The sequence below is a fragment of the Oncorhynchus keta genome, chromosome 35, assembly GCF_023373465.1.
Source record: "Oncorhynchus keta strain PuntledgeMale-10-30-2019 chromosome 35, Oket_V2, whole genome shotgun sequence".
NCBI classification, from domain to species: Eukaryota; Metazoa; Chordata; class Actinopteri; order Salmoniformes; family Salmonidae; genus Oncorhynchus; species Oncorhynchus keta.
The window spans coordinates 6452952-6525040 of record NC_068455.1 but is presented as its reverse complement, the minus strand read 5'-3'; the positions used below and the strand labels follow the sequence as shown (position 1 = coordinate 6525040).

General features: G+C 43.6%; 2 protein-coding genes across 3 annotated transcripts in view; one reads left to right on the top strand and one right to left on the bottom strand.

Annotated features, from left to right (window-relative positions):
• The window catches only part of lgmn (legumain), a 15231-nt gene extending 3000 nt beyond the window's left edge, over positions 1-12231 (bottom strand). The window contains exons 1-13 of one of the 2 annotated variants that reach the window (XM_052496207.1): positions 12124-12231; positions 11640-11788; positions 8779-8876; positions 7045-7126; positions 6767-6849; positions 6398-6473; positions 5810-5872; positions 5567-5633; positions 2372-2490; positions 2074-2163; positions 1503-1706; positions 1041-1211; positions 318-385 (exon numbers count right to left, since the gene is read on the bottom strand). In XM_052496207.1, coding sequence (XP_052352167.1) covers positions 318-385; positions 1041-1211; positions 1503-1706; positions 2074-2163; positions 2372-2490; positions 5567-5633; positions 5810-5872; positions 6398-6473; positions 6767-6849; positions 7045-7126; positions 8779-8876; positions 11640-11780 — 1262 coding nt within the window. In that variant the 5' untranslated portion in view covers positions 11781-11788; positions 12124-12231. The remainder of the gene's footprint in view (positions 1-317; positions 386-1040; positions 1212-1502; positions 1707-2073; positions 2164-2371; positions 2491-5566; positions 5634-5809; positions 5873-6397; positions 6474-6766; positions 6850-7044; positions 7127-8778; positions 8877-11639; positions 11789-12123) is intronic. The other variant, XM_052496208.1, reaches the window with a different exon arrangement.
• A 29272-nt stretch (positions 12232-41503) lies between these two features.
• LOC118369111 (tetratricopeptide repeat protein 9A-like) lies at positions 41504-51245 on the top strand. The gene is made up of 3 exons (XM_035753593.2): positions 41504-42532; positions 47723-47905; positions 48318-51245. The coding sequence occupies exons 1-3, from the start codon at positions 42055-42057 to the stop codon at positions 48398-48400; spliced, it is 744 nt and encodes a 247-aa protein (XP_035609486.1). The 5' UTR covers positions 41504-42054; the 3' UTR covers positions 48401-51245.
• Positions 51246-72089: the final 20844 nt, after the last annotated feature.

Below are 72089 nucleotides of genomic sequence, written 5' to 3'. Positions count from 1 at the left end.
ATGCAGTGTTCCTTCTTCCTCATGGAAAAATTTGTATAAATTGCAGTATTTTCTCTGATGCTAAGAGATGGGCCTGTAAAAATGTTCATTCCCTGGGCTAGAGGCTTGGTTCGTCTGACACAGTCAAAGACTGCCTCGAACTCCTTGTTTACACATTTAAAAAATATATTTTTAAAAACACATTTATATTCTGATCATTGGGTCCCTGATAAATTTGCAATCACAAAAGGGTTCCCCAGGTCCACAGAAAATAGTTTGAGAACCCCTTCCCTGTAGAGGGAGACATTTCAGACTCAGCATTGGGACTGGTACAGTACCTGTCTGTTGGGTATCCTCCCTCACACAGGTTGACCAGGGCGTACAGGTGTCGCAGAGCATATTCATACTGCAACACAAGAACAATCACAACTTTTATATACACTGTTCTCTGAGCCAAACTGGGGGGGACTTACAGTACACAGTTTCAAAATGGAAAGTACATTCAAGTCATAATGTTTCTACTTCCTCCACATGTCCTGTACAGAAGTCATTGTTATGTCTGTCATTCTGTGTAAAGTTTTGTTTAAAGCCCGTGGTCATGTGAGGGGGACAGGGGGGGGTCTGAGTTTAACAGTAAACATGTCTAAAAATATGCTTTTGACGGTTGTGAGTTTCTTACTCAGCGACGTATTTATGTTATTCAGTCTGTAGTACATGGGTAAGTCTGGGAAAGAGAAGTAGATTGACGCAACAGAGACAGGAACCGACAGTACCACAAACCAACTGGGGGGACAAACCCCGAAATAAACGAAGGCTTAAATGATGGTGTGTCGGACTTGTGTATGCAAATGGGGTCAATACAGTCATCGTATCTGTCCCTTTTCAAATAAATGATTTAATTTTTTTATTTTTTTATTTAAAGAGAGTTCTGTGCTGGGGCCGTGTCATAGATGGTATCATGGACCGCTCTCGGTTGAGTTCCTGTGAAGTGACAACTGTTGATGTAAAAAAAAAAGAAAAAAAAAAGGTATTTTAAATACATTTGGCAGACAGGACTGTACCTCAGTGATATGCCAGTTGAAGCATCGTGTCTTGTAGTGGTTAACAGCAGCCTGGTAGCATTGATGCTGGGTCAGATCCAGCTTGGTACTCAAAACCCTCTGGGTCGTGATCTCCTCTCCTGTTACCGTCTCTACCACCCTGCGCATTGTCTCTGCCAGCAGCTCACGCACCTAGTGGGGAAAAAATACATTTAAAAAAATATATTTTTTTTTAAATCACCACAGTTCTCCAAGTTCTTATGAACTAACAGAAGCATCTGATGATAAAGTCTGGGTCATGTTCATTAGACACGACCAGAGCGAAACAGTCTGGACTTCATTGAGGAACACTTGTTTTCAGTTTGTTACAGTGTTCCCAATTGAATGCATCCCAGGTTCATTCGAAACAAAAAAACAAAAAAAATGCATATATTATTATTATTTTTTATTTTAAAAGACGTATACGCATTTCCTGTCCGTTACCTTGAGGTGTGACGTAATCTGGCTGAAGTATTTCTTGGTTGCAGAGAGGTCATTGGTCCTCATCAGTTTCCTCTTTAGGATGGCCAGGGGTACATCAGGGCTGGGGGTTAGGTCTGGGTCCTCTACGGGTTGCAGGGTCATGGGGGGGGCAGGCTTGGCATTGACATTACCTTGGAAGGCTACCACCTTCATATGGGCCAGAGTCTAGAGAACAGAGAACTACATTTAGCTAACCTCCTTCATACAGGTCAGAGTCTAGAGAACTACAGTTAGCTAACCTCCTTCATACGGGTCAGAGTCCAGAGAACTAGTTAGCTAACCTCCGTCATACGGGTCAGAGTCTAGAGAACACGTTACCGTCTCGTTCATTAAATCGTCTATTGGAACATAAACATTAGCCATCTGAACAGAAAGGAGGAAGTGAGGAAGTAGAAGTTTAACCCTCTTAAAAAAATAAAATAAACTTTCACATCTAAATCTTAGCAGATAAAATCATTTCACTATAACGTCATGTGACTCCGACTGAACGTTGCAACAGGAATTCGCTAGGTCTTCCCTCTGAATCCCTCACCTTGTTTCCAAACTGCATCACGTGGCTGGTGTTAGTGTGGCTCCTGACGATCTTGAACTGTTTAATCAGGGTCTCTTTGCTCAGGTCCTCCTGGGACAACAGTCGGGGAAAGACATTTTACAAAGAGAAGGTGAGTGTGTGGCTAAAGGACTTTCTGCTCCTTTTATTTTGAGACAAAAAACATTGTAGTAACGGCTATATCCAACATTTCCTTTACAAAAACACAAAATCTGGTAAGGACTTGTGGGTAGTTGAGGACATTGTGTACGTTGTGTCCAGTTGACACTACCAGACTCACCACATCAGAGTCCTCCAGCCAGTTGACGCTGTACCAGTCCCCCAGGTAAGTCTCCCTCTTATCGTCATAGTAACAGGCATAGGACGACTCATGAGAGTTGGCTGCTGTGGTGGCATACACTGAATGAGAGAGAGAGATTTAGACAGTGAGAACGTTAAAAACGAGGTCTATGGATCCAGGACACTGCTTATACACCATCACAATTGGAAATCTATAGCTTGATTGATTATACACAACAAAATATACATATATTTTTTTAAATGGTAAAGAAACACCCTCATCGTGGTTTAATGACGTACGGTAGACTATGAAGACGTCAGCCTGTGGGTAACAATACAACATTATGGGATGTCGGTCCCCCAAGGCCAGCGCCGTAAAGTCCCCAAGGCCAGCGCCGTAAAGTCCCCAAGGCCAGCGCCGTAAAGTCCCCAAGGCCAGCGCCGTAAAGTCCCCAAGGCCAGCGCCGTAAAGTCCCCAAGGCCAGCGCCGTAAAGTCCCCAAGGCCAGCGCCGTAAAGTCCCCAAGGCCAGCGCCGTAAAGTCCCCAAGGCCAGCGCCGTAAAGTACTTAAGTCAAAATACTACTTAAGCTGTTTTGGGGGGGGTTCTTCCCCTGACACCATGTACTTGTTACAGTTTGAATGCTTAGCAGGAGAGGAAAATGGTCTAGTATGAAACAAGTAATCAAGAGAAGGTCGCTGGTCATACTGCCTCTGATCTGGCAGAATCACTAAACACATGCTTCATTTATAAGTGATGTCTGAGGGTTGCAGCATGCCCCTGGCTATCTGTAAAAAATACAATACAATTTAAAGAACAGTGCCGTCTGGTTTGCTTAATATAAAGGAATTTTACTTAAACATATTTTAGCCTTTACATTTGATACTTAAGTACATTTAAAACCAAATACTTTTACTCAAGTAGGATTTTACTGGGTGACTTGAGTCATTTTCTATTAAGGCATATCTACCTTTACTTAAGTATGAGATTTGGGTACTTTTTCCACCACTGCTTGAGACTAGGCTCTGGTCCAGACAGCAGACCCTAGTCCAGACAGCAGACTAGGATCTAGTCCAGACAGCAGACCCTAGTCCAGACAGTAGACTAGGGAGACTAGGATCTAGTCCAGACAGCAGACCCTAGTCCAGACAGCAGACCCTAGTCCAGACAGCAGACCCTAGTCCAGACAGCAGACTAGGGAGACAAGGATCTAGTCCAGACAGTAGACTAGGGAGACTAGGATCTAGACCAGACAGCAGACCCTAGTCCAGACAGCAGACCCTAGTCCAGACAGCAGACTAGGATCTAGTCCAGACAGCAGACCCTAGTCCAGACAGCAGACCCTAGTCCAGACAGCAGACCCTAGTCCAGACAGCAGACTAGGGAGACTAGGATCTAGTCCAGACAGCAGACCCTAGTCCAGACAGCAGACCCTAGTCCAGACAGCAGACCCTAGTCCAGACAGCAGACCCTAGTCCAGACAGCAGACTAGGGAGACTAGGATCTAGTCCAGAAAGCAGACCCTAGTCCAGACAGCAGACCCTAGTCCAGACAGCAGACCCTAGTCCAGACAGTAGACTAGGATCTAGTCCAGACAGCAGACCCTAGTCCAGACAGCAGACCCTAGTCCAGACAGTAGACCCTAGTCCAGACAGTAGACCCTAGTCCAGACAGTAGACCCTAGTCCAGACAGTAGACTAGGGAGACTAGGCTCTGGTCCAGACAGCAGACCCTAGTCCAGACAGCAGACCCTAGTCCAGACAGCAGACCCTAGTCCAGACAGCAGACCCTAGTCCAGACAGCAGACCCTAGTCCAGACAGTAGACTAGGGAGACTAGGATCTAGTCCAGACAGCAGACCCTAGTCCAGACAGCAGACCCTAGTGCAGACTAGGATCTAGTCCAGACAGCAGACCCTAGTCCAGACAGCAGACCCTAGTCCAGACAGCAGACCCTAGTCCAGACAGCAGACTAGGGAGACTAGGCTCTGGTCCAGACAGCAGACCCTAGTCCAGACAGCAGACTAGGACCTAGTCCAGACAGCAGACCCTAGTCCAGACAGTAGACTAGGATCTAGTCCAGACAGTAGACTAGGATCTAGTCCAGACAGTAGACTAGGATCTAGTCCAGACAGTAGACTAGGATCTACATGGCCCGTGGAGCAGAGCATGACAATAAACAAGGGTCTGACACAGACCATCTCTCCTTAAGGTCTTTTCACACAGTGACAAACTCCAACACAATGTACCTGCCATCTGCTTGTGTGAAGACTTATATACACGTGACCCGGTTCTACTTAGTTGGCCGTCTGAACAGACCATTACCAAGGGCTGATTTTGGGAAGTAGGTTGAAATGTTATTTTACCTTTACTTAACCAGGCAAGTCAGTTAAGAACAAATTCTTATTTACAATGACGGCCTAGGAACAGTGGGTTAACTGCCTGTTCAGGGGCAGAACGACAGCTCAGATCAGAGATTTGAACTTGCAACCTTCCGGTTACTAGCCCAACGCTCTAACCACTAGGCTACCCTGCCGCCCCGATTGCCCCTAGACGCTGATCTTGGGTCAGTTTTGCATTTCCCCTACTAATGGTTAAAGTTTAGATTGGGAGAGCTGATCCTAGATATGTACCTGGGGGAAAGTTCAGAGCATGATTTAATGAGAGGCCAAAAACAACCCTGTTCAGGAAGACATTGACCTGTATGAGAGTTGTCAGACTTACTGGATCAGCTTTACATTTTTGAAGATAAATTGATGGAAGCGCCAATTTTCAGTGTCACATCAGAATTAGAGATGTATCCACGTTTCTCAAACGTCAAAAGTTCAAAGTGTTTAAGATTGCGCTGAGGCATCAACTCAATGTTTTAAGGTTAGGTATTAACTTTCAAATGGTTAAGGGTTAAAAAAAATGTAAAACAACTTTCCATCATTGGAGGGAAACATGCAACCTTTGGCGCCAGATTCTCACCGAAACCCACTTGAAGATAACAGCGCTCAATGCTGCCCCTAGTGGCCGGTTTTCACATAATCTCCCGACATGTACCACTGGTGATCTGGCTGGTCAGAGAGCGGTCAAGAGTATCTTGAACACACACCCCTCGATACCATTAATGATTAACCCGTTCTTTACTATCAGCGTTTCGGGATAGTTCCCTGTGATTCGAGTCACAGGGAGGTTGAAGCGCAGCATAACTCACCATCGATGTCAGCTGACAGCTTGGTCATCATTGATCCCGACTCACAGGCCTCGATATAGAACACTAACTGCGAGAGCAGAGAAGATCAATGACAAAAACAACAAGTCCAGTCAGTCAGGGGAAACTATCATCTGCACTATCAACTCTAAATAACTCGTCTTTAAAAATGTTTTTAAAATGATTAAAATCAACATGTGATTGGCGCTCCACATCCACAAACAATAACAGGTTTAACTTCCACACCTTCCCGTATTTCTTGTTCTCATGCATGTTGTTGATGGCATCCATGAGGTCTGCAACATGAAGCTGTAGAAGAAAAACATTTCATAAATATAGTTTAATTTCTGTTTTTCTTCCAGTGCATTAACTTTAAAACAAAAGAAGCACTAGACCCCATGAGGTAGAGCCACAAGAGTCAGTCACATGATTCTAGGTTGCCCAAGGCATTGTGGGAGGAGTACTCCTTGTCTTGTTCAGTGACTCAGTCTCTGCCACAACTTTTTTGCTGAGTGACAGAACATAAGGTTTATTCAACCAGGCTTAAAATATGATCATTTGTTTTTATCATAACCCTAACTCATAAACTGTTCTGAATGTTAGTTGAAACACATGGCAGCTTTCTATTTCACAGAGAGCAGACCTAGGTCATTCATCCTGCCATCCATGGACAGAAAAGGCACTGTCTGAAATCCCTTTTACAGGAGCACTACTTTTGGCCAGAACAAGCAAGGTGTTCATAAAAAACGAGCAGAGCAGTAGCTGGGAACACAGCAAGGTGTTCCGAAAATAAATAACCCCTGGTAGATGAGCAGGAAGTGTAAAAATGCTTACGTCGTCATTGGGGAAGGCCAGCAGCCCAGGTGCTCCATGATCAGTGAAGTACACAAACACATGATCGTTGGGGCCACTGCCAACAGGAAGTAGAAAAAAAAAAAAAAAAGTTGATAAGCCAGGTGTTTTTCATTTGAACTGAAAGATATGACACAATCCCCATTTTCAAGCTGTGAGTCTGTTTTTCCAGGGAAGGTTCTCAATGGAACAGTCTGTCAAGACACTTTATAACAATACGTTGTTGTTGTAACTGATTTATTTCATTTCATTTTAGAAGACTACCTTTAAAAAAGTTCTGGAATAACTTTCACCCTACTGTGGTAATCCTATGATATATTACAACCTACCCCCCCCCCCCAAATCACTTGCCTCTTCAGCACTTTCCCAGAACCCCCCTTAGTATTGGCTGAGTCACCCTTCAGCACAGCCAGGAAGTTGTCAGCGGTAACAGCCTGTAAGGTACACAGTCAGAGCACAGGCACCGAGGACAGTTTCCTGACTTGAGATTCATGTTCACAACTTGAAACAGTACTGTATAAAGCATTGATTGTTGTGTGATGATATTAGCACTGACAAATCTTTAAAAAGTATATATATATATATTTTTTTTTAAAGCATTTGAAATGTTCCATTTTCCTTCCACTCACGTCTCCAGTGTAGTCTTTGGGGACTCCCTTGTAGACGTCTGTCCCATTGGGTCGGTTGATCACCACCCCTGGGGTGGGGTTTCTGAAAAAACAAAGAGGATAGATAAATCAGATACGTGCCTGGAGGAAACAGGCCATACAATTTATTATATGATCAAAAAAAAAAATACCTACAGGGGACACCCCCAAACAAGGCATTTTACACCACCCAACAGCTAGTAATGTGCCTACCCTGTGCGTTTGAGAACTGAGCAGAAGACATTTCTGATATAACAGTTTGACAAATACAAAATGTTGCGGTCTACAGTCTTGGCAAGACATGCATTCTATCACAATACACATTAGCACTGTAATATAAATGGCATTCAGTGGTTGACAGTCTGGAACTATCACAAGGCAATGACAAAAAGGGTTCTTTATTAAAACCAGAGTATCACTTCCTCTACCCTCCAATGACAGGAATCACATCATCATCTATTCCTACACTAGTCAAATTCAAACACATTCAGATACTGAAAAAAACTGTTTCACACAAAAACACAAGTGTCACATGATTGTTTGTTTTTTCCGATTCAGACTTTAAGTGTAACTTGGAAGAGTACATCCCAGCAGCAACGATGCAGGAAGATATTACAGGACCAATGAAACAAAAACAGCATTGTTGTACAGTAATATATATATATATTACTGTACAACAATATATATGAGAACATTAGATTTTTACATAGATTAAGACAGTCTGCGTCAAAGTAGGTCAATATGACCATCTAGTGATGACAGTAAGACAAGTACAATTTCAAAATGTGTCAGTCATTGACATGAGTGGTTCCAATACCTGCGTATGAATTAACCAATGGCTGATGTTGCTACTAGCTACTGGACAAGAGAGAACATTCTTCTCATTAGAGAATTGTCTTCCATCTTAAACCCTGAACCTCATGGCCTATCCCGGGCACCATAATTCCCAGCTAAATTAGATCCTTGTGACCGAAGAGTCAATGGTGTCTCAGTGAGCCTCTAAAAACAGCCCACTTCCAAATGCTACACTACTCCATTTTATTGTGTATAACCTTTGACCAGAGTCCATAGGGCTCTGGTTAAAACTAGTGCACTTGTATAGGGAATAAGGCACCGATTGAGAAACACTCTAAACAGTTACTGGATGGTGTTTAGAATTGTTTAGAATTGTTTATAAAAAAAATACAATTTTTACCTTTATTTAACTAGGCAAGTCAGTTAAGAAAATAAATTCTTATTTAGAATGATGGTCTACCCCGGCCAAACCCGGACGAATTGGGAGTCCCGTAAGGCGGCGCACAATCACAGCCGGATGTGATTCAGCCTGGACTCGAACCAGGGTTTGTAGCGACACTTCTTGCACAGAGATGCAGTGCCTTAGACCGCTGCGAGAGCCCGAGTGGAGCATAGTACCACAGAGCCTGGTTGCCGCCTGTTTGCCACAGCATGATGAGATGTTTTAGGCCCATCGTGCACCCAACACAAGGATAACATATACTCTGCTCTCATCTCAGGAATGCAAATATTGCAGAGCCAACCCATAAAACAGACTGAAGCTGGCTAAAGATGAAGAGTAGATCGGATCGTCGTCATTTATAATCCTGGAACAGACCATGTGTAGTCAGTCATGACAATATATAATGGATTACAGCAACCCTTGTTAAAAAAGGAGAAGACCTAAGCAGACAAGGTGGACAACAGAAATTGAATACTCACTGCTCATTGGTCGCCAGATCATCATACATCATCACGACAATTTGCTCGTCAGGAATGCCATTCTTGTGGACGATCTGGTACGCATGGCAGGCGTCGGCCTAGGGAGGGGAAAGGGGAGGACACGAAGTAAACTAATCGTGTAATGTAAGGCAACAAGTCACCCCCACTAATCACAGTCAGATTAATTGAGGGGGAGGAGTCAGAATGTATTAGGTCACTTTACAGAGCAGTAGCTGGGAACACAACCAGTCAACTGATAAATACAGAGCAGTAGCTGGGAACACAGCCAGTCAGTCAACTGATAAATACAGAGCAGTAGCTGGGAACACAGCCAGTCAGTCAACTGATAAATACAGAGCAGTAGCTGGGAACACAGTCAGTCTACTGATAAATACAGAGCAGTAGCTGGGAACCAGCCAGTCAGTCTACTGATAAATACAGAGCAGTAGCTGGGAACACAGCCAGCCAGTCAGTCTACTGATAAATACAGAGCAGTAGCTGGGAACACAGCCAGTCAGTCTACTGATAAATACAGAGCAGTAGCTGGGAACCAACCAGCCAGTCAGTCTGATAAATACAGAGCAGTAGCTGGGAACACAACCAGTCAGTCTACTGCTAAATACAGAGCAGTAGCTGGGAACACAGCCAGTCAGTCAGTCTACTGATAAATACAGAGCAGTAGCTGGGAACACAGCCAGTCTACTGCTAAATACAGAGCAGTAGCTGGGAACACAGTCAGTCTACTGATAAATACAGAGCAGTAGCTGGGAACACAGCCAGTCAGTCAGTCTACTGATAAATACAGAGCAGTAGCTGGGAACACAGTCAGTCTACTGATAAATACAGAGCAGTAGCTGGGAACACAGCCAGTCAGTCAGTCAACTGATAAATACAGAGCAGTAGCTGGGAACACAGCCAGTCAGTCAACTGCTAAATACAGAGCAGTAGCTGGGAACACAGCCAGTCAGTCTACTGATAAATACAGAGCAGTAGCTGGGAACACAGCCAGTCAGTCAACTGCTAAATACAGAGCAGTAGCTGGGAACACAGCCAGTCAGTCAACTGCTAAATACAGAGCAGTAGCTGGGAACACAGCCAGTCAGTCAGTCTACTGATAAATACAGAGCAGTAGCTGGGAACACAGCCAGTCAGTCAGTCTACTGCTAAATACAGAGCAGTAGCTGGGAACACAGCCAGTCAGTCAGTCTACTGATAAATACAGAGCAGTAGCTGGGAACACAGCCAGTCAGTCAACTGATAAATACAGAGCAGTAGCTGGGAACACAGCCAGTCAGTCAACTGCTAAATACAGAGCAGTAGCTGGGAACACAGCCAGTCAGTCAGTCTATTGATAAATACAGAGCAGTAGCTGGGAACACAGCCAGTCAGTCTAGCTAAATACAGAGCAGTAGCTGAAAACACAGCCAGTCAGTCAACTACTAAATACAGAGCAGTAGCTGGGAACACAGCCAGTCAGTCAACTGCTAAATACAGAGCAGTAGCTGGGAACACAGCCAGTCAGTCAGTCAACTGCTAAATACAGAGCAGTAGCTGGGAACACAGCCAGTCAGTCAACTACTAAATACAGAGCAGTAGCTGGGAACACAGCCAGTCAGTCAGTCAACTGCTAAATACAGAGCAGTAGCTGGGAACACAGCCAGTCAGTCAACTGCTAAATACAGAGCAGTCTGGGAACACAGCCAGTCAGTCTACTGATAAATACAGAGCAGTAGCTGGGAACACAACCAGTCAGTCTACTGATAAATACAGAGCAGTAGCTGGGAACACAACCAGTCAGTCTACTGATAAATACAGAGCAGTAGCTGGGAACACAACCAGTCAGTCAGTCTACTGATAAATACAGAGCAGTAGCTGGGAACACAACCAGTCAGTCAGTCAACTGATAAATACAGAGCAGTAGCTGGGAACACAACCAGTCAGTCAGTCAACTGATAAATACAGAGCAGTAACTGGGAACAGTCAGTCAGTCAACTGCTAAATACAGAGCAGTAGCTGGGAACACAGCCAGTCAGTCAGTCAACTGATAAATACAGAGCAGTAACTGGGAACAGTCAGTCAGTCAACTGATAAATACAGAGCAGTAACTGGGAACACAGTCAGTCAGTCAGTCTACTGCTAAATACAGAGCAGTAACTGGGAACACAGCCAGTCAACAAAAATCAGGTAAAACTCAAATAATCCATCACAGCATCTATCCATTTGATGATCTGGATGTGATTGAGAATGAGGGGTTATTGATTGAGGCACATGAGTAGGTTTACTGATTATTATTCAACTTAATCACATGCTCCCAAATACAGCAGGTTTAGACCTTACTGTGAAATGCTTGTTTATACAAGCCCTTAACCAACAGTGCAGCTCAAGAAAGAGTTCATTAAGAATATTTACCAAAAAAAAAAAAAGTATAATTTTTTTTTAAATAGCAAGGCTATATACAGGGAGTACTGGTACAAGGCAATGCGGGAGGACAGGTTAGTCGAGGTAATTTGTAGATGCATGTCAGAGTGAATCACTGCTTCATAAAAATGTTAAAAAGCACTAGCTACATTAGTAATATAGTGGCCAATTACAGCTATACACGTCTAGTCCCTATTATCAAATGGAATGTGACCTTTTAAGTCTAGGCAGATAAATTGGTAAAAATACTGATATGTCCCAAATAGCCCCACTTCATAGTGTAATACATATGCCCTTGTCAAAGGTAGTGCACTATACAGCGAATAGGGAGCCGTTTTGGATGTAATCATGGTAAAAGATTGCACCAAATGACTCACTCAACTGATAAAGTCAAGTGTACATTAACAGACTTCCAAAATGTACCCGGTTAACTTCACTCTTACCTGGTGTCGATAGTTGTACCAGCCATTGGAGCCAGCGACAATCACCACCCAGTTCTTCCCGTTTTCAGACGGTTGTGTGGGGAAAGCATTAGCCACAAGTCCCAGACTGAGGCCCAGAAGGGCTAGGGTCGATGTCAACATGTCTTGTCCTGGGGGGGAGAAAAAGGCATCATCGTCACTGCATAGCAAGTTACTAGCTAGATGTTTAGGTTTTTCTGGCCACACGGTCTTGAAATGTTACAGATTATATTAAAACGTTTTTTTTTTTGTCCAAAAGCTGCGACTGTTTACAGTGGAGCCAAGTAGCAAAGCCAATACAAACGTGCCGTTGTCGATCCTCTATGGCTGCCAACGTTGGCTAGGTAAGCTAAGCTGTTAGTTACACCATCCATTTACAAAACATTAACCCGTTACAACACTGAACGTAACAACAAAGTCAGCTACATTTGAGGTATCATCGAAAAGTAAAACATATTTTGATTACCTTTACCTTCTTTTGTTAGTTGTTGTTGTTGTTGTTGTTGTTGTTGTTGTCAGGAAGCCTCCGGTACAGTTTGTTGCCGTTGCATCAGGGAGAGGATTTTTATGCAAATTACAGTGTTGGGAAGAAGAAGAAAAAACAGTCAGGATTTGCTGGACAGCCAATCAGATGGCCCCAAAGCGGGGAAGGCGGGGCATGATTTGATAAATGAGTCTACGTTATAAACACATGATACAAAGTCATGTGCTTGCTGTCTGTCTCGTATTCTCTGATAAAAATATGACTTATTCCTGTTTTTCATGATACGGTCTTTTTTTCAGTGGTGGAAAAAGTACCCAATTGTCATACTTGACTAAAAGTATAGATTTCTTAATAGGAAATGACTAGGAAGTCACCCAGTAAAATACAACTTAGAAAGTCTAAAACGTATTTGGTACTTAATTATCACAAGTAAAAGTAAAAATAATTTTAAATAGCTTATATTAAGCAAACCAGACGTTTTGTTTTTGTTATTTACAGATAGCCAGGAGCATTTACAAACAAGGCATTTGTTTAGTGAGTCAACCAGACCAGGATGTTCTCTGAATAATAAGTGCGTGAATTGTACCATTTTCCTGTCCTGCTAAGCATTCAAAATGTAATGAGTACTTTGGGTGTCAGCGAAAATGTATGGAGTAAAAAGTACATTATTTTCATTAGAAATGTAGTGGGATAAAAGTAAAAGTTGTCAAAAAATATAAATAGTAAAGTACAGGTAACTCCCCCAAAAACAACTTTAGTAATAATACGTAGGACTTAAATACCGCTGTCTTTTCCCCCCCACACATAGTGACTCATCTATTGTGTTAAATGTAGATTTTCTGAATTAGTTTATTCTACAGTCACAATTTTGATAAATCTTGCTATTCATTTTTCACGAGGAAGACTTATGCATTGTGCAATATGGACGCATTAAAGAAAAACAGTACTGTTTACAGGTTTGGATAACTGCAAAGGGAGTTTAATTTAGTCACTAGTGTTTTATAAGTCACCCAAATAACACTGAAGTGCACAATATATAGAAATATGATTCCAGGTGTAATTCCCTCGGTCTCTCATTAACTTCCTTTATTGACACGGTCTTGTGACCCATTTCTGAATGTTCAGCAGAAATGGTACAGTGAGGCGCACCATAAACCACAGCTCTTCCTTGTGACATGTTCGAAACATAAATGAACCACAGATCTTGTGACATAAAAGATCAATTAAAGCATTATTTGTATCATGACACGAGGCGAGACTCAGATGCAGACACGGGAGTCAAATGGTTGGAGTCTTAAATGTTTAGTAAATCCAAAAAAGGGAGTCGGCAAGAGAATGGTCGTGGACAGGAAAAAGGTAAAAACCAGTTCAGAGTTCAGGAGATACGGAAGGACAGGCAGGCTCGAGGTCAGGACAGGCAGAATGGTCAGGGCAGGCAGACTGGTCAGGACAGGCAGACTGGTCAGGGCAGGCAGACTGGTCAGGGCAGGCAGACTGGTCAGGACAGGCAGACTGTTCAGGGCAGGCTCGAGGTCAGGGCAGGCAGGCTCGAGGTCAGGGCAGGCAGAATGGTCAGGGCAGGCAGACTGGTCAGGACAGGCAGACTGGTCAGGACAGGCAGACTGGTCAGGGCAGGCTCGAGGTCAGGACAGGCAGAATGGTCAGGCAGGCAGACTGGTCAGGACAGGCAGACTGGTCAGGGCAGGCTCGAGGTCAGGACAGGCAGACTGGTCAGGGCAGGCAGACTGGTCAGGACAGGCAGAATGGTCAGGACAGGCAGACTGGTCAGGACAGGCAGAATGGTCAGGACAGGCAGAATGGTCAGGACAGGCAGAATGGTCAGGACAGGCAGAATGGTCAGGACAGGCAGAATGGTCAGGCAGGCAGACTGGTCAGGGCAGGCTCGAGGTCAGGACAGGCAGACTGGTCAGGACAGGCAGACTGGTCAGGCAGGAGTCCAGAAAACAAGCAAGGGTCAGAACCGGGAGGACTAGCAAAAGGAGACAAAAAGGCAAAAAGGCAAACCACTGGTAGGCTTGGAAATACAAGACAAACTGTCACAGAGAGACAGGAAACACAGGGATAAATACACTGGTACAGAGAGACAGGAAACACAGGGATAAATACACTGGTACAGAGAGACAGGAAACACAGGGATAAATACACTGGTACAGAGAGACAGGAAACACAGGGATAAATACACTGGTACAGAGAGACAGGAAACACAGGGATAAATACACTGGTACAGAGAGACAGGAAACACAGGGATAAATACACTGGTACAGAGAGACAGGAAACACAGGGATAAATACACTGGTACAGAGAGACAGGAAACACAGGGATAAATACACTGGTACAGAGAGACAGGAAACACAGGGATAAATACACTGGCAAAGTGAGACAGGAAACACAGGGATAAATACACTGGCACGGTGAGACAGGAAACACAGGGATAAATACACTGGTACAGAGAGACAGGAAACACAGGGATAAATACACTGGTACAGAGAGACAGGAAACACAGGAATAAATACACAGGTACAGAGAGACAGGAAACACAGGGATAAATACACTGGTACAGAGAGACAGGAAACACGGATAAATACACTGGTACAGAGAGACAGGAAACACAGGGATAAATACACTGGTACAGAGAGACAGGAAACACAGGGATAAATACACTGGTACAGAGAGACAGGAAACACAGGGATAAATACACTGGCACAGAGAGACAGGAAACACAGGGATAAATACACTGTCACAGTGAGACAGGAAACACAGGGATAAATACACTGGCACAGTGAGACAGGAAACACAGGGATAAATACACTGGCACAGAGAGACAGGAAACACAGGGATAAATACACTGGCACAGTGAGACAGGAAACACAGGGATAAATACACTGGTACAGAGAGACAGGAAACACAGGAATAAATACACAGGTACAGAGAGACAGGAAACACAGGGATAAATACACTGGTACAGAGAGACAGGAAACACGGATAAATACACTGGTACAGAGAGACAGGAAACACAGGGATAAATACACTGGTACAGAGAGACAGGAAACACAGGGATAAATACACTGGTACAGAGAGACAGGAAACACAGGGATAAATACACTGGTACAGAGAGACAGGAAACACAGGGATAAATACACTGGTACAGAGAGACAGGAAACACAGGGATAAATACACTGGCAAAGTGAGACAGGAAACACAGGGATAAATACACTGGCACAGTGAGACAGGAAACACAGGGATAAATACACTGGCACAGAGAGACAGGAAACACAGGGATAAATACACTGGCACAGTGAGACAGGAAACACAGGGATAAATACACTGGTACAGAGAGACAGGAAACACAGGGATAAATACACTGGTACAGAGAGACAGGAAACACAGGGATAAATACACTGGTACAGAGAGACAGGAAACACAGGGATAAATACACTGGTACAGAGAGACAGGAAACACAGGGATAAATACACTGGTACAGAGAGACAGGAAACACAGGGATAAATACACTGGTACAGAGAGACAGGAAACACAGGGATAAATACACTGGTACAGAGAGACAGGAAACACAGGGATAAATACACTGGTACAGAGAGACAGGAAACACAGGGATAAATACACTGGTACAGAGAGACAGGAAACACAGGGATAAATACACTGGTACAGAGAGACAGGAAACACAGGGATAAATACACTGGTACAGAGAGACAGGAAACACAGGGATAAATACACTGGTACAGAGAGACAGGAAACACAGGGATAAATACACTGGTACAGAGAGACAGGAAACACAGGGATAAATACACTGGCAAAGTGAGACAGGAAACACAGGGATAAATACACTGGCACAGTGAGACAGGAAATACAGGGATAAATACACTGGCACAGAGAGACAGGAAACACAGGGATAAATACACTGGCACAGTGAGACAGGAAACACAGGGATAAATACACTGGTACAGAGAGACAGGAAACACAGGGATAAATACACTGGTACAGAGAGACAGGAAACACAGGGATAAATACACTGGTACAGAGAGACAGGAAACACAGGGATAAATACACTGGTACAGAGAGACAGGAAACACAGGGATAAATACACTGGTACAGAGAGACAGGAAACACAGGGATAAATACACTGGCAAAGTGAGACAGGAAACACAGGGATAAATACACTGGCACAGAGAGACAGGAAACACAGGGATAAATACACTGGCACAGTGAGACAGGAAACACAGGGATAAATACACTGGTACAGAGAGACAGGAAACACAGGGATAAATACACTGGTACAGAGAGACAGGAAACACAGGGATAAATACACTGGCAAAGTGAGACAGGAAACACAGGGATAAATACACTGGGGAAAACAAGCAACACCTGGGGGGGGATAATAACGAGGATGCAGGTGAAACAAAATAGGGTGTGATTATTTGAGCGGTCAACCCACTTAGCACCTGCCCTGTTAAGGCTGGTTTACAGTTGGTCAAGTTACTGTTACTGTAATTTAATTATTCCAATATGTTTTCATTAATTGAATTCACTTAATCTATTTTATGAGAATTTGTAAGATTCTTGTTTGCATAAAATAGTCTTATCAATAATAGATAATAGTATTTTTTCGTGGAGCGCGCTGCCACGTAACCACGAGCAACAGTTTATATACAAAACATGACGTCATTTCATTGCTTCTAGAATAAATCCCCTCCTCCCGACCTAGAATTAAGTGAGTTTAAAAGTTCATTCCAACTCACTAACACACACACGTCACACAACATAACTGAATTAACTCTTGACCCCTCACCATTATCGATCACCACTTAGCTGACAGTTCTAATTAACAGAAAACCTAGGAATGCACTCACTGCCTTATCTAAAACACCCCAGAGCTAAGTTTCGTCGGTTCAACCATAGGTTAACGACCCTCTCTGCTTACTTAACCCACAACCCATTCCTCTCCAGACTAGTTTGGAATGGTGTTCGTTATATTTAATTACTCCTTGTTCATGCCACATAATCCCTTCTTATGAACTCATATTGTTAATCAAATATAATAAAACAGAGTATAAGTTTACTTAGTTACAGTTCTATTTAAAATGAGGATATTGTTTAGTCATTTATTCATAATATTCCTAACAGTTACCTCCTGTTTTTAGACACTTGTCACATTCTAAATGGTCTTCAGACGTGTCAACAGACGAAGTATAAACCTTTACTGAGGTGAAATGTTCCTGTGCTTGCTCTCGTGATACTGCAAATAGCCATAGTCTAGTAGCCATACATCTTTCAGAGAGTATGTTCTAGTAGCCATACACCTGTCAGAGAGTATGTTCTAGTAGCCATACATCTTTCAGAGAGTATGTTCTGGTAGCCATACATCTTTCAGAGAGTATGTTCTAGTAGCCATACATCTTTCAGAGTATATTCTAGTAGCCATACATCTTTCAGAGAGTATATGCTAGTAGCCATACACCTTTCAGAGAGTATGTTCTAGTAGCCATACATCTTTCAGAGTATATTCTAGTAGCCATACATCTTTCAGAGAGTATATTCTAGTAGCCATACACCTTTCAGGGAGTATGTTCTAGTAGCCATACATCTTTCAGAGTATATTCTAGTAGCCATACATCTTTCAGAGAGTATATGCTAGTAGCCATACACCTTTCAGAGAGTGTGTTCTAGTAGCCATACACCTTTCAGAGAGTGTGTTCTAGTAGCCATACACCTTTCAGAGAGTATAGTCTGAAGTGGACACTGGGGCTGTAGGACAATACAAAGCTTTCAGTATGGAAGACTTTCAAATCAAGTGTTACAAAGGGCCCTGGTTTTATTTGAGCATCTAACACTCAGTTTAGCACCTGCACTGCATTGTGGGACGGGAAGTGAAATGTTCCCGAAATGTATTTTATATAATAATAATAATAATATATGCCATTTAGCTGACGCCCTCGACTTACAGTCATGTGTGCATACATTCTACGTATGGGTGGTCCCGGGAAGAACCCACTACCCTGGCGTTACAAGCGCCATGCTTACCAACTGTGGGCTTTATCACGTGTGGCTAACGGCCCTCGTCTAGCAGACGTGCAGAGCCTTCAGAAAGTATTCAGACCCCTTGACTTATTCCACAGTTTGTTGTGTTTGTCACGGTTTTCATATGGTGAAGGAGAGTCGGACCAAACTGCAGCGTGTATATTGCGATCCATGTTTAATCAAACAACGTAAACACAAATAAACACAAACACTACAAAAACAAAAAACGAAACCAAAAAACAGCCTATACTTGTGTCAACTAACACAGCACAAGGACATCAAGACACTCAGGACAACCACCCACAATACAACCAAATCATATGGCTGCCTAAATATGATTCCCAATCAGAGACAACGATAAACACCTGCCTCTGATTGAGAACCACTTCAGCCAGACAGAACACCCCATAGACTCTCCTAGAACACCCATGTCACACCCTGGCCTGACCAAATACATAAAGAAAAACACAAAATACTTCGACCAGGGCGTGACAGTGTTGTGCTAATTTATTGAAAATGAAAATACATACATATCTAATTTACAGAAGAATTCATACCTGTCAATACATGTTAGAATCACCTACAGCTGTGAGTCTTTCTAGGTTAGTCTCTAAGAGCTTTCCACACCTGGATTGTGCAACATTTGCATATTATTATTTAGAAAATTCTTCAAGCTCTGTCAAGTTGGTTGTTGATCATTGCTAGACTACCATTTTAAAGTCTTGCCATAGATTTTCAAGCTGATTTTAGTCAAAACTGTAACTAAGCGTCTCAAAAACATTCAGGCCCAGCACTCTCAGTGTGAAATGTTCTGTTATAATCTCCACCCGGCACAGCCAGAAGAGGACGGGCCACCCCACATATGCTCTCTCTAATTCTCTCTTTCTCTCTCGGAGGAGGACCTGAGCCCTAGGACCGTGCCCCAGGACTACCTGACATGATGACTCCTTGCTGTCCCCGGTCCACCTGACTGTGCTGCTGCTCCAGTTTCAACTGTTCTGCCTTGTTATTATTCGACCATGCTGGTCATTTATGAACATTTGAACATCTTGGCCATGTTCTGTTATAATCTCCACCCGGCACAGCCAGAAGAGGACTGGCCACCCCACATAGCCTGGTTCCTCTCTAGGTTTCTTCCTAGGTTTTGGCCTTTCTAGGGAGTTTTTACATTTACATTTACATTTAAGTCATTTAGCAGACGCTCTTATCCAGAGCGACTTACAAATTGGTGCATTCACCTTATGACATCCAGTGGAACAGCCACTTTACAATAGTGCATCTAAATCTTTTAAGGGGGGGGGGGGTGAGAAGGATTACTTTATCCTATCCTAGGTATTCCTTAAAGAGGTGGGGTTTCAGGTGTCTCCGGAAGGTGGTGATTGACTCCGCTGTCCTGGCGTCGTGAGGGAGTGTGTTCCACCATTGGTTTTTCCTAGCCACCGTGCTTCTACACCTGCATTGCTTGCTGTGTGGGGTTTTAGGCTGGGTTTCTGTACAGCACTTTGAGATATCAGCTGATGTACGAAGGGCTATATAAATACATTTGATTTGATTTGATGATGATCATACTGACCCGGAAGTATTGGTTTGCATTTATTTTGTAGTTCACACCACAGTCACTGAAAATGGAGAGGGAAAGGGCAGGCAAGGCTCAGTTAATCTGATTTTGTTAATAAATGAATAAATTTGATTTGATTTGATTTCAAAACATTCATTCAATAACTCCAGTGTAGATTTGACATTGTGTTTTAGGTTATTGTCTTTGCTGATGCATTCTTCTCCCAGTGTCTGTTGGAAAGCAGACTGAACCAGGTTTTCCTCTAGGATTTTGCCTGTGCTTAGCTCTAGTCCGTTTATTTTTATCCTAAAAACAACTCCCTTGTCGATGACAAGCATACCCATAGCATGATGCAGCCACCACCATGCTTGCAAATATGAAGTGGTACTCAGTGGTGTGTTGGATTTGCCTCAAACACAAGGCTTATACACATTCCCAGTATAAAGGTTAGAGGTCCTCCAATCAGGGGTGAGGGTGGGGATGTGATGTATGTTTTGTGTTTAGTTATGTGTGTTTTGGTTTCAGACTATGAGAGGTGAGAGTGTTGGGGCTGGTGGTTTCACACTGAGATTTTGGTCCTGGTGGTTTCACACTGAGAGTGGTGGGCCTGGTGGTTTCACACTGAGAGTGGTGGGCCTGGTGGTTTCACACTGAGAGTGGTGGGCCTGGTGGTTTCACACTGAGAGTGGTGGGCCTGGTGGTTTCACACTGAGAGTGGTGGGCCTGGTGGTTTCACACTGAGAGTGGTGGGCCTGGTGGTTTCACACTGAGAGTGTTGGTGCTGGTGGTTTCACACTGAGAGTGGTGGGCCTGGTGGTTTCACACTGAGAGTGGTGGGGCTGGTGGTTTCACTGACCAGTGCACCCACTGACCAGAGGTGGTCTGACCAGAGCCCCCTCTGACCAGAGCACCCACTGACCAGAGCCCACACTGACCAGAGCCCACACTGACCAGAGCCCCCTCTGACCAGAGCACCCTCTGACCAGAGCACCCACTGACCAGAGCCCCCTCTGACCAGAGCCCCCTCTGACCAGAGCCCCCTCTGACCAGAGCCCCCTCTGACCAGAGCACCCTCTGACCAGAGCACCCTCTGACCAGAGCACCCTCTGACCAGAGCACCCTCTGACCAGAGCACCCACTGACCAGAGCCCCTCTGACCAGAGCCCCCTCTGACCAGAGCCCCCACTGACCAGAGCCCCCACTGACCAGAGCCCCCTCTGACCAGAGCCCCCTCTGACCAGAGCACCCTCTGACCAGAGCACCCACTGACCAGAGCACCCACTGACCAGAGCCCCCTCTGACCAGAGCACCCACTGACCAGAGCACCCTCTGACCAGAGCACCCTCTGACCAGAGCACCCACTGACCAGAGCCCCCTCTGACCAGAGCACCCACTGACCAGAGCACCCTCTGACCAGAGCACCCACTGACCAGAGCCCCTTGACCAGAGCCCCTCTGACCAGAGCCCCCACTGACCAGAGCCCCCTTGACCAGAGCACCCACTGACCAGAGCCCCCACTGACCAGAGCCCCCTGACCAGAGCCCCTCTGACCAGAGCACCCACTGACCAGAGCCCCTTTGACCAGAGCCCCTCTGACCAGAGCCCCCACTGACCAGAGCCCCTTTGACCAGAGCACCCACTGACCAGAGCCCCCACTGACCAGAGCCCCCTTTGACCAGAGCCCCTCTGACCAGAGCCCCCTCTGACCAGAGCACCCACTGACCAGAGCCCCCTTTGACCAGAGCCCCTCTGACCAGAGCCCCCTCTGACCAGAGCACCCACTGACCAGAGCCCCTCTGACCAGAGCACCCTCTGACCAGAGCACCCTCTGACCAGAGCCCCCACTGACCAGAGCACCCTCTGACCAGAGCCCCCACTGACCAGAGCCCCCTCTGACCAGAGCCCCCTTTGACCAGAGCACCCTCTGACCAGAGCCCCCACTGACCAGAGCCCCCTCTGACCAGAACACCCACTGACCAGAGCCCCCACTGACAAGAGCCCCTCTGACCAGAACACCCACTGACCAGAGCCCCCACTGACCAGAGCCCCCACTGACCAGAGCCCCCTCTGACCAGAGCCCCCTCTGACCAGAGCACCCTCTGACCAGAGCCCCCTCTGACCAGAACACCCACTGACCAGAGCCCCCACTGACCAGAGCCCCACTGACCAGAGCCCCCTCTGACCAGAGCACCCTCTGACCAGAGCACCCTCTGACCAGAGCACCCACTGACCAGAGCCCCCACTGACCAGAGCACCCACTGACCAGAGCCCCCTCTGACCAGAGCCCCCTCTGACCAGAGCCCCCACTGACCAGAGCACCCTCTGACCAGAGCACCCACTGACCAGAGCACCCTCTGACCAGAGCACCCACTGACCAGAGCACCCTCTGACCAGAGCACCCTCTGACCAGAGCACCCTCTGACCAGAGCACCCACTGACCAGAGCCCCCTCTGACCAGAGCACCCTCTGACCAGAGCACCCACTGACCAGAGCACCCTCTGACCAGAGCACCCTCTGACCAGAGCACCCTCTGACCAGAGCACCCTCTGACCAGAGCACCCTCTGACCAGAGCACCCTCTGACCAGAGCCCCTTGACCAGAGCCCCCTTTGACCAGAGCCCCTTTGACCAGAGCCCCTCTGACCAGAGCCCCCACTGACCAGAGCCCCCTTTGACCAGAGCCCCTTTGACCAGAGCCCCCTTTGACCAGAGCCCCCTCTGACCAGAGCCCCCTTTGACCAGAGCCCCCTCTGACCAGAGCCCCCTCTGACCAGAGCCCCCTCTGACCAGAGCCCCCTTTGACCAGAGCCCCTCTGACCAGAGCACCCTCTGACCAGAGCACCCTCTGACCAGAGCCCCTCTGACCAGAGCCCCCTCTGACCAGAGCCCCCTCTGACCAGAGCACCCCTTTGACCAGAGCCCCCTCTGACCAGAGCCCCCTCTGACCAGAGCACCCTCTGACCAGAGCACCCTCTGACCAGAACACCCTCTGACCAGAGCACCCACTGAACAGAACACCCTCTGACCAGAACACCCTCTGACCAGAACACCCTCTGACCAGAGCCCCCTCTGACCAGAACACCCTCTGTTTGTATTGTCTTTGTGTTGTTGTTGTAAAAAAATATATACAAAAATAACAACCCTTTGCGTTCAGAATATAAAGTTCATTTCTTTGCATCGTTTTTTTCAATCAGGAAGCATGTTTTGGAATATGTTTTATGCTGTACAGACTTTTCACTCTGTCATTTAGGTTAGTATTGTGGAGTAACGACAATGTTGTTGATCCATCCTCAGTGTTCTCCGATCACAGCCATTAAACTCTGTCATTTTAGGTTAGTATTGTGGAGTGACTACAATGTTGTTGATCCATCCTCAGTGTTCTACTGTCACAGCCATTAAACTCTGTCATTTTAGGTTAGTATTGTGGAGTAACTACAATGTTGTTGATCCATCCTCAGTGTTCTACTGTCACAGGCATTCAATTCTTCTATCACAGCCATTAAACTGTTTTAAAGTCACCATTGGCCTCATGGTGAAATCCCTGAGCGGTTTCTTTCCTCTCCGGCAACTGAATCTTGACTACAATGTTGTTGATCCATCCTCAGTCTTCTCATATCACATCCATTAAACTCTGTAACTGTTTTAAAGTCCCCATTGACCTCATGGCAAAATCCCTGAGCGGTTTCCTTCCTCTTCAGCAACTAAGTTAGGAAGGGACGCCTGTATCTTTGTAGTGACTGGGTGTATTGATACACCATCCAAAGTGTAATTAATCACTTCACCATGCTGAAAGGGATATTCAATCTCTGATTTTTTTTTTTTTTTACCCATCTACCAATAGGTGCCTTTCTTTGCGGGGCATAGGAAAACCTCCCTGGGCTTTGAGTGAGGGACCTTACAGATAATTGTATGTGTGGGGTACAGAGATGAGGGACCTTACAGATAATTGTATGTGTGGGGTACAGAGATGAGGGACCTTACAGATAATTGTATGTGTGGGGAACAGAGATGAGGGACCTTACAGATAATTGTATGTGTGGGGTACAGAGATGAGGGACCTTACAGATAATTGTATGTGTGGGGTACAGAGATGAGGGACCTTATAGATAATTGTATGTGTGGGGAACAGAGATGAGGGACCTTACAGATAATGGGGTACAGAGATGAGGGACCTTACAGTGTGGGGTACAGAGATGAGGGACCTTATAGATAATTGTATGTGTGGGGTACAGAGATGAGGGACCTTACAGATAATTGTATGTGTGTACAGATGTGTGGGGTACAGAGATGAGGGACCTTATAGATAATTGTATGTGTGGGGTACAGAGATGAGGGACCTTACAGATAATTGTATGTGTGGGGAACAGAGATTAGGAACCTTACAGATAATTGTATGTGTGGGGAACAGAGATGAGGGACCTTACAGATAATTGTATGTGTGGGGGTACAGAGATGAGGGACCTTATAAATAATTGTATGTGTGGGGTACAGAGATGAGGGACCTTACAGATAATTGTATGTGTGGGGAACAGAGATGAGGGACCTTACAGATAATTGTATGTGTGGGGAACAGAGATGAAGTAGTCATTCAAACATCACTTTTTGCATACTGAGTCCAAGCAACTTAAGCACAGTTTTACTCCTGAACTTATCTAGGCTCACCATAACAAAAGGGGTTAAAAATGTATTGACTCAAGATATTTCAGCTTTAAATTTATTTTTTTGTAAACATTTCTAAAAACATAGTTCCAATTTGACATTATGGGGTATTGTGTGAGGGCCAGTGACACAAAATGTGGGTGGAAAATGTCAAGAGGAGAGAATACTTTCTGAAGGCTCGGTACTGGTTCAGTATCAGGGTTGGGCTCAATTCCATTTCAATTCCAGTCTATTCAGGAAGAACACTTCAAGTCCAATTCTCTTCAATCATTTAAAAAAAATGTTTTATTGGAATTTGGTTTTCCTTCTGAATTGACTGGAATGGAAATGAAATTGACCCCAACCCTGATCATTACTCTGATCATGATCATTACTCTGATCATGACCCTGACCTGATCTGATCATTACTCTGATCATGACCCTGATCATATCAGCACATTCTGATCATGAAATACCTGATCATGACCCTGATCAGATTTGACATTACAAACTGCTGGCTTTTGAAAGACTCATTTTCAAACTGCTGGCTTTTAACATTTAAACCAGCTGTAAATCAAACTCATTCTTATTTATATAACCTTTGTCTCATAAATGGAAAAGAAATACCATGTTCACAGTATTAAATATTATAAACAAAAATTGATATTTTGTACATTGACATAATGTACTGTAAACACTTTTTAAATTGATCAAATTATCAAATGCAAAAAAAAAAAATATCTGAATAAACAGAATGATTATTATTTTTATTTTTATTCCCAAGGCATCGGTAACCATGGCCACTAAGAGTCTTAACAAATACAATAATGTGATATGACCACAGATGGCAGTGTATCACTGTCAATTCATAAAGAACATCATAGTGTCCGTTATTTACCGTTATTTACTGGAGGACTGGAGTTGGGCTGTTGGGGGTACTGGAGGACTGGAGTTGGGCTGTTGGGGGTACTGGAGGACTGGAGTTGGGCTGTTGAGGGTACTGGAGGACTGGAGATGGACTGTTGGGGGTACTGGAGGACTAGAGTTGGGCTGTTGGGGGTACTGGAGGACTGGAGATGGACTGTTGGGGTACTGGAGGACTGGAGTTGGGCTGTTGAGGGTACTGGAGGACTGGAGATGGACTGTTGGGGGTACTGGAGGACTGGAGATGGACTGTTGGGGGTACTGGAGGACTAGAGTTGGGCTGTTGGGGGTACTGGAGGACTGGAGATGGACTGTTGGGGGTACTGGAGGACTGGAGTTGGGCTATTGGGGGTACTGGAGGACTAGAGTTGGGCTGTTGGGGGTACTGGAGGACTGGAGTTGGGCTGTTGAGGGTACTGGAGGACTGGAGATGGACTGTTGGGGGTACTGGAGGACTGGAGTTGGGCTTTTGGGGGTACTGGAGAACTGGAGTTGGGCTGTTGGGGTACTGGAGAACTGGAGTTGGGCTGTTGGGGTACTGGAGGACTGGAGTTGGGCTGTTGGGGTACTGGAGGACTGGAGTTGGGCTGTTGAGGGTACTGGAGGACTGGAGATGGACTGTTGGGGGTACTGGAGGACTGGAATTGGGCTTTTGGGGGTACTGGAGAACTGGAGTTGGGCTGTTGGGGTACTGGAGGACTGGAGTTGGGAATTGTTGTTGTTTTAACAATTCATCGTTCCTATAATGGCTGAAGATGTTAGAAGTGAGTCGTTTGAGGCATGTGTCGATATAGCCCAATAATGTACTTAGAAGGAGTGTAGGCAAGCCTACCAATCCAAGGACTTTATGTTATTTTCAGACTGGCTCTGGCAGCCATGGAGACTGGCTCTGGCAGCCATGGAGAATGGCTTTGGCAGCCATGGAGACTGGCTCTGGCAGTCATGGAGACTGGCTCTGGCAGCCAAATACTCCATCTTAATGTGAATCGATTCTCAATTGCGATACGGTTCTAGAAAAAAGTTATTTACTTTTATATCACATCAAAATCATTTCACAAATACAAAATATACATTTATTGTTTTAACCAGCTTTCACAGTTGCAGCCGACAGTATTTTTAAGTGACAACTTATTTCTGACGGCCTTCGGTTACTACACACAGGTGTTCAGAGCATGTTAGATAGCTAATTAGCACAGGTGTTCGGAGCATGCTTAGATAGCTAATTAGAACAGGTGTTCAGAGCATGCTAGATTGCTAATTATCACAGGTGTTCGGAGCATGCTAGATAGCTAATTAGCACAGGTGTTCGGAGCATGCTAGATAGCTAGTTAGCACAGGTGTTCGGAGCATGCTAGATAGCTAATTAGCACAGGTGTTCGGAGCATGCTAGATAGCTAGTTAGCACAGGTGTTCGGAGCATGCTAGATAGCTAATTAGCACAGGTGTTCGGAGCATGCTAGATTGCTAATTATCACAGGTGTTCGGAGCATGCTAGATAGCTAGTTAGCACAGGTGTTTGGAGCGTGCTAGATAGCTAATTAGCACAGGTGTTCGGGGGATGCTAGATAGCTAATTAGCACAGGTGTTCGGAGCATGCTAGATAGCTAATTAGGACAGGTAGAAGCCTCGGTCTTCCGTCTATCTCCCATACACACGCTTTAACATGGAGATATATGAGGGAACAGTAAACCCAAACCCTAATAAGGTGTGTAGTAATTTCTCGCTGATATGAAATGTCATGACTCAAGCATAAAAAAATAAAAAACATACCGCAACCGAGCGTTGGGGCTCGTAACAAAAGTCACCCGTGAAGATGATACCTTCATCAATAGACGCTAAAGGTAACTGACAGGATCGAAAGAAATGCAGCGCTCTTCAGCTTTCTCTGATCCTTCATTATAATCTTACCTTAACCGAAGACGATCAACTTCTAGAGAGATATCACCTAGGGCTGCAAATATTGAGGCATTCTTTTCTAATTGCCTACCCTATAATCACCCTATAAAAATGCACATCATTGCGCAAGTTGCTACTACGATTGTCAAAAGATGAACATAATTAATCACCATTAATCGCATGCTTTTCTGTAGTTAATCGTGATTAATCATCATTTTTGAATATGCTCAAATTTGATCCCAAAAGAAATATGTTTTAATTTATAAAGCAGTGCATTGTGTTACAGGCATACTTTGATTGTAAGGGACGGAAACACAAAATTCAAAAGGCACGTGCACATCTGAGCTATATTTTTTGCAGGTGCACACACACACACACACTCTCACACACACACACACACACACACACACGACTTACTATTCCTGTGAGGACTTTTTGTGTGCTGTGTGCCCTAATGAATAGGTCTCAGATGTCAGGGCAAGATTCTTGGTCACCTCGCTGAAGACGATGGACTTGAGGAAGAGGTGAAAAGAGAGATAAAGAACAGGACATTATAAGACTCCTGCTACTCAAACTAGTTGGTTAAGATGAGGCAAATCCAAAATACAATCTAATAAAAAATTGTTTTTTAAGTATTTCACCTTTATTTAACCAGGTAGGCTAGTTGAGAACAAGTTCTCATTTGCAACTGCAACCTGGCCAAGATAAAGCATAGCAGTGTGAACAGACAACACAGAGTTACACATGGAGTAAACAATTAACAAGTCAATTACACAGTAGAAAAAAAAGAGAGTCTATATACATTGTGTGCAAAAGGCATGAGGAGGTAGGCGAATAATTACAATTTTGCAGATTAAAGTACCATACAGTACCAGTCAAAAGTTTGGACACCTACTCATTCCAGGTTTTTTCTTTATTTGTACTATGTTCTACATTGTAGAATAATAGTGAAGACATCAGAACTACGAAATAACACCTATGGAATAATTTGACTCCTTCTAGAATAGGCCTGGCCACTTTGTGGAAGACGGAATTCACCTGGGTGAAAATGGCTCCCGGCTGTCGTCATCAAACATTGGAAAGGTTCTTGGTTCTTCTTCTTAAATTGTTGCGAGAACAATATTAGCTTTTAGCGTTACATGTAAGTCCGTTTTTACCATGTCCTCTTTGGTCACTATGTGAGTTCCACATGTTGTATCTGAAAGTGGTGACATGCCAAATGGTGCTAACCGGAGAAATGTCATTGATATTCCTACTTTGTTTACTTTTCCTAATTGGTATAATCTAATCTTTGAGTCTCCTGTTGTTCTGAAATCTCAAAGTATTTTAAATTGCAGAAAAGGTTTGACTTTTTCTTTTCTTTTTTTCATCTTAACATTCGTAGTTTATTATCTAAAATGAATAATGTCAATATATGGTTCTCTCAGGTAGACCCTAATATTTTTATTTTATCTGAGACCCGGTTAACTGATAAAACCCTGGACTCTGACGTTTCTATGGATGTTTACAATGTGTTTAGGGCTGGTAGGAAAGGTAATGGTGGTGGTGTTCTATGGATGGTTACAATGTGTTTAGGGCTGGTAGGAAAGGTAATGGTGGTGGTGTTTCTATGGATGGTTACAATGTGTTTAGGGCTGGTAGGAAAGGTAACGGTGGTGGTGTTCTATGGATGGTTACAATGTGTTTAGGGCTGGTAGGAAAGGTAACGGTGGTGGTGTTTCTATGGATGGTTACAGTGTGTTTAGGGCTGGTAGGAAAGGTAATGGTGGTGGTGTTCTATGGATGGTTACAATGTGTTTAGGGCTGGTAGGAAAGGTAATGGTGGTGGTGTTCTATGGATGGTTACAGTGTGTTTAGGGCTGGTAGGAAAGGTAATGGTGGTGGTGTTCTATGGATGGTTACAGTGTGTTTAGGGCTGGTAGGAAAGGTAATGGTGGTGGTGTTCTATGGATGGTTACAATGTGTTTAGGGCTGGTAGGAAAGGTAATGGTGGTGGTGTTCTATGGATGGTTACAATGTGTTTAGGGCTGGTAGGAAAGGTAATGGTGGTGGTGTTCTATGGATGGTTACAGTGTGTTTAGGGCTGGTAGGAAAGGTAATGGTGGTGGTGTTCTATGGATGGTTACAATGTGTTTAGGGCTGGTAGGAAAGGTAATGGTGGTGGTGTTCTATGGATGGTTACAATGTGTTTAGGGCTGGTAGGAAAGGTAATGGTGGTGGTGTTCTATGGATGGTTACAATGTGTTTAGGGCTGGTAGGAAAGGTAATGGTGGTGGTGTTCTATGGATGGTTACAGTGTGTTTAGGGCTGGTAGGAAAGGTAATGGTGGTGGTGTTCTATGGATGGTTACAATGTGTTTAGGGCTGGTAGGAAAGGTAACGGTGTTACCGTTGCCTTTAAGTCTTCATTTGGGTTCAAACTCCAAATATAAATATATCGTCCACCCTCCGCCAAGAATTGTGTACCGAACGAACTCGTTGATTTAATTGCCATTTTTATTCCCCCAGAGGTGTTGATCGCTGGAGATTTTAATTTTGCATGGGGAACGCAGGATGCATGTCTGTTTAAATGATTTTTGTACTAATCTAAATTTGACCCAGCTGATTACAAAGCCCGCCTCGTCCAAACTTAAAAAGGACCCTACGAAATCGACTTTGATTGACCTCATATTTACAAATACTGGGGTAGTGACCACTGTCCCATTGTATGTGTCAGGGATATACAGATGCCTAGGTCCAAACCTCCTTTTATCAACAAGAGTAATTGTAAGCATTTCATTGAACAGGCCTTTTTTTTGGTGACCTTTATATTGGTGAATTTGATTGCATTGCATCTATACCTGACCCAGAGTTGGCTCTGAACCACGTCTCAAACCACGTTTTCACTTGTATTGTAGATAAACATGCTCCTTTAAAAATAAAATAAAAACCTGATAATTAAAAATAGGTCTTGCCGTTGGTTCAGTCCAGAGCAATCTGAAATCATACACAACAGAGATGCTGCCAGGGCCAAAGCTAGATTCACAGACTCGGGCACAGACTGGCAGTCTTTTAGGCAATTGAGCTCCATGTAAAACTAGCTAAAAAAGCTAAATCAGATCATTATGTTAATACACTATCTGAATGTACAGGGAAACCAGCTAAATTCTGGAAAGCTGTTAAATCACTGAAGGGTTGTGGCTCCTCTTCTCTCCCCCAATAAACTAATGCAGATTCTGGCCCTATTACTGACTAAATGGATATCATTAATGTATTTAATCACCATTTTATCTCTGCAGGCTTTATATTTGAAAGTATTTCAAAGCCAGCTCTTGAAAAGAGTCGTTTGGATGTCGCCGGTGAAAATATATTGAATGATACTGAAAATGCTGGTCAGGAGTTTTCCGAAATTCACTGATAAAGAAGTCCTGGAGGCTTTGTTAACATTAGACAAAAACAAATCCACAGGGGCTGATCATTTGGATCCTGGTCTGCTTAAGCGTGCAGCACCCCTTATTGCTGGCTCAGTGGCCCACATTTTTTATTTAACATTGTTATCAGGAAGTACTCCAAAAGCATGGAAATCCCTATATGTGCTGCCACTCCCCAAGGGTGGGAATACAAATGATCTTGTCAACTATCGCCCCCGTTTAAATACTCTCTTGTTTAGCTAAGATTTTAGAATCTTTGGTTAATGTACAACTTTGTTCCTTTTTATCTGAAAATTCTATTCTTAATATAAACCAATCAGGGTTTAGGCCTGGGCGTAGTACTACCACAGCAACCACGCTAGTTGTTAATGATCTTGTCATTGCCTTGGATGCTAAAGAGATCTGTGCTGCCTTGTTCATTGATCTGTCAAAGGCGTTCGACACTGTTGATCATTCTGTTTTGCTGAAGAAATGATCAAGTGTAGGCCTGGGATATTAAAATATATATATATATATATATTTCACATTTATTTAACCATGTGGGCTGGTTGAGAACAAGTTCTCATTTACAACTGTGACCTGGCCAAGATAAAGCAAAGCAGTTCGACACAAACAACAACACAGAGTTACACATGGGATCATCGAATAAACAAAACATAGTCAATAATACAGTAGAAAAAAAGTATTTATACATTGTGTGCCAGTGAGGTAAGATAAGGGAGGTAAAGGCAATAAATAGGCCATGGTGGCAAAGTAATTACAATATAGCAATTAAACACTGGAATGGTAGATGTGCAGAAGATGAATGTGAAGTCAACAAATGAGAGCACCTGGGGAATAGGAGTGGAGCTAGGCACTGCAGGGCCTGGATTAACCTCTACATCACCAGAGGAACAGAGGAGGAGTAGGATAAGGGTACGGCTAAAGACTATAAGAACTGGTGGTCTAGTACGTCCGGAACAGAGATTAAAAGGAGCAGGTTTCTGGGTGCGATAGAATAGATTCAAAGCATAATGTACAGACAAAGGTATGGTAGGATGTGGATACAGTTGAGGTAAACCTAGGCATTGAGTGACGATGAGAGAGATATTGTCTCTAGAAACATAATTTAAATCAGGTGATGTCTTCGCATGTGTGAGAGGTGGAACTAAACTATATAAGGTATATTGAGCAGGGCTAGAGGCTCTACAGTGTAATAAGCCAATAAACACTAACCAGAACAGCAATGGACAAGGCATATGGGGCGGCAGCGTAGCCTAGTGGTTAGAGCGTTGGACTAGTAACCGCAAGGTTGCGAGTTCAAACCCCCGAGCTGATAAGGTACAATTCTGTCGTTCTGCCCCTGAACAGGCAGTTAACCCACTGTTCCCAGGCCGTCATTGAAAATAAGAATATGTTCTTAACTGACTTGCCTGGTTAAATAAAGGTAAAAAAAAAATATATATATTAAAAATGTAAAAATATTGACATCAGGGAGAGGCATGCATAGCCGAGTGATCAAAGGAGTCCAGTGAGGCTGGTTGGAGACACGGCGATTCAGACACCTAGCGGGCCGGGGCTAGCAAACTAGCAGAAGGGCCTCCGTCGCGATGCAGGAAGTCTGTTCATAGCCTCCTCGTGCATTTACGTCGCTAGACCAGTCATGATGGATTAGTAGGGTTCCGTGTGTGGTAAAGGGGACCAGTCCAATTGGCAAAAATAGGTATAGTGGCCCAAGAAATTGTCCGATGGACCTATTCAGCTAACAGCCAATATGCTCTAGACAGCTAGCGGGCCGCGGCTAGCAGGCTAGCAGATGGGCATTCAGGGGACGTTGCGACGGAGGGGGTCAGTTGAATAACCCCCTCGGGCAGATTACGTTGGTAGTAGTCCAGTTGTGAAGGACCGTCGGGACTCCGCACCGGTTTGTAAAATGGGTCCAGGCCAATTAGTTATTGTAGCCCAGGAGTGGCTGATGGAACTCTTCAGCTAGCCGGGAGATGAGCATGGGCTAGCTCCAGGCTAGTTGGTGCTTGCTTCGGGACAGAGACGTTAGCCAGGAGTAGACACTCGGATTGCAGCTAGCTAGCTGCGATGATCCAGGTGAATGGAATCCAGGGATATGGAGAGAAAATAGGTCCGGTATGCTCTGGTTAGAATCGCGTTGTGCAAACTGGTGAGTGTTTTCCGAGCTAAAGGTTAGCTGATGACTGCTAGCAGTATATATAGATACATACAGCCTGTTTATGGTTTCAGAATTATATTAGTGACAGAACTCAGGCCATCTTAATAGATGGGGTTAAATCTGAATACCTTGAGATACAAAAAGTTGTTCCTCAGGGTTCTACTTTAGGTCCATTATTGTTTCACCTTGTATATTAATGACATAGGAAACACTGTTCATACTTGTAACATTCATCTCTATGTAGATGACACAGTGTTGTGTTCCTGTGCCACCTCAGTGCAACAGGCCATTCGTGTACTTCAGCATGACTTTAATTCAATTCAGAAATCACTTACAGATCTTAAATTATTGTTAAATACAAGTAAAACCAAGCTCATGCTGTTCTCTAGGTCATGAAATGTTGACCCTGAGGATCTGGAGCCCAAATTGAACTTGTGACTCAATATAATCAAATTAAATCAAAGTGTATTTGTCACGTGCGCCGAATACAACAGGTGTAGACCTTACAGTGAAATGCTTACTTACAGGCTCTAACCAATGGTGCGGAGAAAAAAAGTATGTGTGTTTGTAGGTAAGTAAAGAAATAAAACAGTAAAAAGACATTTGAAAGAAGAGTAGCAAGGCTATATACAGACACCGGTTAGTCAGGCTTATTGAGGTAGTATGTACATGTAGGTATCGTTCAAGTGACTAAGCATATATGATGAACAGAGAGTAGCAGAAGCGTAAAAAGAGGGATTGGTGGGTGGCGGGACACAATGCAGATAGCCCGGTTAGCCAATGTGTGGGAGCACTGGTTGGTCGGGCCAATTTAGGTAGTATGTACATAAATGTATAGTTAAAGTGACTATGCATATAAGATAAACAGAGAGTAGCAGCAGCGTAAAAAGAGTGGTTGGGGGAGGCACACAATGCAAATAGTCCGGGTAACCATTTGGTTACCTGTTCAGGTGTCACGGTCGTTGTCGGAAGGAGACCAAGGTGCAGCGTGGTCAACGTACATTTTCCTTTTATTTTAGTAAATGTCACCAACCAAACTAAAAACAACCATGCCGCTTACAGGGCTATAGAGCCACTAACAAAGATAACTACCCACACTGAAAGGAGGGAAAAAGGGCTGCCTAAGTATGATTCCCAATCAGAGACAATGATAGACAGCTGTCCCTGATTGAGAACCATACCCGGCCAAAACATAGAAATAAAGAAACATAGAAAACCAAACATAGAATGCCCACCCCACATCACACCCTGACCTAACCAAATAGAGAAATAAAACGGCTCTCTAAGGTCAGGGCGTGACATCAGGAGTCTTATGGCTTGTGGGTAAAAACAGTTGAGAAGCCTTTTTGTCCTAGACTTGGCACTCCGGTACTGCTTGGCATGCGGTAGTAGAGAGAACAGTCTATGACTGGGGTGGCTGGGGTCTTTGACAATTTTTAGGGCCTTCCTCTGACACCGCCTGGTGTAGAGGTCCTGGATGGCAGGTAGCTTTGCCCCAGTGATGTACTGGGCCGTACGCACTACCCTCTGAAGTGCCTTGCGGTCAGAGGCCGAGCAATTGCCGTACCAGGCAGTGATGCAACCGGTCAGGATCTTCTCGATGTTGCAGCTGTCGAACCTTTTGAGGATCTCAGGACCCATGCCAAATCTTTTTAGTTTCCTCAGGGGGAATAGGTTTTGTCGTGCCCTCTTCACGACTGTCTTGGTGTGTTTGGACCAATCTAGTTTGTTGTTGATGTGGACACCAAGGAATTTGAAGCTCTCAACCTGCTCCACTACAGCCCCATCGATGAGAATGGGGACGTGCTCGGTGCTCCTTTTCCTGTAGTCCACAATCATCTCCTTAGTCTTGGTGACGTTGAGGGATAGGTTGTTATTCTGGCACCACCCGGCCAGGTCTCTGACCTCCTCCCTATAGGCTGTCTCGTCGTTGTCGGTGATCAGGCCTACCATTACATTTACATTTTTACATTTAAGTCATTTAGCAGACGCTCTTATCCAGAGCGACTTACAAATTGGTGCATACACCTTATGACATCCAGTGGAACAGCCACTTGCATCTAAATATTTTTTTTTTTTTTTGGGGGAGAAGGGGGGTGAGAAGGATTACTTACCCTTGCTTACCCTATCCTAGGTATTCCATGAAGAGGTGGGGTTTCAGGTGTCTCCGGAAGGTGGTGATTGACTCCGCTGTCCTGGCGTCGTGAGGGAGTTTGTTCCACCATTGGGGGGCCCAGAGCAGCGAACAGTTTTGACTGGGCTGAGCGGGAACTGTACTTCCTCAGTGGTAGGGAGGCGAGCAGGCCAGAGGTGGATGAACGCAGTGCCCTTGTTTGGGTGTAGGGTCTGATCAGAGCCTGGAGGTACTGAGGTGCCGTTCCCCTCACAGCTCCGTAGGCAAGCACCATGGTCTTGTAGCGGATGCGAGCTTCAACTGGAAGCCAGTGGAGAGAGCGGAGGAGCGGGGTGACGTGAGAGAACTTGGGAAGGTTGAACACCAGACGGGCTGCGGCGTTCTGGATGAGTTGTAGGGGTTTAATGGCACAGGCAGGGAGCCCAGCCAACAGCGAGTTGCAGTAATCAAGACGGGAGATGACAAGTGCCTGGATTAGGACCTGCGCCGCTTCCTGTGTGAGGCAGGGTCGTACTCTGCGGATGTTGTAGAGCATGAACCTACAGGAACGGGACACCGCCTTGATGTTAGTTGAGAACGACAGGGTGTTGTCCAGGATCACGCCAAGGTTCTTAGCGCTCTGGGAGGAGGACACAATGGAGTTGTCAACCGTGATGGCGAGATCATGGAACGGGCAGTCCTTCCCCGGGAGGAAGAGGAGCTCCGTCTTGCTGAGGTTCAGCTTGAGGTGGTGATCCGTCATCCACACTGATATGTCTGCCAGACATGCAGAGATGCAATTCGCCACCTGGTCATCAGAAGGGGGAAAGGAGAAGATTAATTGTGTGTCGTCAGCATAGCAATGATAGGAGAGACCATGTGAGGTTATGACAGAGCCAAGTGACTTGGTGTATAGCGAGAATAAGAGAGGGCCTAGAACAGAGCCCTGGGGGACACCAGTGGTGAGAGCGCGTGGTGAGGAGACAGATTCTCGCCACGCCACCTGGTAGGAGCGACCTGTCAGGTAGGACGCAATCCAAGCGTGGGCCGCGCCGGAGATTCCCAACTCGGAGAGGGTGGAGAGGAGGATCTGATGGTTCACAGTATCGAAGGCAGCCGATAGGTCTAGAAGGATGAGAGCAGAGGAGAGAGAGTTAGCTTTAGCAGTGCGGAGCGCCTCCGTGATACAGAGAAGAGCAGTCTCAGTTGAATGACTAGTCTTGAAACCTGACTGATTTGGATCAAGAAGGTCGTTCTGAGAGAGATAGCGGTAGAGCTGGCCAAGGACGGCACGCTCAAGAGTTTTGGAGAGAAAAGAGAGAAGGGATACTGGTCTGTAGTTGTTGACATCGGAGGGATCGAGTGTAGGTTTTTTCAGAAGGGGTGCAACTCTCGCTCTCTTGAAGACGGGAGGGACGTAGCCAGCGGTCAGGGATGAGTTGATGAGCGAGGTGAGGTAAGGGAGAAGGTCTCCGGAAATGGTCTGGAGAAGAGAGGAGGGGATAGGGTCAAGCGGGCAGGTTGTTGGGCGGCCGGCCGTCACAAGACGCGAGATTTCATCTGGAGAGAGAGGGGAGAAAGAGGTCAGAGCATAGGGTAGGGCAGTGTGAGCAGAACCAGCGGTGTCGTTTGACTTAGCAAACGAGGATCGGATGTCGTCGACCTTCTTTTCGAAATGGTTGACGAAGTCATCTGCAGAGAGGGAGGAGGGGGGGGAGGATTCAGGAGGGAGGAGAAGGTGGCAAAGAGCTTCCTAGGGTTAGAGGCAGATGCTTGGAATTTAGAATGGTAGAAAGTGGCTTTAGCAGCAGAGACAGAGGAGGAAAATGTAGAGAGGAGGGAGTGAAAGGATGCCAGGTCCGCAGGGAGGGCGAGTTTTCCTCCATTTCCGCTCGGCTGCCCGGAGCCCTGTTCTGTGAGCTCGCAATGAGTCATCGAGCCACGGAGCGGGAGGGGAGGACCGAGCCGGCCTGGAGGATAGGGGACATAGAGAGTCAAAGGATGCAGTAAGGGAGGAGAGGAGGGTTGAGGAGGCAGAATCAGGAGATAGGTTGGAGAAAGTTTGAGCAGAGGGAAGAGATGATAGGATGGAAGAGGAGAGAGTAGCGGGGGGAGAGAGAGCGAAGGTTGGGACGGCGCGATACCATCCGAGTAGGGGCAGTGTGGGAAGTGTTGGATGAGAGCGAGAGGGAAAAGGATACAAGGTAGTGGTCGGAGACTTGGAGGGGAGTTGCAGTGAGGTTAGTGGAAGAACAGCATCTAGTAAAGATGAGGTCAAGCGTATTGCCTGCCTTGTGAGTAGGGGGAAGGTGAGAGGGTGAGGTCAAAAGAGGAGAGGAGTGGAAAGAAGGAGGCAGAGAGGAATGAGTCAAAGGTAGACGTGGGGAGGTTAAAGTCGCCCAGAACTGTGAGAGGTGAGCCGTCCTCAGGAAAGGAGCTTATCAAGGCATCAAGCTCATTGATGAACTCTCCGAGGAACCTGGAGGGCGATAAATGATAAGGATGTTAAGCTTGAAAGGGCTGGTAACTGTGACAGCATGGAATTCAAAGGAGGCGATAGACAGATGGGTAAGGGGAGAAAGAGAGAAAGACCACTTGGGAGAGATGAGGATCCCGGTGCCACCACCCCGCTGACCAGAAGCTCTCGGGGTGTGCGAGAACACGTGGGCGGACGAGGAGAGAGCAGTAGGAGTAGCAGTGTTATTTGTGGTGATCCATGTTTCCGTCAGTGCCAAGAAGTCAAGGGACTGGAGGGAGGCATAGGCTGAGATGAACTCTGCCTTGTTGGCCGCAGATCGGCAGTTCCAGAGGCTACCGGAGACCTGGAACTCCACGTGGGTCGTACGCGCTGGGACCACCAGATTAGGGTGGTCGCGGCCACGCGGTGTGGAGCGTTTGTATGGTCTGTGCAGAGAGGAGAGAACAGGGATAGACAGACACATAGTTGACAGGCTACAGAAAAGGCTACGCTAATGCAAGGAGATTGGAATGACAAGTGGACTACACGTCTCGAATGTTCAGAAAGTTAAGCTTACGTAGCAAGAATCTTATTGACTAAAATGATTAAAATGATACAGTACTGCTAAAGTAGGCTAGCTGGCAGTAGCTGCGTTGTTGACACTACACTAATCAAGTCACTGTGGTGTCGTCAGCAAACTTAAGGATGGTGTTGGAGTCGTGCCTGGCCATGCAGTCGGGGTGAACAGGGAGGACAGGAAGGGACTGAGAACATAAGTACCTGGGTGTCTGGATTGATGACAAGTTGTCCTTCGTAACGCTGACGCGTATAAAAAATCTGACTAAGAAGTTAAGATCCAAGATAGTTTTTTTTATATCAAAATAAATCATGCCTTAGTAATAAAAACGGGAGAATGATTGTTCAAACAACCCTGTATTGGATTTTGGTGATTGTCACGACTTCGACCGAAGGTGGCTCCCCTTCCCGTTCGGGTGGAGCTCGGCGCTCGTCGTCGCCGGCCTACTAGCTGCCACTGAAGGTGACTCCCCTTCCCGTTCGGGTGGCGCTCGGCGGTCGTCGTCGCCGGTCTACTAGCTGCTACTGAAGGTGACTCCCCTTCCCGTTCGGATGGAGCTCGGCGGTCGTCGTCGCCGGCCTACTAGCTGCCACTGAAGGTGGCTCCCCTTCCCGTTCGGGTGGCGCTCGGCGGTCGTCGTCTCCGGCCTACTAGCTGCCACTGAAGGTGACTCCCCTTCCCGTTCGGGTGGAGCTCGGCGGTAGTTGTCGCTAGCTGCCACTGATCCTTTCCTCCCCCTCCTTGTGTGTTTATTGGTTACACATGTTATGAATTTGTGGTAATTAGTTGGGCTTTATTAGTCATTAGTAATTAGTTGGGCTTTTAATACTAAGGCCTGTTTCTTTGTGCGGGATTAATTATTGTAACATTTGTGTGTGTTGGAGACGAACGTGTTTGTTTATGTTCGTGGACTGTTTTCGTCCCCGCGTTTGGGGCATTTGGTTTTGAGCACCCAGTGTTTTGTGGGGTGGCCGGTGTTCACCGTGTGTGCATTAAAAGAGCACACTATATTTAACTCTCTGTTTTCTGCGCCTGACTTCACACCCACGACACCCAGACCGTTACAGTGATATTGTTGCCATACACGCGGCCAACCTCTGTTTCAAAACCCTTGGCTGCAGTCTACCATTCAGCAATACGTTTTATCACAGGGGACAATTTTAGGACTCATTGTAGTCTGTATGAAATGTGGGATTGACCTCTCTGTCTGTAAGAAGATAGCTGCATTCTCTTTGATTTATTTACAAAGCAATCTGACAGAAACTCCCTTCATATATAACATAATTAATAATGATAAGAATCATAAGCTACCAAACCCGTTCTCGGGAACGGATAACACTAGAGATACCTTCAGTCTCCACAGATTTGGGAAAATCAGCATTTAGTTTTTTTTTGCCCCTAATTTGTTTAACAATATGCAGAGTTCACTGTAGTTAGATGTGCTGGTGCCACTCAGGCAGTTTACATTATTGACTGAGGACCTCTATGTAGTTGAATGTGATTGGTTTTATTAAATGTTTATTTTTGTTTATTGTGCGGAATTATATTGTTTTATACACATGTGTATGTTTTAATATCCTGTTTTTATTGTAATGTGTACAGGGGCGGCAGGGTAGCCTCGTGGTTAGAGCAGTTGGATTAGTAACCGGAAGGTTGCGAGTTCAAACCCCCGAGCTGACAAGGTACAAATCTGTCGTTCTGCCCCTGAACAGGCAGTTACAGGCAGTTAACCCACTGTTCCTAGGCTGTCATTGAAAATAAGAATTTGTTCTGAACTGGCTTGCCTAGTTAAATAAAGGTCAAATAAAAAAGGGCTCTCTTGTAAAAGAGATGTGTAATCTCAATGTGATTCCCTGTTTAAATAGGTGAAATAAAAGACATAGTATTTTAACCCTAACCCATAGTTTAAATATGTGGTTTGGAGTATTGCTTCTTCATACTATGTAAGATATTCTCTGTGAATCTGGTGATGTTTTTCTCCCTTGTTCAGAGAAGTTAGTCATTGCTTGCATTATTTACCGTAAAGTAGTGTGATAGTATCAAAGGATCAGAGAATTAATTTAGTATTGAAAGCTTAATCTACAGCTAGCTAGCACTGCAGTGCATAAAATGTGGTGAGAAGTTGACTCAAAGAGAGAGAAAGAGAATAGTTGAACAGTTTTGAACAAATACATTTCTTCAAAAATTAAGGGGAGAGAGAGAGAGAGAGAGAGAGAGAGAGAGAGAGAGAGAGAGAGAGAGAGAGAGAGAGAGAGAGAGAGATATTTGTAATCAAACACCTGGCTCAAACAGAGATGGATGCTATGTTACCTAGCTGACTATGGCTATCCAACACGGGAACTCTTCCAAGTCAAGGTAAGCTTTTGGTTTTATATATGTATTGCCACATAGTAGCTATGTTGACCATGACATTAGCTAATATGGTGACAACGATATAGTTTGTGGTTACGTGTTATGATCTGAAGGTTTGGCTTGGAAAGGTTTTTTTGCCTGGCCACAAGCAGCTGATGTGTTGTGCACAGAAGTCCACAAGCGAAGAGAAAAGGTGAGAAGAGGAGAGTGCATAGATGCCAGAAGGAATACAACGTGGCTGCTATGAAAGTGAACTGTGTTAACGCGTGATCATGGTTGTATTCATTCAACCGATTCTGTTGAAAAATGTTTCTTAAACGGAAGCAAACAGAACAAAATAAGGATAAACATACCTGAATTTTGTCCAATAGAAACTCTCGTTTGCAATTGTGGGACTAATGATTACATCCTAGATCAGCTAGATGCAGGCAAGGTTGTGCAAGGCCGTATTGAATGTGTGTCAATGTCTGTCATCTTGAATTTCTGATCTGTGTGCACCTACGTTGTAAACTTTCATTCATAGTCTAGGTTGTTTCAACCTCATGATGGGTATAGAGAACATTAGAGTATCATGCAGTAGCCTAAACTAATGCTAAACCTGTCAATGTTACATTGAACTGGGTGAATGGAATATGAATGACAGTCATCCAATATAATGAAGTAGAAATAAAGCCATGCTCATAAAATATATATATATATGTATCGTCCTCCCTCATCTGAAACGGCACCGACCGTCACTGTTATAGGCTTATCCGAGTCGTGCAGTTAATGGGATATTGTTGAAAAGCCCTGGAATGAAAGGGTATGTCTGAACACCATATGGCCTATAGCCTTTAATTACAAGGCAGAATGCGGACCTCAAGGGGTCAGTGACTGACTGATATTTACATCTCATCTGGGATTCATTCCGCCCAAGTGGCAGAACTTCCAGACGCACCCTAACAGCTGCACTTCAGTGGTCAGTGTCTATGTAGGGATATTTATTTTTGCACTGCAATGTCCACATGGGTGTGGTGCTGAATCTGAATAGTAGCCTAGACTAAATAATAATACAAAAGAAACCCGTATGACCATGTCCTGGATAGATATCTGCCTCTATCGCAGTAGATTGACCATCAGCCTGCAATGATAGTAACACTGTTAACAACTGCCTTCTAAATCCGGGGGGGGCTGCCCTAAGTGACTGTTCGGGATGACATCATGGTACCCATGGGACCACGGAGCGCGCACCACAAATCTACACTGCCTCTGCGCACATATGAGCGCAATATATCTGACTTTTTTAAATGTATTTTTTATAGGGAACAGGTTGCTGAACACACAAACCCTAGGCATAGCGTGTTATCGGCATTCATTATCTAGTTGCTGCGGTTCTTCTTTTTGAGGTAGGCTACAGGCTACAGAAGAAGCGAGATGCGCCACGCATCAGGCTTTTGTCGAAAGAAATCCATGGCAGAGATTCTAGAATCATGATTATATAAGGAAAGGGAGAGTCGGATGCACGCACGGCCGATTCCACCGTCACCAGAAGATACAGGCTGTAACGTGCGAGCGAGGTGTCACAGGCTGGCACCAGTGTTGCCTAGCGCCAGACCACTTTGCGCCACAAGTAGAAAACAGGGGATGCACGAAAACAGTGAAGACAACCGGGCACGATGCAGGACTGAATCTATATATTTCCTCTAGAATAACCAGACAGACGTTGTGTCGACTTGGCTATCATTTGAGTGTAAAGCGCGTCGAATAAGTAGTCTAATTTATTATCGAGAAGATGAGTGTAAACCAGACTGGGTATGATGGCATCTCTAGAGTAGATGGTGTTACGGTAACTGGCGGCCTCAACATCAGTGGTACCCCGAAGCTGCAACAGTGTGCTCAGCCTCCCGGTAACCGACCCAGGGATGCCCGATACCAGCAACACGGCGGTCGGCAGCACCAGCACGCCAGCTCCGCTGTCAAACCGCCTAATTCTGAACGGTCCGAACCCGCGGACGTTGTGAAGCGCGCCATTGACTTCAAGACGCAAGGCACACAGTGTTACAAGGACAAGAAGTACCGGGAGGCGATTGGCAAGTACCACCGTGCTTTATTAGAGATGAAGGGGTTGTGCCGGGTGCTGGGAGACCCTGAAGCCAGCTCTAAGTCTCCTTCCTCGGTGCTGCCTACTATGACCAAATCAGACAGCCTGACGGACGAGCAGAAAGGTGCCATGGAGAACGCCGAGCTGGAGTGTTACAACAGTCTGGCAGGTATGTGATCATCGTTACGTAATTGTTCTATTGTTTTATATAAGGACACGGGGTTCGATATCGCCCCACACATTACAGACCTCAGATCTAATGGTTTATTATTGCCCTATATCATCACCATCCTCATCATCATCATCATCATCTTCATCATCATGATAACCACCATCATTATGTCCATTGTCCATCCCGCCATGATTAATTGTAGGCTTATTCTAACGTTTAAACGTGGCTGAGAAAATAATCTCTGAATATGCACCTGATATTCACCAGTCACCTGCCAGCATTTCCAAATGCCTGTGCTTAGAATTGTACTAAACCGGCTGTCAAATTTAGGCATTAAGATTGACAGATTGACATTTACTTTTATATTGTCAGTAGCCGTTCACATCTAATTTATGTTTCGCCAAATTCAAATGAATTGTTTTTTCATAATTCTGTAGTGGTGGGTGGGTGAAAATCACCGGGGAAGTCAAGCCCGGGAAAAAATGCCATATAAATGCCATATAAATGCCATATAAATGCCATATAAATGCCACCATGTGTTGTGATAATTGCGTTGTCTGCTCTATAACCTGTTAGTTCTGATGCCTTGCCACTGTGATAAACAAAGTGTTCAGACCCTTTGACTTCTTCCACATTTTGTTACCTTTACAGCCTTATTCTAAAATAGATTACATTGTTTTTTTCCCGTCATCAATCTACACACAAAACCCCATAATGATATTGCGAAAACAGGTTTTTAGATTTTTTTTTGCTAATTTATAAAAATACAAAGAAATTAAAAAACGGAGCACTCTGAAGCAGGTTTTCATCAAGGATCTCTCTGCACTTTGCTCCGTTAATATTTTCCTAGATCCTGACTAGTCTCCCAGTCCCTTCCTCTGAAAAACATCCCCACAGCATGATGCTGCCACCACCATGCTTCACCGTAGGGATGGTGCCAGGTTTCCTCCAGACATGATGCTTCGCATTCAGGCCAAAGAGTTCAATCTTGGTATCATCAGACCAGAGAATCTTGTTTCTCATGGTCTGAGAGTCTTCAGGTGCCTTTTGGAAAAACTCCAGGCGGGCTGTCATGTACCTTTTTACTGAGAAGTGGCTTCCGTCTGGACCCCCTCTACCATAAAGCCCACCAAACATCTTGCATGACCTACAGCGTTGTCTAGGAAGTTAATGCTTTCGGAAATCACGAAACCAACTATTGATTTAGAACCATGGAAAGTTACAGGAAGTCACAAATAAAACAGGAACTGCCTCCACTATTCCAGCACCATTTCAACATCATCAAATCACCTCTGCTTCGTCTAATACAGTGACAACTAAAAGATACCAAAAAAACTATTTAGTCCAATCAACATAAGCTACATATGATGTGGCTGTCCATGTTACTCATTTCTGTGTGTGTGTGTGTGTGTGTGTGTATGTATGTGTATGTGTGTGTATGTATGTGTGTGTGTGTGTGTGTGTGTGTATGTGTGTGTGTGTGTGTATGTATGTGTGTGTGTGTGTGTGTGTGTGTATGTGTGTGTATGTATGTGTGTGTGTGTGTGTGTTGGTGCAAGTAGAAAACACATGTTGACTCACCCTACTCGTAGAGAAACAGGTAGGCTAGTTAGAGAACACCTTTATTTAACCAGGTAGGCTAGCTGAGAACACCTTTATTTAACCAGGTAGGCTAGTTGAGAACACCTTTATTTAACCAGGTAGGCCAGTTGAGAACACCTTTATTTAACCAGGTAGGCCAGTTGAGAACACCTTTATTTAACCAGGTGGCCAGTTGAGAACACCTTTATTTAACCAGGTAGGCTAGCTGAGAACACCTTTATTTAACCAGGTAGGCCAGTTGAGAACACCTTTATTTAACCAGGTAGGCCAGTTGAGAACACCTTTATTTAACCAGGTAGGCCAGTTGAGAACACCTTTATTTAACCAGGTAGGCCAGTTGAGAACACCTTTATTTAACCAGGTAGGCTAGTTGAGAACACCTTTATTTAACCAGGTAGGCCAGTTGAGAACACCTTTTATTTAACCAGGTAGGCTAGTTGAGAACACCTTCATTTAACCAGGTAGGCCAGTTGAGAACACCTTTATTTAACCAGGTAGGCCAGTTGAGAACACCTTTATTTAACCAGGTAGGCTAGTTGAGAACACCTTTATTTAACCAGGTAGGCCAGTTGAGAACACCTTTATTTAACCAGGTAGGCCAGTTGAGAACACCTTTATTTAACCAGGTGGCCAGTTGAGAACACCTTTATTTAACCAGGTAGGCCAGTTGAGAACACCTTTATTTAACCAGGTAGGCCAGTTGAGAACACCTTTATTTAACCAGGTAGGCCAGTTGAGAACACCTTTATTTAACCAGGTAGGCCAGTTGAGAACACCTTTATTTAACCAGGTAGGCCAGTTGAGAACACCTTTATTTAACCAGGTAGGCCAGTTGAGAACACCTTTATTTAACCAGGTAGGCCAGTTGAGAACACCTTTATTTAACCAGGTAGGCCAGTTGAGAACACCTTTATTTAACCAGGTAGGCCAGTTGAGAACACCTTTATTTAATTTAACCAGGTAGGCCAGTTGAGAACACCTTTATTTAACCAGGTAGGCCAGTTGAGAACACCTTTATTTAACCAGGTAGGCCAGTTGAGAACACCTTTATTTAACCAGGTAGGCTAGTTGAGAACACCGTTATTTAACCAGGTAGGCTAGTTGAGAACACCTTTATTTAACCAGGTAGGCTAGTTGAGAACACCGTTATTTAACCAGGTAGGCTAGTTGAGAACACCGTTATTTAACCAGGTAGGTTAGTTGAGAACACCTTTATTTAACCAGGTAGGCCAGTTGAGAACACCTTTATTTAACCAGGTAGGCCAGTTGAGAACACCTTTATTTAACCAGGTAGGCTAGTTGAGAACACCTTTATTTAACCAGGTAGGCTAGTTGAGAACACCGTTATTTAACCAGGTAGGCTAGTTGAGAACACCTTTATTTAACCAGGTAGGCTAGTTGAGAACACCGTTATTTAACCAGGTAGGCTAGTTGAGAACACCGTTATTTAACCAGGTAGGCTAGTTGAGAACACCTTTATTTAACCAGGTAGGCCAGTTGAGAACACCTTTATTTAACCAGGTAGGCCAGTTGAGAACACCTTTATTTAACCAGGTAGGCTAGTTGAGAACACCTTTATTTAACCAGGTAGGCCAGTTGAGAACACCTTTATTTAATTTAACCAGGTAGGCCAGTTGAGAACACCTTTATTTAACCAGGTAGGCCAGTTGAGAACACCTTTGTTTAACCAGGTAGGCTAGTTGAGAACACCTTTATTTAACCAGGTAGGCTAGTTGAGAACACCTTTATTTTATTTAACCAGGTAGGCCAGTTGAGAACACCTTTATTTAACCAGGTAGGTTAGTTGAGAACACCTTTATTTAACCAGGTAGGCTAGTTGAGAACACCTTTATTTAACCAGGTAGGCTAGTTGAGAACACCTTTATTTAATTTAACCAGGTAGGCCAGTTGAGAACACCTTTATTTAACCAGGTAGGCCAGTTGAGAACACCTTTATTTAACCAGGTAGGCCAGTTGAGAACACCTTTATTTAACCAGGTAGGCTAGTTGAGAACACCTTTATTTAACCAGGTAGGCTAGTTGAGAACACCTTTATTTAACCAGGTAGGCTAGTTGAGAACACCTTTATTTAACCAGGTAGGCTAGTTGAGAACACCTTTATTTAACCAGGTAGGCTAGTTGAGAACACCGTTATTTAACCAGGTAGGCTAGTTGAGAACACCTTTATTTAACCAGGTAGGCTAGTTGAGAACACCTTTATTTAACCAGGTAGGCCAGTTGAGAACACCTTTATTTAACCAGGTAGGCTAGTTGAGAACACCTTTATTTAACCAGGTAGGCTAGTTGAGAACACCTTTATTTAACCAGGTAGGCCAGTTGAGAACACCTTTATTTAACCAGGTAGGCTAGTTGAGAACAAGTTCTCATTTGCAACTGCGACCTGGCCACGATAAAGCAAAGCAGTTCGACACAAACAACGACACAGAGTTACACATGGAATAAACAAACATACAATCAATAATACAGTAGAAATATCTATATACAGCATGTGGAAATGAGGTAGGATAAGAGAGGTAAGGCAATAAATAGGACATGGTGGCAAAGTAAATACAATATAGCAATTAAACACGGGAATGGTAGGATGTGCAGAAGATTAATGTGCAAGTTGAGATACTGGGGTGCAAAGGAGCAAGATAAATAAATAAATAAATAAATATAGTATGGGGATGTGGAAGATTGGATGGGCTGTATACAGATGAGCTATGTACAGGTGCAGTGATCTGTGAGCTGCTCTGACAGCTGGTGCTTGAAGCTAGTGGGGGAGGCAAGAGTCTCCAGCTTCAGAGATTTTTGCAGTTCGTTCCAGTCATTGGCAGCAGAGAACTGGAAGGAGAGGCGGCCAAAGGAGGAATTGGTTTTGGGGGTTACCAGTGAGTAATTTCCTTTCATGGGAAACAATGCACCAGGCTAGCTAGTTAGCATGTTGAACTTCCATCCTCTCAGGCCAGGGACACAACGTATTCATTTATGGTTGGATCAGAATCACTGGCCACAATCATTGGCCAGTACAAAAAATTAAGTAAAACCACAAGTCCAAATCCCTATCGCCACCCATGACTGATTTAGGAAAGGGCCAATTTTAGCTAGCTCGCTATCCACCGGAGAGAAATTAAAATGTCTTCTGTAAATTGTGTTTGGCTTTTGATGTGATGTCACTGGTGTGAAGCCAAATCCAAACTGGTGTTTCAGGACCAATCACAGCTGAGCTCACATGGTTTAGCTCAACGCTGATTGGCTATTAAAAAAAAGCTCGCTGGCTTCCCTTGCATTCAATGCTATGGGCGACAACAGTGTCATACTCTTTTTGACCAGACAGCATCAGATAGATGAACTACACATACTGATAAAGCAGGGACACAGTTTTGTCCAGATGCTTTCTCCAGTGATATACATTTAGCCTTTTGCGAATTAATGGACATTTATGAAACACAGACAGATAAACTGCATAATTCTGTATGTTTAAAGAAAAAACATGATTGGTCAATTTTTGTTTGGGGGGGGGAACGACCTGGCTTCCTTTGGCATCCATGAATTACACGCCACTGTGCCTCTCTCTCTTCCCAGCGTGCCTGTTGCAGATGGAGCTGGTCAACTATGAGCGTGTGAAGGAGTATTGTCTGAAGGTGCTGCGTAAGGAAGGGGACCACTTCAAGGCTTTGTACCGCTCTGGAGTGGCCTACTATCACCTAGGAGACTTCCACAAGGCCCTTCACTACCTCAAGGAGTCCCACAAACAGCAGCCAGCAGGTGAGGGTCTGCTAACCCTATGCTCATTTCACATATTATTCCATTTGATACACCATTTTCCACAAAAAATGGATTTGTTTCTTTGGAATCGAGAAGAAAAAAAAAAGTATTTTTATTTTCCAGGAGGTACAGTCGAGACAGGTACATTCTGTTGAGGCAATCAATAATTAAAATGGAATTGAGCATGGCATTCATTTGACAGTGACTTCAAGTCCAACTGGATGTCTGCAAAGCAATTGGATGGAAGACTGCCATTTTGGCTAACCCCCAACCAGATTGATAGATTTAAAACCTATAACTCACCTGGCGAAAGTTCACCCTGGGGTTTTAATCACCATTAATAAATCAGTTGATGTAATGTTTATTTTTCCTAAAGCATCCTTTTTAAAAAAAAATGTATTTTGTATTCCAGACACCAACGTTCTCCGTTACATCCAGCTGACTGAGATGAAGATCCGTCGTTCTGCCCAGAAGGAGAAGAAAGAGACCGCATAAAACAACCAACACTCACTGTCTTAATTGATAACTGAGGCTTTGCCCCGAAATCGCACCCTATTCCATATGCAGTACACTAGGTCCCTATGTGCCCTGGTCAAAAGGAGTGCACTGCATAGGGAATAGGGTGCCATTTAGGATGCCACCCACCTAACTTTTCACTCAACTGTCAATTTGTACTTTTCTTCATGCTCCACTCAGACCACGATACAGGGTCTCTGTGTTTTTAAAGGATTTCTATATAGATATGCTTTACCTTTTGCACAGCCACTTTATCCTTCTTCGTCTTCGCCAATTATGTGATTCATACCAACGTGTACTTTAGTACTTATGAGTATATGTCAACTATTTTATACAGATATGCAGTACCAGTCAAAAGTTTGGACACACCTACTCATTAAAAAGTTTTTCTTTATGTTTTCTATTTTCTCCATTTGTAGAATAATGGTGAAGACCTCAAAACTACGAAATAACACATATGGAATCATGTAGTAACCAAAAAAAGTGTTAAACAAATCAAAATATATTTTAGATTCTTTAAAGAAGCCACCCTTTTGCCTTGATGACAGATTTGCACACTCTTGGCATTCTCTCAACCAGCTGTTCACCTGGAATGCTGTTCCAACAGTCTTGAAGTAGTTCTGACATATGCTGAGCACTTGTTGGCTGCTTTTCCTTCACTCTGCTGTCCAACTCATCCCAAATCATCTTATTTGGGTTGAGGTCTGGTGATTGCGGAGGCCAGGTCATCTAATGCAGCACTCCATCATTCTCCTTCTTGGTAAAATAGCCTTTACACAGACCGAAGGTGTGTTTGAGTCATTGTCCTGTTGAAAAACAAATGATAGTCCCACTAAGCGCAAAACAGATGAGATGGTTAAGTGTGCCTTGAATTCTAAATAAATCACAGACAGTGTCACCAGCAAAGCACCCCCACAACATCACACCTCCTCTTCCATGCTTCACGGTGGGAACTACACATACGGAGATCATTCGTTCACCTACTCTGCATCTCACAAAGACACTGGGAAGAGACCCCCCCCCCCCAAAAAAAGGACTCATCAGCCGAAAGGACAGATTTCCACCGGTCTAATGTCCATTGCTCATGTTTCTTGGCCCAAGCAAGAGTGTGCAAAGCGGTCATCAAGGCAAAGGGTGGCTACTTTTGAAGAATCTCAAAAAATAAAATGTATTTAGATTTTGTTTAACACTTTCTTTGGTTACTACATGACTCCATATGTGTTATTTCATAGTTTTTGATGTCTTCACTATTATTCTACATTGTAGAAAATAATACTTTTTTAAAAGAAAAACCCTTGAATGAGTAGTTGTGTCCAAACTTTTGACAGGTACTGTACATACAACTGAAATCGTGCAGCGGTCAGCCTTTTTTGGCGACCATCTTTAAAGTTTATGTGCAGACGTTACAATGTTGCTGAACGTTATATATAGTTGGCAATGCACTACACTGCCAGGTCCAACGTGTAGATTAGGGCAACAACACATCTGATGGAGTCAAAGTAACAGATTTCACAGGATGAAACATGCGGCCTGTGACGTCTGTCTTCCCTCCCTCCTACTGACAACATGTGTTTGTGTTCACCACGGAGTCACTGTTTGACAAACCTCCCACTTTTAGCCCAGGATTCAATCCGATTGCGCTTTGTCCGCTTATGCACGTGCGTTCACGGAGATCACATTCACCATAAACGTGGCATATGTCAGCTTAATCGGAAAATTATCTTTAAAATGACGCATTGTCCAAATCGGTGATCGGATTGAATCCCGGCCTTAGACATTGAGCCAAAACAACACTTGTGTTTTGTCTTTATAGATTATTGAGATTTGGCAAGATGTGTTAATAACTATAATATATATATATATATAATAGATCTATAAATACTCTATTTAGGTTGTAAGGGCACAAACACTGAATAAAAATATGAACACAACATGTAAAGTGTTGGTATGTTTCATAAGCTGAAATAAAAGATCCCCAAAATTTTACATGTGCACAAAAAGCTTATTTCTCTCAATTTTAGTGCACAAATTTGTTTACAGCCCTGTTTAGTGAGCATTTTTCCTGTGCCAAGATAGTCCATCCATCAAAAGGCCACTCTAAAATGTGCAGTTTTGTCACACAACACAATGCCACGTATGTCTCAAGTTTTGAGGGAGCGTGCGATTGTCATGCTGACTGCAGGAATGTCCACCAGAGCTGTTGCCAGAGAATTGAATGTTAATTTCTCTACCATATGCCGCCTCCAACGTCGTTTTAGAGAATTTGGCAGTGCGTCCAACCAGCCTTACAACCACAGATAACATTTATGGCGTCGTTTTGCTGAACGTTGTGAACAGAGTGCCCAATAGTGGTGGTGGGTTTATGGTATGGGGCAGGCATAAGCTATGGACAACGAACACAATTGCATTTTATCGATTTTTTTAAAGGTATCTGTGACCAACAGATGCATATCTGTATTCCCAGTCATGTGAAATCCATAGATTTAGGGACCTAATGAATTTATTTAAATTGACTGATTTCCTCATATGAACTGTAACTCAGTAAAATGTTTTAAAATGTTGCATGTTGCGTTTATATTTTTTGTTCAGTGTATTTGCTAATTACAAGCTCATTGTCATGACACTTTATCAGAAAATATATTTAAAAAAAGAGTAGATTACTTTATAAAAGAAAATGCTATAAGTATGTTTTAATGATATAATAGCAAAGCTAATTGTATTTTGTTTGTAAATGTAAGCAGGGGCATTCCATACACAAGAGTATCTTTGAGAAACCCAGAATTTACTGTTACGTTATGTGTCTAATAAAGGAGTTATAATTATATTTATGATTACAGTAATTGTTCTTTGTTCTTTCCATCAAATCTTAAACTATTAATAGCACATGCCAACAAATCAAATTTAATTCTCAGAATAAATACATTTTCTTTTCCCCCATGGCATGGGCTCTCTCTAAAGGTTTTCAATAAAATAATTCTCAAATCCTTCAAATACAAACATAATTCAGTAGAACACACAACAAAAACACTGGCTTTTATGGTTGCCTAATATCCCTCAGTCTTTTAACTGAAGGAGAAAAGAGGAGCTGAGGGAGAGGATGACATCATACCTTCTCCTCTTGGTAGTTGTCATGTTGAGATGGACTATAATGCGCCTGCCTGGTTGTTGAACTGCCTGGTTATTGAACTGCCTGGTTGTTGAACTGCCTGGTTGTTGAACTGCCTGGTTATTGAACTGCCTGATTATTGAACTGCCTGGTTGTTGAACTGCCTGGTTATTGAACTGCCTGGTTATTGAACTGCCTGGTTATTGAACTGCCTGTTTATTGAACTGCCTGGTTGTTGACCTACCTGTTCATTGAACAGCCTGTTTATTGAACTGCCTGGTTATTGAACTGCCTGGTTATTGAACTGCCTGGTTATTGAACTGCCTGGCTATTGAACTTCCTGTTTATTGAACAGCTGGATATTAAACTGCCTGGTTATTGTACTGCATGGTTATTGAATGGCTGGTTATTGTACTGCCTGGTTATTGAACTGCCTGGTTATTGACCGGCCTGGTTATTGACTGGCCTGGTTATTGAACTACATGGCATTGGACAGTTGTTGTGTCTGAAATGGCGCCCTAGTCCCTATATAGTTCACTGTGTCTGAAATGGCGTCCCTAGTCTCTATATAGTTCACTGTGTCTGAAATGGCGTCCCTAGTCCCTATATAGTTCACTGTGTCTGAAATGGCGTCCCTAGTCCCTATATAGTTCACTGTGTCTGAAATGGCGTCACCAGTCCCTATATAGTTCACTGTGTCTGAAATGGCGTCCCTAGTCCCTATATAGTTCACTGTGTCTGAAATGGCGTCCCTAGTCCCTATATAGTTCACTGTGTCTGAAATGGCGTCCCTAGTCCCTATATAGTTCACTGTGTCTGAAATGGCGTCCCCAGTCCCTATATAGTTCACTGTGTCTGAAATGGCGTCCCTAGTCCCTATATAGTTCACTGTGTCTGAAATGGCGTCCCTAGTCCCTATATAGTTCACTGTGTCTGAAATGGCGTCCCTCGTCCCTATATAGTTCACTGTGTCTGAAATGGCGTCCCCAGTCCCTATATAGTTCACTGTGTCTGAAATATATATATAATATAATATATATGTTACAGTCAGTGTGGTGTATTAGCAGTGGTTTTATGTTACAGTCAGTGTGGTGTATTAGCAGTGGTTATATGTTACAGTCAGTGTGGTGTATTAGCAGTGGTTATATGTTACAGTCAGTGTGGTGTATTAACAGTGGTTATATGTTACAGTCAGTGTGGTGTATTAACAGTGGTTATATGTTACAGTCAGTGTGGTGTATTAGCAGTGGTTATATGTTACAGTCAGTGTGGTGTATTAGCAGTGGGTTATATGTTACAGTCAGTGTGGTGTATTAGCAGTGGTTATATGGTACAGTCAGTGTGGTGTATTAGCAGTGGTTATATGTTACAGTCAGTGTGGTGTATTAGCAGTGGTTATATGTTACAGTCAGTGTGGTGTATTAGCAGTGGTTATATGTTACAGTCAGTGTGGTGTATTAGCAGTGGTTATATGTTACAGTCAGTGTGGTGTATTAGCAGTGGTTATATGTTACAGTCAGTGTGGTGTATTAGCAGTGGTTATATGTTACAGTCAGTGTGGTGTATTAGCAGTGGTTATATGTTACAGTCAGTGTGGTGTATTAGCAGTGGTTATATGTTACAGTCAGTGTGGTGTATTAGCAGTGGTTATATGTTACAGTCAGTGTGGTGTATTAGCAGTGGTTATATGTTACAGTCAGTGTGGTGTATTAGCAGTGGTTATATGTTACAGTCAGTGTGGTGTATTAGCAGTGGTTATATGTTATAGTCAGTGTGGTGTATTAACAGTGGTTATATGTTACAGTCAGTGTGGTGTATTAACAGTGGTTATATGTTACAGTCAGTGTGGTGTATTAGCAGTGGTTATATGTTACAGTCAGTGTGGTGTATTAACAGTGGTTATATGTTACAGTCAGTGTGGTGTATTAGCAGTGGTTATATGTTACAGTCAGTGTGGTGTATTAGCAGTGGTTATATGTTACAGTCAGTGTGGTGTATTAACAGTGGTTATATGTTACAGTCAGTGTGGTGTATTAGCAGTGGTTATATGTTACAGTCAGTGTGGTGTATTAGCAGTGGTTATATGTTACAGTCAGTGTGGTGTATTAGCAGTGGTTATATGTTACAGTCAGTGTGGTGTATTAGCAGTGGTTATATGTTACAGTCAGTGTGGTGTATTAACAGTGGTTATATGTTACAGTCAGTGTGGTGTATTAGCAGTGGTTATATGTTACAGTCAGTGTGGTGTATTAGCAGTGGTTATATGTTACAGTCAGTGTGGTGTATTAGCAGTGGTTATATGTTACAGTCAGTGTGGTGTATTAGCAGTGGTTATATGTTACAGTCAGTGTGGTGTATTAGCAGTGGTTATATGTTACAGTCAGTGTGGTGTATTAGCAGTGGTTATATGTTACAGTCAGTGTGGTGTATTAGCAGTGGTTATATGTTACAGTCAGTGTGGTGTATTAACAGTGGTTATATGGTACAGTCAGTGTGGTGTATTAGCAGTGGGTTATATGTTACAGTCAGTGTGGTGTATTAGCAGTGGTTATATGTTACAGTCAGTGTGGTGTATTAGCAGTGGTTATATGTTACAGTCAGTGTGGTGTATTAGCAGTGGTTATATGTTACAGTCAGTGTGGTGTATTAGCAGTGGTTATATGTTACAGTCAGTGGTGGTGTATTAGCAGTGGTTATATGTTACAGTCAGTGTGGTGTATTAGCAGTGGTTATATGTTACAGTCAGTGTGGTGTATTAACAGTGGTTATATGTTACAGTCAGTGTGGTGTATTAGCAGTGGTTATATGTTACAGTCAGTGTGGTGTATTAGCAGTGGTTATATGTTACAGTCAGTGTGGTGTATTAGCAGTGGTTATATGTTACAGTCAGTGTGGTGTATTAGCAGTGGTTATATGTTACAGTCAGTGTGGTGTATTAGCAGTGGTTATATGTTACAGTCAGTGTGGTGTATTAGCAGTGGTTATATGTTACAGTCAGTGTGGTGTATTAGCAGTGGTTATATGTTACAGTCAGTGTGGTGTATTAGCAGTGGTTATATGTTATAGTCAGTGTGGTGTATTAGCAGTGGTTATATGTTACAGTCAGTGTGGTGTATTAGCAGTGGTTATATGTTACAGTCAGTGTGGTGTATTAGCAGTGGTTATATGTTACAGTCAGTGTGGTGTATTAGCAGTGGTTATATGTTACAGTCCTTGGTGTCGACCCGTCATTCAGGTCCCCACCTGTTTAGCATGTTATTTTGGCATTAATACATGTCACATATCAGTTTGCAAACAATGTAAAATCAAATATATATATAATTAAAGCCACATACAACCATGGTCTCTTTTAAGTTTTCTTGAGTAAAGCAGCTCCAAAATGCAGGTGTTTCAGCCTCGCTCAGGGCTTTCTGTGGTGGTGGGGTGGGCCAGCAGAAAATAGGAGCATTGCGCTGTGATTGGCTCAGTATTCTGTCACTCATGGGGACCTTGCACAATCGCCTAGCTTCAGTCCTTTAGTACTGGTAGACATCCAAAATGTCAGCCCTTTGGGTCCCACCATAGAGTTATATTACAAATGCCCTTCCAAGAAGGTCATTGGCCACAGAAATTACATCATTTTTCTACGGATGGCCATGCTTTCTACCTGGCTACCCCTACACCGGTCAACAGCCCTGCACCCCCCACAGCAACTTACCCAAACCTCCCCCATTTCTCCTTTACCCAAATCCAGATAGCTGATGTTCTGAAAGAGTTGCAAAATCTGGACCCTGTTGGGTTCACCTAGGGGTCATGATAAGGGCTGTACCAAAATGTTTGATGTATTAGAATAATTGATTATGCTTATGTTGTATTAATAGAAGATGAGGGGTTATAAGACCCCTCCCTCCTTACATTTATAGAGTCCTAGACTTCAGATTAACAATATATATATTCCATATTGAGGTTTAGAATTGTTTCACAGTTGTTTTTTAGTTATTTCTTTCTTTCTTTCTCTCTCTCTCTCTCTCTCTCTCTTATAAAAATAATCATCTGAGAATTGTGTGACTGAGACAGAACTCTGCAGGGGAGTGTAGGAGATAAGACTCGTCAAACATTCCACAATAAATCAACTTTGGGGAGTGGACATTTACTACTATGTTTTTAGATAACACTAAAGGGCTTGTTTATATAGCTTGGTAGGCACGGTTTTGGTCTCAGGAGTAAAAAGGTAATGACGTAGGTAGTGACATCACCAGGGCTAGACTGAGGGTTTAACAAAACAGCCGGAGACCTTTTGTTTGATGCAGAACTTACTCGGAAATATGCGTGTTGTGTTCCTGATTGTCAACTTCTGTCTGCAATTTCATTAAATAAATGTTTTTGAATGATATAATGAAAGATATTGTCATAATGCTAATTTCACCAATGATTGACAAGGACGAAAGGAACGAACCCCAACATTCCCTACAAATACTTTTTCACAGCACTGTATACTTATAAAGATATGGATGAGCAATGACAGAGCGGCATAGGCAAGATGCAATAGATGGTCTAAAATGCAAGATATGTAAACATTATTCAAGTGGCATTATTAAAGTGACTAGTGATCCATTTATTAAAGTGGCCAATGATTTCAAGTTTGTATGTAGGCAGCCTCTCGGTGTTAGCGATGGCTGTTTAAAACCTGTTTGGGATAGGGGGCAGCATTTTCACATTCGGATGAAAGCGTGCCCAGAGTAAACTTCCTGCTACTCAGGCCCAGAATAATATATGCATATTATTAGTAGATTTGGATAGAAAACACTGTGAAGTTTCTAAAACTGTTTGAATGATGTCTGTGAGTATAACAGAACTCATATGTCAGGCGAAAACCAGAGAAAAATCCAACCAGGAAGAGGGAGATCTGAGGTTTGTAGTTTTTCAACTCATTGCCTTTCTAATATACCGTGTCAATGGGGTCATATTGCACTTCCTAAGGCTTCCACTAGATGTCAACAGTCTTTATAACCTTGTTTCAGGCTTCTACTGTGAAGGGAGAGAGAATAAGAGCTGATTGACTAAGAGGTCTGGCAGAAGGCCATGAGCTGGTCACGCGTGCTGGACCTGCGTTCCATTGCATTTCTAAAGACAAAGGAATTGTCCGGTTGAAACATTATTGAAGATTTATGATAAAACATCCTAAAGATTGATTCTATACATCATTTGACGTGTTTCCACGAACTGTAATATAACTTTCTGGACTTTTCATCTGGACTTTCGCCTGGACTTGCCCGCACCTCGTGAGTTTGGATTTGTGAACTAAACACACTAGCAAATAGGAGGTATTTGGACATAAATGGGGTTGGACTTTATCGAACAAAACAAACATTTATTGTGGAACTGGGATTCCTGGGAGTGCATTCTGATGAAGATCATCAAAGGTAAGTGAATATTTATAATGCTATTTCTGACCTCTCTTGACTCCACAACATGGTGGATATCTGTACGGCTTGTTTTTGTGTCTGAGCGCCGTACTCAGATTATTGCATGGTGTGCTTTTTTTGTAAAGCTTTTTTGAAATCTGACGGTTGCATTAAGGAGAAATATATATTTAATTCTGTGCATAACACTTGTATCTTTTATCAATGTTTATGATGAGTATTTCTGTAAATTGATGTGACTCTGCAAATTCGCCAGATGTTTTCGAAGGCACAACATTACTGAACATAACGCGCCAATGTAAACTGAGATTTTTGGAAATAAATATGAACTTTATCGAACAAAACATACATGTATTGTGTAACATAAAGTCCTATGAGTGCCATCTGATGAAGATCATCAAAGGTTAGTGATTCATTTTACCTCTATTTCTGCTTTTTGTGACTCCACTCTTTGGCTGGAAAATGGCTGTATGTTTTTTTGTGACTCGGCTCTGACCTAACATAATCATATGGTGTGCTTTCGCTGTAAAGCATTTTTGAAATTGGATACGATGGGTAGATTAACAAGAAGTTAAGCTTTAATTTGGTATATTGCACATGTGAGTGTGAATATTTTTTAATTTTGCGCTCTGCCTTTTCAGCGGAACCCCTAGCCCTAAGAAGTTTTAACAGTCTGACGGTATCTCAACCATGCATGACATACAAAATGCATAAAAAGGTGTGTCTTCACAGTCCTCGTCCTGCCATAAGATGTTCTTTCATCTGGTTTTTGAATCTGGTTTTATTGCTAACTTGAGTTACCTGGGGGATGGCAGAGAGTTCCATTTAGTTACCTGGGGGATGGCAGAGAGTTCCATTTAGTTACCTGGGGGATGGTAGAGAGTTCCATTTAGTTACCTGGCGGATGGTAGAGAGTTCCATTTAGTTACTGGGGGATGGTAGAGAGTTCCATTTAGTTACCCTGGGGGATGGTAGAGAGTTCCATTTAGTTACCTGGCGGATGGTAGAGAGTTCCATTTAGTTACCCTGGGGGATGGTAGAGAGTTCCATTTAGTTACCTGGGGATGGTAGAGAGTTCCATTTAGTTACCTGGGGGATGGCAGAGAGTTCCATTTAGTTACCTGGGGGATGGCAGAGAGTTCCATTTAGTTACCTGGTGGATGGTAGAGAGTTCCAATTAGTTACCTGGGGGATGGTAGAGAGTTCCATTTAGTTACCTGGGGAATGGCAGAGAGTTCCATTTAGTTACCTGGGGGATGGCAGAGAGTTCCATTTAGTTTCCATTTAGAGTGTGTTCTCTAATTCTCTCCTCTCTTTCTTTCTCTCTCTCGGAGGACCTGAGCCCTAGGACCATGCCCCAGGAATACCTGACATGATGACTCCTTGCTGTCCCCAGTCCACCTGGCCGTGCTGCTGCTCCAGTTTCAACTGTTCTGTCTTATTATTATTCGACCATGCTGGTCATTTATGAACATTTGAACATCTTGGCCATGTTCTGTTATAATCTCCACCCGGCACAGCCAGAAGAGGACTGGCCACCCCACATATGCTCTCTCTAATTCTCTCTTTCTTTCTCTCTCTCGGAGGACCTGAGCCCTAGGACCATGCCCCAGGACTACCTGACATGATGACTCCTTGCTGTCCCCAGTCCACCTGGCCGTGCTGCTGCTCCAGTTTCAACTGTTCTGCCTTATTATTATTCGACCATGCTGGTCATTTATGAACATTTGAACATCTTGGCCATGTTCTATTATAATCTCCACCCGGCACAGCCAGAAGAGGACTGGCCACCCCACATAGCCTGGTTCCTCTCTAGGTTTCGTCCTAGGTTTTGGCCTTTCAAGGGAGTTTTTCCTAGCCACCGTGCTTCTATACCTGCATTGCTTGCTGTTTGGGGTTTTAGGCTGGGTTTCTGTACAGCACTTTGAGATATCAGCTGATGTACGAAGGGCTATATAAATACATTTGATTTGATTTGATTTGATTGGTTACCTGGTGATGGTAGAGAGTTCAATTTAGTTACCTGGGGGCTGGTAGAGTTCCATTTAGTTACCTGGTGATTGTAGAGAGTTCCATTTAGTTACCTGGGGGATGGTAGAGAGCTCCATTTAGTTACCTGGGGTATTGTAGAGAGTTCCATTTAGTTACCTGGGGGATGGTAGAGAGTGCCATTTAGTTACCTGGTGATTGTAGAGATTTCTATTTAGTTACCTGGGGGATGGCAGAAAGTTCCATTTAGTTACCTGGGGGATGGCAGAGAGTTCCATTTAGTTACCTGGTGATGGTAGAGAGTTCCATTTAGTTACCTGGGGATGGTAGAGAGTTCCATTTAGTTACCTGGTGATGGTAGAGAGTTCCATTTAGTTACCTGGGGGATGGTAGAGAGTTCCATTTAGTTACCTGGGGATGGTAGAGAGTTCCATTTAGTTACCTGGGGATGGCAGAGAGTTCCATTTAGTTACCTGGGGGATGGCAGAGAGTTCCATTTAGTTACCTTTGGGATGGGAGAGTTCCATTTAGTTACCTGCGGATGGTAGAGAGTTCCATTTAGTTACCTGGGGGATGGTAGAGAGTTCCATTTAGTTACCTGGTGATTGTAGAGATTTCTATTTAGTTACCTGGTGATGGCAGAGAGTTCCGTTTAGTTACCTGAGGGATGGCAGAGAGTTCCGTTTAGTTACCTGGGGGATGGTAGAGAGTTCCATTTAGTTACCTGGGGGATGGTAGAGAGTTCCATTTAGTTACCTGGGGATGGTAGAGAGTTCCATTTAGTTACCTGGTGATGGTAGAGAGTTCCATTTAGTTACCTGGGGGATGGCAGAGAGTTCCATTTAGTTACCTGGGGGATGGCAGAGAGTTCCATTTAGTTACCTGGTGATGGTAGAGAGTTCCATTTAGTTACCTGGGGATGGTAGAGAGTTCCATTTAGTTACCTGGGGGATGGTAGAGAGTTCCATTTAGTTACCTGGGGGATTGTAGAGAGTTCCATTTAGTTACCTGGGGGATGGTAGAGAGTTCCATTTAGTTACCTGGGGGATTGTAGAGAGTTCCATTTAGTTACCTGGGGGATGGCAGAGAGTTCCATTTAGTTACCTTTGGGATGGGAGAGTTCCTTTCAGTTACCTGCGGATGGTAGAGAGTTCCATTTAGTTACCTTTGGGATGGGAGAGTTCCATTTAGTTACCTGCGGATGGCAGAGAGTTCCATTTAGTTACCTGGGGGATGGCAGAGAGTTCCATTTAGTTACCTGGGGGATGGTAGAAAGTTCCATTTAGTCAGGGCTATGTTTATTCATGTTCTGGACCTGGGGACTGTGAAGAGACCTCTGGTTGCATGTCTTGTTTTATATCGATAAGTGTCTGAACTGTGTGTCAACTGCTTAAACACACAGTTCGGTACATTCAACACAACACCTCGCACAAATATCAATATTGATGCAGTCAATCTCTCCTCAACTTTGAGCCGTGAGAGACTCGCATGTCATTGACATTCACCTTCCATGTTTGTCTATGTGCAGTACGTGCTGCTCTGTTGTGGACCAACTGCAGTTTGCCTTTGTCCTTATGTTCCACACCTGACCAGACACCTGAAGTTGTCCAAGTGCGACAAGACTAGGGCTTGTAGGACCTGTCTGCTTGACTGAGATGTCAAGAAAGGAGAGCAATGCATGATCATTGTGGCAGACCAGGGTGTTGGGGTCAAAACATTTACGCAGATCAGACACGGACAGAGTAGGATGAGCTCAGTTTAAGGTTAAGAGCAGGTAGCCTAGCGGTTATGAGCAGGTAGCCTAGCGGTTCGAGCAGGTAGCCTAGCGGTTCGAGCAGGTAGCCTAGCGGTTATGAGCAGGTAGCCTAGCGGTTATGTACAGGTAGCCTAGAAGTTATGTACAGGTAGACTAGCGGTTATTAGCAGGTAGCCTAGCGGTTAGAGCAGGTAGCCTAGCGGTTAGAGCAGGTAGCCTAGCAGTTATGAGCAGGGAGCCTAGAAGTTATGTACAGGTAGCCTAGCGGTTATGAGCAGGTAGCCTAGCAGTTAGAGCAGGTAGCTTAGCGGTTAGAGCAGGTAGCCTAGCGGTTAGAGCAGGTAGCCTAGTGGTTAGAGCAGGTAGCCTAGCGGTTATGAGCAGGTGGCCTAGAAGTTATGTACAGGTAGCCTAGCAGTTAGAGCAGGTAGCCTAGCGGTTAGAGCAGGTAGCCTAGCGGTTATGAGCAGGTGGCCTAGAAGTTATGTACAGGTAGCCTAGTGGTTAGAGCAGGTAGCCTAGCGGTTATGAGCAGGTAGCCTAGCGGTTATGTACAGGTAGCCTAGTGGTTAGAGCAGGTAGCCTAGCGGTTAGAGCAGGTAGCCTAGCGGTTATGAGCAGGTAGCCTAGCGGTTAGAGCAGGTAGCCTAGCGGTTAGAGCAGGTAGCCTAGCGGTTATGAGCAGGTAGCCTAGCGGTTATGTACAGGTAGCCTAGAAGTTATGTACAGGTAGACTAGCGGTTATTAGCAGGTAGCCTAGCGGTTAGAGCAGGTAGCCTAGCGGTTAGAGCAGGTAGCCTAGCAGTTATGAGCAGGGAGCCTAGAAGTTATGTACAGGTAGCCTAGCGGTTATGAGCAGGTAGCCTAGCGGTTAGAGCAGGTAGCTTAGCGGTTAGAGCAGGTAGCCTAGCGGTTAGAGCAGGTAGCCTAGCGGTTAGAGCAGGTAGCCTAGCGGTTATGAGCAGGTGGCCTAGAAGTTATGTACAGGTAGCCTAGCAGTTAGAGCAGGTAGCCTAGCGGTTAGAGCAGGTAGCCTAGCGGTTATGAGCAGGTGACCTAGAAGTTATGTACAGGTAGCCTAGTGGTTAGAGCAGGTAGCCTAGCGGTTATGAGCAGGTAGCCTAGCGGTTATGTACAGGTAGCCTAGTGGTTAGAGCAGGTAGCCTAGCGGTTAGAGCAGGTAGCCTAGCGGTTATGAGCAGGTAGCCTAGTGGTTAGAGCAGGTAGCCTAGCGGTTAGAGCAGGTAGCCTAGCGGTTATGAGCAGGTAGCCTAGCGGTTATGAGCAGGTAGCCTAGCGGTTAGAGCAGGTAGCCTAGCGGTTATGAGCAGGTAGCCTAGCGGTTAGAGCAGGTAGCCTAGCGGTTAGAGCAGGTAGCCTAGCGGTTATGAGCAGGTAGCCTAGCGGTTAGAGCAGGTAGCCTAGCGGTTATGAGCAGGTAGCCTAGCGGTTAGAGCAGGTAGCCTAGCGGTTAGAGCAGGTAGCCTAGCAGTTATGAGCAGGGAGCCTAGAAGTTATGTACAGGTAGCCTAGCGGTTATGAGCAGGTAGCCTAGCGGTTAGAGCAGGTAGCTTAGCGGTTAGAGCAGGTAGCCTAGCGGTTAGAGCAGGTAGCCTAGCGGTTAGAGCAGGTAGCCTAGCGGTTATGAGCAGGTGGCCTAGAAGTTATGTACAGGTAGCCTAGCAGTTAGAGCAGGTAGCCTAGCGGTTAGAGCAGGTAGCCTAGCGGTTATGAGCAGGTGACCTAGAAGTTATGTACAGGTAGCCTAGTGGTTAGAGCAGGTAGCCTAGCGGTTATGAGCAGGTAGCCTAGCGGTTATGTACAGGTAGCCTAGTGGTTAGAGCAGGTAGCCTAGCGGTTAGAGCAGGTAGCCTAGCGGTTATGAGCAGGTAGCCTAGTGGTTAGAGCAGGTAGCCTAGCGGTTAGAGCAGGTAGCCTAGCGGTTATGAGCAGGTAGCCTAGCGGTTATGAGCAGGTAGCCTAGCGGTTAGAGCAGGTAGCCTAGCGGTTATGAGCAGGTAGCCTAGCGGTTAGAGCAGGTAGCCTAGCGGTTAGAGCAGGTAGCCTAGCGGTTATGAGCAGGTAGCCTAGCGGTTAGAGCAGGTAGCCTAGCGGTTATGAGCAGGTAGCCTAGCGGTTAGAGCAGGTAGCCTAGCGGTTATGAGCAGGTAGCCTAGCGGTTAGAGCAGGTAGCCTAGCGGTTATGAGCAGGTAGCCTAGCAGTTATGTACAGGTAGCCTAGTGGTTATGAGCAGGTAGCCTAGCGGTTAGAGCAGGTAGCCTAGCGGTTAGAGCAGGTAGCCTAGCGGTTATGAGCAGGTGGCCTAGAAGTTATGTACAGGTAGCCTAGGGGTTTGAGCAGGTAGCCTAGCAGTTATGAGCAGGTAGCCTAGCGGTTATGTACAGGTAGCCTAGCGGTTAGAGCAGGTAGCCTAGTGGTTATGAGCAGGTAGCCTAGCGGTTATGTACAGGTAGCCTAGCGGTTAGAGCAGGTAGCCTAGCGGTTATGAGCAGGTAGCCTAGCGGTTATGTACAGGTAGCCTAGCGGTTATGAGTATTGCTTGTTCAAATCCCCCAGTCGACTAGGTGAAGAATCTGTCGATATGCCCTTGAGTAAGGCGCTTAACCCTAATTGCTCCTGTAAATGGCTCTTGATTAGAACGTCTGCTCAATGACTAACATGTACAAAAGGTGATGTTCTTTTAACAGGCTATAGACAGAAGATTATTGGTTGATCTACAACTAAAGAACTGAGACTGGTCGAAAACATACCCTCCCAGACACAGCCTGTACGGAGGTGAGAGAACATACCCCCTCGGACACAGCCTGTACGGAGGTGAGAGAACATACCCCCTCGGACACAGCCTGTACGGAGGTGAGAGAACATACCCCCTCGGACACAGCCTGTACGGAGGTGAGAGAACATACCCCCTCGGACACAGCCTGTACGGAGGTGAGAGAACATACCCCCTCGGACACAGCCTGTACGGAGGTGAGAGAACATACCCCCTCGGACACAGCCTGTACGGAGGTGAGAGAACATACCCCCTCAGACACAGCCTGTACGGAGGTGAGAGAACATACCCCCCCGGACACAGCCTGTGCGGAGGTGAGAGAACATACCCCCTCAGACACAGCCTGTACGGAGGTGAGAGAACATACCCCCTCGGACACAGCCTGTACGGAGGTGAGAGAACATACCCCCGGACACAGCCTGTACGGAGGTGAGAGAACATACCCCCTCGGACACAGCCTGTACGGAGGTGAGAGAACATACCCCCTCGGACACAGCCTGTACGGAGGTGAGAGAACATACCCCCTCGGACACAGCCTGTACGGAGGTGAGAGAACATACCCCCTCGGACACAGCCTGTACGGAGGTGAGAGAAAATACCCCCTCGGACACAGCCTGTACGGAGGTGAGAGAACAGGTTTGATGTGATTGATGAGATATTTCAGTTCTGTGTAATTTCTGTATGTGTAAGAGCAATACAAATGTATGTCTGATTGAATTGGGCCTCCAATGTGAGCTTGTCATGATTATTGGGGTTCTATGGTGCACACAGTTGAAATTAAGATTCCTAACATGCCTTTTAAAGAATAACACTCTACAGGTAAGATAGGCCCTGACAGGGGATATGACACTATACAGGTAAGATAGACCCTGACAGGGAATTCTCCAGCTTCAGGCCCTAATACCCACAGTATATCTAAGACACAGACACAGAGTTACAATATATCTAAGACACAGTCTACAAAGTAACAGTATATCTAAGACACAGACTACAGAGTAACAGTATATCTAAGACACAGACTACAGAGTAACAGTATATCTTAGACACAGACTACAGAGTAACAGTATATCTTAGACACAGACTACAGAGTAACAGTATATCTTAGGCACAGACTACAGAGTAACAGTATATCTTAGACACAGACTACAGAGTAACAGTATATCTTAGACACAGACTACAGAGTAACAGTATATCTTAGACACAGACTACAGAGTAACAGTATATCTTAGACACAGACTACAGAGTAACAGTATATCTTAGACACAGACTACAGAGTAACAGTATATCTTAGACACAGACTACAGAGTAACAGTATATCTTAGACACAGACTACAGAGTAACAGTATATCTTAGACACAGACTACAGAGTAACAGTATATCTAAGACACAGACTACAGAGTAACAGTATATCTAAGACACAGACTACAGAGTAACAGTATATCTAAGACACAGACTACAGAGTAACAGTATATCTTAGACACAGACTACAGAGTAACAGTATATCTAAGACACAGACTACAGAGTAACAGTATATCTAAGACACAGACTACAGAGTAACAGTATATCTTAGACACAGACTACAGAGTAACAGTATATCTAAGACACAGACTACAGAGTAACAGTATATTTAAGACACAAACCACAGTAGATACAGCTGCTTCAGTTTGCCTGCAATTTATTCATTTCTCGTATTGACTGGTGGACTGTATGCCATTTGTAAAGCACACAGTGGCCATTCCATGTTTGGTGCATGCTCAGAATACGAAGTCCCAGGGATGCTGCAACGCAGAATGTATAGAGGGGAGGACGAGAGCAGAACCGTAGGTTAGAGCCGAGCGCCCCTGAAATGATGAGCAACGCTAGGAGGGGTGTGTTATGGTGATAGAACGGCGAAGGAGACCATGATCATCAAGGGGGGATCAGCCAATCGTGAAAAAAAAATGGACGGACTACTTCAAAATGGAGATTGCCTGAATGGCACTGCACACGCTGTCACAGATACTGTAATGGCACCGATACAAAGATGAGTCGTCTATCTATCTCTATGGTGACAACCGTAACAGTACCACTATTTCAGGGTTACAACAACAACATTTATAGGAAATTATTGGTTGATAATTTTTTTTAAATACTGCCCTCTGACTCGTCAGTTGTGGCCAATATAATTATATAGTTTCCAATAGATCTGACAACATAACTAGGATAAAAATGCATCACAGATCTCAACAAAGATGTTTCAAATTGTCTCCTTTATTATGTTATTGACAAAACAAAAATCGAAAATGTAACAAAATTGGCAATAAATTAATCAAATTAAATAATTAATTCCCTGAAATAAAAACAAACGTTTCATAGCGAGGAAGTGAAAAAACAAACAAATAATCAAATATGAACTATCCAACTATCTGAAGTACAGTGCAATCATCAATGGTGTGTTGTTGTTGTTGTTGTTGTGAACATCGTGACTTGAATTGAATCAAATCCTGAATCTGGATTTCCAGGTACCCGTGGGGTTTGCTAGGTAGGCACACTACAACCGTGGACGGAACACATTGACTGCATGCGTCCCTAAAGACATTCCATTTCCTACGTGGTGCATTGCTTTTGACCAGAACCCTTTATTGACAGTAGTAGTGCACTTCGTAGGGAATATGGTGTCATTTGGGACACTGCCCATGGTCTGTATCTTACAGACAAAGCTATACAGTAGATCTCTGTCAACCAGTCAACCTGTAAAGCAGCTTTGATTCTATTTACCGTCCAGTTGTCATGACACCTGTGTTGCAATTAGACGTACAGTAAATATATAAATATGTAAACATATATTTATATACATATATAAATATACAAACATACTACGTGAGGATGCTTTTGACAAAATATACATTAAAATCAATAATCATTTGACATATATAAATTGAAATGCATTGAAATTCAATGTTTTTTTTCCCCCCTTCGCCCGCCCCGCCCCCTCGCCCGCTCCACCCCGCCCCCTCGCCCCACCCCGCCCCGCCCCCTCGCCCGCTCCACCCCGCCCCCTCGCCCCGCCCATAGATATCAGTTCAGTCAATTTTTTTTTGTGTGTGAATCAAAGTGTCAAAAACAGTCCAGAGTGAGCGTCATCAACCAAGACTCCAATGTTCAAGTCCGTTTTAATAGTCGTCGTAGTCTTACTCGATTTGTGTTGTTGTTTTTTGGTACAATATGCTGCTGGTACATGTAATATTGGGGTATGATGATATGCGATGGCTCAGGTCCTGGTTGCGTCACCTTCATGACATTGGCTGAGTCCCGAACAGCACTCTATTCCCTTTACAGTGCACTAGTTTTGACCGGGGCCCTTGTCACTATATAGGGAATAGGGTGCCGTTTGGGACACGGACAAATGCGAGATGGACATGATAGAAACATTGCAATTCATGGTAGATCGTAGTCCAAGGTACAAGATGAGATACATTGGAACGGAACATGGTACAAGGTACAAGATGAGATACATTGGAACGGAACATGGTACAAGATGAGATACATTGGAACGGAACATGGTACATGGTACAAGATGAGATACATTGGAACGGAACATGGTACATGGTACAAGATGAGATACATTGGAACGGAACATGGTACAAGGTACAAGATGAGATACATTGGAACGGAACATGGTACATGGTACAAGATGAGATACATTGGAACGGAATATGGTACATGGTACAAGATGAGATACATTGGAACGGAACATGGTACATGGTACAAGATGAGATACATTGGAACGGAACATGGTACATGGTACAAGATGAGATACATTGGAACGGAACATGGTACATGGTACAAGATGAGATACATTGGAACGGAACATGGTACATGGTACAAGATGAGATACATTGTGGTTACAAGGTGCAGATTATTTTTGACAGGCTTTTGCAGAGGGATTGTTTTTTACTTTTATCAGCACCAAAACAAGTTATTTTTTAAATCTGTATTAGAAAAAAGCTTTTAGGTAAATATATTATAAACACCTCTATTTGATCTGGGACATCAGTATTAGAGAAACTCCATTACCTCTCTTTTTTGGATATTTGTAAAAACATATCACAATTTGAAATAAAAGTTTCTTTCAAAGTTTCCACGTACACTGTCACAGCAACGTCGATTCAAAAAAGAAACTATTCATAAGGTGAATGCACCAATTTGTAAGTCGCTCTGGATAAGAGCGTCTGCTAAATGACTTAAATGTAAATGTAAATGTAAATTCGAGATTTTGTTGCAAATTATGGTGATTCGTAACGTGTAAACAAAGCACATTTCATGACGACATCACATACAACCATACTTTGTGGACAAAAAATAATCATCTTAAAAAGTCTGTTTCTATTTTTAAATACTGTCCCTGACGACTGTAAATTCCAGTGTAATATGGTGGTAAGTTACAACAGAGAGGTGACAGTTATAGACAAACTATACTATGACTGCATGTTCGTTATCCCGTACAGAACCAATAGAGGGGGATGGTAAAATCAAAGAACATTCACTTAAGAACACAAATGTTTATTTTAAACCACAAACAATTCTTCTCCATCCATTAAAACGTGTTCTCATCCCTTCACAACATGAGTGACAATGACAGCGTTCTCAGCTGTGCTGTAGAACAGATACAATCACAACTACGTACAAATCAACTCTTCTCACGTGACAAGATCATGAATAAAACCAAGCTAACAAAATGATCCTCCACTAAACTAACAAAATGATCCTCCACTAAACTAACAAAATGATCCTCCACTAAACTAACAAACTGACCCTCCACTAAACTAACAAAATGACCCTCCACTAAACTAACAAAATGACCCTCCACTAAACTAACAAAATGACCCTCCACTAAACTAACAAAATGATCCTCCACTAAACTAACAAAATGACCCTCCACTAAGCTAACAAAATGATCCTCCACTAAACTAACAAAATGACCCTCCACTAAGCTAACAAAATGATCCTCCACTAAACTAACAAAATGATCCTCCACTAAACTAACAAAATGATCCTCCACTAAACTAACAAAATGACCCTCCACTAAACTAACAAAATGATCCTCCACTAAACTAACAAAATGATCCTCCACTAAACTAACAAAATGATCCTCCACTAAACTAACAAAATGACCCTCCACTAAACTAACAAAATGACCCTCCACTAAACTAACAAAATGATCCTCCACTAAACTAACAAAATGATCCTCCACTAAACTAACAAAATGACCCTCCACCAAACTAACAAAATGATCCTCCACTAAACTAACAAAATGATCCTCCACTAAACTAACAAAATGACCCTCCACTAAACTAACAAAATGATCCTCCACTAAACTAACAAAATGATCCTCCACTAAACTAACAAAATGACCCTCCACTAAACTAACAAAATGACCCTCCACTAAACTAACAAAATGATCCTCCACTAAACTAACAAAATGACCCTCCACTAAACTAACAAAATGATCCTCCACTAAACTAACAAAATGATCCTCCACTAAACTAACAAAATGATCCTCCACTAAACTAACAAAATGACCCTCCACTAAACTAACAAAATGATCCTCCACTAAACTAACAAAATGACCCTCCACCAAGCTAACAAAATGATCCTCCACTAAACTAACAAAATTATCCTCCACTAAACTAACAAAATGATCCTCCACTAAACTAACAAAATGACCCTCCACTAAACTAACAAAATGATCCTCCACTAAACTAACAAAATGATCCTCCACTAAACTAACAAAATGATCCTCCACTAAACTAACAAAATGATCCTCCACTAAACTAACAAAATGATCCTCCACTAAACTAACAAAATGATCCTCCACTAAACTAACAAAATGACCCTCCACTAAACTAACAAAATGACCCTCCACTAAACTAACAAAATGACCCTCCACTAAACTAACAAAATGACCCTCCACTAAACTAACAAAATGATCCTCCACTAAACTAACAAAATGATCCTCCACTAAACTAACAAAATGACCCTCCACTAAACTAACAAAATGACCCTCCACTAAACTAACAAAATGACCCTCCACTAAACTAACAAAATGATCCTCCACTAAACTAACAAAATGATCCTCCACTAAACTAACAAAATGACCCTCCACTAAACTAACAAAATGATCCTCCACTAAACTAACAAAATGATCCTCCACTAAACTAACAAAATGATCCTCCACTAAACTAACAAAATGATCCTCCACTAAACTAACAAAATGATCCTCCACTAAACTAACAAAATGACCCTCCACTAAACTAACAAAATGATCCTCCACTAAACTAACAAAATGACCCTCCACTAAACTAACAAAATGACCCTCCACTAAACTAACAAAATGATCCTCCACTAAACTAACAAAATGACCCTCCACTAAACTAACAAAATGATCCTCCACTAAACTAACAAAATGATCCTCCACTAAACTAACAAAATGACCCTCCACTAAACTAACAAAATGATCCTCCACTAAACTAACAAAATGACCCTCCACTAAACTAACAAAATGATCCTCCACTAAACTAACAAAATGATCCTCCACTAAACTAACAAAATGATCCTCCACTAAACTAACAAAATGATCCTCCACTAAACTAACAAACTGACCCTCCACTAAACTAACAAAATGATCCTCCACTAAACTAACAAAATGATCCTCCACTAAACTAACAAAATGATCCTCCACTAAACTAACAAAATGATCCTCCACTAAACTAACAAAATGATCCTCCACTAAACTAACAAAATGACCCTCCACTAAACTAACAAAATGACCCTCCACTAAACTAACAAAATGACTCTCCACTAAACTAACAAAATGATCCTCCACTAAACTAACAAAATGACCCTCCACTAAACTAACAAAATGATCCTCCACTAAACTAACAAAATGATCCTCCACTAAACTAACAAAATGACCCTCCACTAAACTAACAAAATGATCCTCCACTAAACTAACAAAATGACCCTCCACTAAACTAACAAAATGATCCTCCACTAAACTAACAAAATGATCCTCCACTAAACTAACAAAATGACCCTCCACTAAACTAACAAAATGATCCTCCACTAAACTAACAAAATGACCCTCCACTAAACTAACAAAATGACCCTCCACTAAACTAACAAAATGACCCTCCACTAAACTAACAAAATGACCCTCCACTAAACTAACAAAATGACCCTCCACTAAACTAACAAACTGACCCTCCACTAAACTAACAAAATGACCCTCCACTAAACTAACAAAATGATCCTCCACTAAACTAACAAACTGACCCTCCACTAAACTAACAAAATGACCCTCCACTAAACTAACAAAATGACCCTCCACTAAACTAACAAACTGACCCTCCACTAAACTAACAAAATGACCCTCCACTAAACTAACAAAATGATCCTCCACTAAACTAACAAACTGACCCTCCACTAAACTAACAAAATGACCCTCCACTAAACTAACAAACTGACCCTCCACTAAACTAACAAAATGACCCTCCACTAAACTAACAAAATGACCCTCCACTAAACTAACAAAATGATCCTCCACTAAACTAACAAAAACTGATCCTCCACTAAACTAACAAAATGACCCTCCACTAAACTAACAAAATGACCCTCCACTAAACTAACAAAATGACCCTCACTAAACTAACAAAAACTAAACTAACAAAATGACCCTCCACTAAACTAACAAAATGATCCTCCACTAAACTAACAAAATGACCCTCCACTAAACTAACAAAATGATCCTCCACTAAACTAACAAAATGACCCTCCACTAAACTAACAAAATGACCCTCCACTAAACTAACAAAATGATCCTCCACTAAACTAACAAACTGACCCTCCACTAAACTAACAAAATGACCCTCCACTAAACTAACAAAATGACCCCCACTAAACTAACAAAATGACCCTCCACTAAACTAACGAAATGACCCTCCACTAAACTAACAAAATGATCCTCCACTAAACTAACAAAATGATCCTCCACTAAACTAACAAAATGATCCTCCACTAAACTAACAAAATCCTCCACTAAACTAACAAAATGACCCTCCACTAAACTAACAAAATGACCCTCCACTAAACTAACAAAATGACCCTCCACTAAACTAACAAAATGACCCTCCACTAAACTAACAAAATGATCCTCCACTAAACTAACAAACTGACCCTCCACTAAACTAACAAAATGACCCTCCACTAAACTAACAAAATGACCCTCCACTAAACTAACAAAATGACCCTCCACTAAACTAACGAAATGACCCTCCACTAAACTAACAAAATGATCCTCCACTAAACTAACAAAATGATCCTCCACTAAACTAACAAAATGACCCTCCACTAAACTAACTAAACTAAAAATGATCCTCCACTAAACTAACAAACTGACCCTCCACTAAACTAACAAAATGACCCTCCACTAAACTAACAAAATGACCCTCCACTAAACTAACAAAATGACCCTCCACTAAACTAACAAAATGACCCTCCACTAAACTAACAAAATGATCCTCCACTAAACTAACAAAATGATCCTCCACTAAACTAACAAAATGACCCTCCACTAAACTAA

What these genes read in the sequence shown, in the direction of transcription:
- LOC118369111 (XM_035753593.2), top strand. Translation starts at nt 42,055, where the DNA reads ATGAGTGTAAACCAGACTGGGTATGATGGCATCTCTAGAGTAGATGGT. An exon ending in GTGTTACAACAGTCTGGCAG is followed by an intron (nt 42,533 to 47,722) that starts GTATGTGATCAT and finishes CTCTCTTCCCAG; the next exon opens with CGTGCCTGTTGCAGATGGAG. An exon ending in CCACAAACAGCAGCCAGCAG is followed by an intron (nt 47,906 to 48,317) that starts GTGAGGGTCTGC and finishes TTTGTATTCCAG; the next exon opens with ACACCAACGTTCTCCGTTAC.